The sequence below is a fragment of the Hoplias malabaricus genome, chromosome 6 (assembly GCF_029633855.1).
Source record: "Hoplias malabaricus isolate fHopMal1 chromosome 6, fHopMal1.hap1, whole genome shotgun sequence".
Classification (NCBI taxonomy): domain Eukaryota; kingdom Metazoa; phylum Chordata; class Actinopteri; order Characiformes; family Erythrinidae; genus Hoplias; species Hoplias malabaricus.
Window position 1 is genome coordinate 12,374,369 of NC_089805.1, and position 67,500 is coordinate 12,441,868.

At 42.4% G+C, this 67,500-nt stretch overlaps 3 protein-coding genes, 1 long non-coding RNA gene and 5 other non-coding genes across 12 annotated transcripts; 4 read left to right on the forward strand and 5 right to left on the reverse strand.

Moving 5' to 3' along the window:
• The first annotated feature begins 9,221 nt into the window (after positions 1-9,221).
• On the forward strand, positions 9,222-19,719 carry ctps1a (CTP synthase 1a). 2 transcript variants are annotated; one of them, XM_066674092.1, is made up of 19 exons: positions 9,222-9,408; positions 11,115-11,295; positions 11,483-11,653; positions 12,035-12,135; positions 12,522-12,638; positions 12,736-12,819; positions 13,341-13,421; positions 13,533-13,684; positions 14,143-14,275; positions 14,527-14,615; positions 15,169-15,263; positions 16,007-16,069; positions 16,164-16,207; positions 16,299-16,395; positions 16,476-16,531; positions 16,625-16,721; positions 18,517-18,661; positions 18,775-18,877; positions 19,238-19,719. In XM_066674092.1, exons 2-18 carry the CDS (start codon positions 11,127-11,129, stop codon positions 18,869-18,871), a joined length of 1,791 nt encoding a protein of 596 aa, XP_066530189.1. In that variant the 5' UTR covers positions 9,222-9,408; positions 11,115-11,126; the 3' UTR covers positions 18,872-18,877; positions 19,238-19,719. The 2 variants fall into 2 exon arrangements, with proteins under 2 accessions (XP_066530189.1, XP_066530188.1); XM_066674091.1 differs by having other exon boundaries at positions 18,775-19,719.
• Positions 19,720-19,730: 11 nt separating this feature from the next.
• LOC136699396 (uncharacterized) lies at positions 19,731-25,399 on the reverse strand. Of its 3 annotated transcripts, none has more exons than XR_010803642.1 (9): positions 25,361-25,399; positions 24,419-24,549; positions 23,603-23,660; positions 23,365-23,410; positions 22,304-22,353; positions 21,782-21,876; positions 21,083-21,131; positions 20,855-20,906; positions 19,731-19,866 (listed from the first exon to the last, which is right to left on the reverse strand). It is a non-coding gene; the product is annotated as an uncharacterized lncRNA (long non-coding RNA). The 3 variants fall into 3 exon arrangements; XR_010803641.1 differs by having other exon boundaries at positions 21,083-21,704; positions 25,361-25,397; XR_010803640.1 differs by having other exon boundaries at positions 21,083-21,876; positions 25,361-25,397.
• On the reverse strand, positions 20,971-21,045 carry LOC136700573 (small nucleolar RNA SNORD99). Its single transcript, XR_010803788.1, has one exon. It is a non-coding gene; the product is annotated as a small nucleolar RNA SNORD99 (small nucleolar RNA).
• Positions 21,444-21,582, reverse strand: LOC136700555 (small nucleolar RNA SNORA16B/SNORA16A family). Its single transcript, XR_010803771.1, has one exon. It is a non-coding gene; the product is annotated as a small nucleolar RNA SNORA16B/SNORA16A family (small nucleolar RNA).
• LOC136700572 (small nucleolar RNA SNORD99) lies at positions 22,191-22,261 on the reverse strand. Its single transcript, XR_010803787.1, has one exon. It is a non-coding gene; the product is annotated as a small nucleolar RNA SNORD99 (small nucleolar RNA).
• On the reverse strand, positions 24,183-24,321 carry LOC136700556 (small nucleolar RNA SNORA16B/SNORA16A family). The gene has a single exon (XR_010803772.1). It is a non-coding gene; the product is annotated as a small nucleolar RNA SNORA16B/SNORA16A family (small nucleolar RNA).
• A 1,764-nt stretch (positions 25,400-27,163) lies between the features above and the next one.
• Positions 27,164-40,155, forward strand: rab42a (RAB42, member RAS oncogene family a). The gene is made up of 2 exons (XM_066675845.1): positions 27,164-27,489; positions 34,253-40,155. Exons 1-2 carry the CDS (start codon positions 27,275-27,277, stop codon positions 34,677-34,679), a joined length of 642 nt encoding a protein of 213 aa, XP_066531942.1. The 5' UTR covers positions 27,164-27,274; the 3' UTR covers positions 34,680-40,155.
• A 1,532-nt stretch (positions 40,156-41,687) lies between these two features.
• LOC136700568 (U11 spliceosomal RNA) lies at positions 41,688-41,823 on the forward strand. The gene has a single exon (XR_010803783.1). It is a non-coding gene; the product is annotated as a U11 spliceosomal RNA (small nuclear RNA).
• A 2,540-nt stretch (positions 41,824-44,363) lies between these two features.
• Positions 44,364-53,928, forward strand: gmeb1 (glucocorticoid modulatory element binding protein 1). Its single transcript, XM_066674614.1, has 10 exons — positions 44,364-44,506; positions 45,427-45,482; positions 46,007-46,128; positions 46,496-46,599; positions 48,175-48,323; positions 50,070-50,201; positions 50,341-50,478; positions 50,836-50,958; positions 51,205-51,515; positions 51,738-53,928. The coding sequence occupies exons 1-10, from the start codon at positions 44,364-44,366 to the stop codon at positions 52,140-52,142; spliced, it is 1,683 nt and encodes a 560-aa protein (XP_066530711.1). The 3' UTR covers positions 52,143-53,928.
• The last annotated feature ends 13,572 nt before the right edge of the window (positions 53,929-67,500 follow it).

The window sequence follows — 67,500 nt, forward strand, 5'->3', positions numbered from 1 at the left end:
TCTGGCCTACTCTCATTCTGCAGTGTGTGTGTGTGTGTGTGTGTGCTTGTGTACATTAGGTTTCATAAATTGTCTGGACAAAGAATCCCAGATTTTGCACAAAAACCAAACACAAATATGTGGTGTGCTGTTTGTATTAAAAATGAAGATCCCAAGCTCCATCAATAAGATGCTACAAAAAAGGAAATATATAATGCATTTGTAGCTCTACTGCAGCAGTGAGTGTTGTGTGTAGATCAGCACACTGGTCACAAACTGACCATATCACAGTGGTTTATTGGGGGCTACAACACAGAAAACCCCATGGAGACCAGGAGGAGGAGGACCCTGGTTCCTAAACACCCCCTGCAGGGGTCAGTCAGTGAATTTGACGCAGGAACAGTGCAGGAGAATCTGAGGACATCTCAGATTCTATGGTAGATCAGTCTGTACAAGCCTCGCCATCAGGAGAGCATCTGCAGAAGAGAAACATCTATGGCCAATCAGACACTTGTTCCCGATTCAGGGACTGCCCACTATTTTGTAGATCCACTCTTGCAAAGTCACCGATTTATTCCAAATTATAATAATAATATACAAAGAACTAATCAAGTAAATGAAAGACACTGCTCAGGAGCAGCTGCACATGAGCCTAATCTCACCATTCCCAAAGCTAAGCATGAGCTAGAGAGGTATAACCCCCCCAGCATTAAACGAAGGAGGCACATGTTGAGGAACTTGGCAGAGAAATATTTTAGTAAATGACTTCCTTGGCAGATTCACATGCACCAGGACATGACCCGATACAACAGTGAGACTCAGGGAGAAGTTAAATATTAATTTTCTGTTTATGGTGATGGCAGTGTTAAAGGGGCTGTTATGTAACCAGACATCTTCTCCAGCCACGTGAGCTTCAAATTTGACTGGATTTGACTGTGTTTGAATGGAGAGGGAATGGAGATTCTGCCTGCTTTGTTTTCCAAGACTTAACGCCTCTGTGCTTGTCTCTCATTGGCTGATTTCCTCATGATGTCACCGGGAGGGAGCCCTAGGTGTGGAGCATTAGCACATTCTTTGACATATGTGTGAAACCAAGCAAGAAACCCTGTGCAAACATGCCTGCTGCTTTGTTTGGCGACGCTATACAGACTGTGGACAGAGTTTCCTCTTAAATCATGTGGAGCTGAAATTCTGAAGTACTTATCTTTTCTCCAGGCCCTATTTAAAGCAGTGTTGTTTCTGGAGAGCACATTAAGTCAAGGATTGGGAGTTCCCAGTGTCCTCTTATGGAATAAACATCATGGTTATGTTGGTTTAATGAAGGCAGTATTTCCATGTTAATCTTGTAAAACCCCTAGAGCTAAATGCACTAAGGTTTTTTTTTGCAGCATTCTCCGGAATAAACCAAACACGTTCTGTGTTAAATAAACAAATGCTGCATGAGCTTAAAGCTGATGTTCATGATGTTATTCATTCAGAGGATGTTTCCTCACCATTTGCTGCTCTCTGCTATTTGTTTGAACTGGAAAAAGCTCCAGTGTTTACACAGACCTGGCTCTGTAAATGAGAAAAAAAAATAAAACCACTCTTCCGAACTGGCTCAGACATCTCTCTCTCTCTCTCTCTCTCTCTCTCTCTCTCTCTCTCTCTCTCTCTCTCTCTCTCTCTCTGGAGGTATAGAGACTCCAAACACTGAAATCACCAACCGAGATTAGGATGTTGCTCTATTCCTGCTCCATAGGGGGGTAACACTGACTTATTTTTGCTGTTACAGTTACATTACTTAAGGTGGAACTGACTCTAAATTCAGGAGAGAGCAGCTTGAGTTACCAATGAGTTTCTGTGGGAATTCAAAGAGTGAATAAACACTTACAGACAATTTACACTTCAGACACCAACAAGACACAGTCGCTTCTTACTCACACACACCACTCCACCTTAAAAGATACAGTCGCTTCTTACTCACACACACCACTCCACCTTAAAAGATACAGTCGCTTCTTACTCACACACACCTCTCCACCTTAAAAGATACAGTCGCTTCTTACTCACACACACCACTCAACCTTAAAAGATACAGAGCTTCTGAATGAATACAAACAAGAGGTGGGAGTTGTGTTGCTGTGAGAACAGTAGTTCTACAGAATCGTCTATGCTGCCTGATTTTACACACACGACTGTGTAAATTCACAGTTTTGTTGTTGAGAGACTTCCTTTAGAACAGCAGCTAACACAGTGAACAGAATCAGGCTCCTGTCAGGATCCACTTCATTCATTCATTCATTCATTCATTCATTCATTCATTCTCCTTCTGTAAATGACTGGGTGACTGTGTAAATCACATGTATGAGTGAGTGACTGGATGAATGTGTGAAACTGACAACAGGTGTGAGTGTGTGTGTGTGTGTGTGACTGGGTGAGTGTGTGAGCGACTGGGTGAGTGTGTGTGTGACTGGGTGAGTGTGTGAAACTGTCCACAGGTGTGAGTGAGTGAGTGACTGGGTGAGTGTGTGAGTGACTGGGTGAGTGTGTGAGTGACTGGATGAGTGTGTGAAAAAGTCCACAGGTGTGAGTGTGTGAGTGACTGTGTGAGTGTGTGCCGGACTAAGTGAGTGTGTGAGTGACTGGATGAGTGTGTGAAAAAGTCCACAGGTGTGAGTGTGTGAGTGACTGGATGAGTATGTGAGTGACTGGGTGAGTGTATGAAACTGTCCACAGGTGTGAGTGAGTGAGTGACTGGATGAGTGTGTGAAAAAGTCCACAGGTGTGTGTGTGTGAGTGCCTGGATGAGTATGTGAGTGACTGGGTGAGTGTATGAAACTGTCCACAGGTGTGAGTGTGTGAGTGACTGAGTTAGTGTGTGAGACTGTCCACGGGTGTGAGTGTGTGAGCGACTGGGTGAGAGTGTGAAAATGTCCACAGGTGTGAGAGTGTGAGTGACTGAGTGAGTGTGTGAAACTGTCCACAGGTGTGAGTGTGGGAGAGACTGAGTGAGTGTGTGAAACTGTCCACAGGTGTGAGTGTGTGGGTGACTGGGTGAGTGTGTGAGTGACGGAGTGAGTGTGTGAAACTGTCCACAGGTGTGAGTGAGTGTGTGAGTGACTGTGACTGGGTGCGTGTATGAAACTGTCCACAGGTGTGAGTGAGTGAGTGACTGGGAGAGTGTGTAAGTGACTGGGTGAGTGTGTGAATGACTGGGTGAGTGTGTGAAACTGTCCACAGGTGTGAGTGTATGAAACTGTCCACAGGTGTGAGTGAGTGAGTGACTGGGAGAGTGTGTAAGTGACTGGGTGAGTGTGTGAGTGACTGAGTGAGTGTATGTCCACAGGTGTGAGTGTGTGAGCGATGTATCTTTACACTTATATAGACACCCAAGGACGCTTTACAATCCACACTGCTCAGAAAACTCAGAACATTCAATATACACACACACTGGTGAGAAGCGGCAGCCAAACGTGCACAGTGTACTCTCGACCAGGAACGACCATCCACCTGGAGGACTGCATCGGGCGCTAGGGTTTAACCCAGGATAGAGCGCCAATCCATATCTGGGCTCACACACATTCACTCACACATACAGACATTCACTGATATACACACTCATTCACTCACACACCAGGACAGTTATCAGAGAAGCCAATTAACCTACCCTCCATGTTTTTGGACTGTGGGAGGAAACCAGAACCCCCGGAGGAAACCCACGCAGACATGGGGAGAACATGGAAACTCCACCCAGATGGGACTTGAACCCAAGATCCCAGCGCTGGGAGGCGAACGTGCTAACCACTAAGCCACCGTGCCGCCCAAAGTGTGTGAGTGAGTGTGTGAAACTATCCACAGGTGTGAGTGTGTGAGTGACTGTGACAGGGTGAGTGTATGAAACTGTCCACAGGTGTGAGTGAGTGAGTGAGTGTGTGAAACTGTCCACGGGTGTGAGTGTGTGAGTGACTGTGACAGGGTGAGTGTATGAAACTGTCCACAGGTGTGAGTGTGTGAGTGACTGAGTGAGTGTATGAAACTGTCTACAGGTGTGAGTGTGTGAGTGACTGAGTGAGTGTATGAAACTGTCTACAGGTGTGAGTGTGTGAGCATCTGGGTGAGTGTGTGAAACTTTTCACAGTTGTGAGTGTGTGATTGACTGGGTGAGTGTATGAAACTGTCCACAGGTGTGAGTGTGTGAAACTGTCCACAGGTGTGAGTGTGTGAGTGACTGAGTGAGTGTATGAAACTGTCTACAGGTGTGAGTGTGTGAGCATCTGGGTGAGTGTGTGAAACTGTTCACAGTTGTGAGTGTGTGATTGACTGGGTGAGTGTGTGAGTGACTGAGTTAGTGTGTGAGACTGTCCACGGGTGTGAGTGTGTGAGCGACTGGGTGAGAGTGTGAAAATGTCCACAGGTGTGAGTGTGTGAGTGACTGAGTGAGTGTGTGAAACTGTCCACAGGTGTGAATGTGGGAGAGACTGAGTGAGTGTGTGAAACTGTCCACAGGTGTGAGTGTGGGAGAGACTGAGTGAGTGTGTGAAACTGTCCACAGGTGTGAGTGTGTGAAACTGTCTACAGGTGTGAGTGTGTGAGTGAGTGACTGAGTGAATGTGTGAAACTGTCCACAGGTGTGAGTGTGTGAGTGACTGGGTGAGTGTGTGAAACTGTCCACAGGTGTTAGTGTGTGAGTGACTGGGTGAGTGTGTGAGTGATTAAGTGTGTGTGTGATGATGTTCTGTACAGTGTGTGTTCTTTCTTGTGCCCAATGCTTCCAGACTCACTGAGACACTCAACAGGATGAAATGCTTACATATGATGAATGAATGAATGAATGAATGAATGAGTTCACAAACGTGGTGCTCTTGTCTGTGTTCTATGACAGAGATGTTAAGGAGATGTGTCTTTCTGCTGGTCCTGACTTTGTCTCAATAAGAGAAGCAGGTGTTCTCCTAGAACTCCAGAACCCCGTTCCCTGTTTGAAGCTTAAATATAGAATATGAGTTCTGTACGATGTGTTTTTTTTACTCACATATAATTTCAGGTTTCTGTTAAAGACCTGAGGAACTCTCTGTTTAAAACACACCCTCACGCGTCTCATTACCAACAAACCTCATCTTCTCAGAGTTGGGAAAGAAATGGGACGCTCCTCAACATCTGCTTCAGCTGGAAGACATTCAACCAACCCTCCAATCAGCTTTGTTTACTGGAGGATGTTGCTAAATAAACACTGAAACACAAGGTTTAGAGTGTGAGGAAATATGAAGCGAGATCTGACTGCTGCTAAGGCCTCGGACAAGTGTCCTGATGTTTTTTTTGAAAAGTCTGTAGACACCTGATTGTCCAGCATTAAGCAAGTGTCCCTCTCCTTACCACACTGACACACTCTGCTCTTCTGGGAAGGCTTTACCCTGAGGACACTTTCATTGCTCATAGTTTGCTCAGGGAGGTCTTTTCCTCAGGAGATGTATTTGAGAAGCAGGAGAATTTAGCTAAAATCTTAGTTAAGTTTTCATCTGATCTCATTGTTGTCTAGGCAAAACTACATAGTGGTGCTAGGTAGTGGTGCTGACAGAGCTCACAGCCAAACTAAATTGTAGGGGGCACTGCTGTTTCCCACTGCTGCACACACTGTACTCCATTAACACAGAAGAGTTGGTGTGGGTCAATCTGTATTGGCTATAGTTTAGAAACCTCTGGACATCATGGGAGGAGTCAGAGTATGGTTCATTAATCTGGAGCTTGTGTCTGATTGGCTCTGCTGGGCATTGTGGGAGGAGTCATCAATGGGTGCAAAAATACTGATGTTTCCCGAGAAAAAAATAACAAAAAGTGGATGCAGGAAAAATGTTCCGCTTTGTATTAGTTACTTTCCTGGCGCCTCAGGTAAATTCTGCTCTGTCCCAAACAGTGCCCTCCTCCCTACATAGTGCACTTTAAAGGTTTATAAAAGTAATTGTTCTACACAACTACATTGTGTAATACACAGATGTTCGAAGAAATTGAGTCCCTAGTGGTGTGAAGGTGTAGTTGCAGAGAGACGCAGACCACAACGCAGAAGAATAAACGTAGGGCCCTTGCATAGCCTACAGAGTAGGCTCTGCGTTGAGACCACGCAGGAGTATAAATCAGCCTTAAAACAGGATCTTGTGTCTGATTGGCACTATCTGAGAAGTCAGTAGGCGGTTCTTAAATCGGGAGCTTGTGTCTGATTGGCTGTAAACGATTCTCTGGTGTAGATTTTCTTCTGAGCGCGGGGCTCGTACAGATTTTTAGTGTGAATACAAGGGGGGATACACACACACACACACATACACACACACACACACACACTTCAGTCCACTGAGTGTGTGTGTCTTATGTTGTTCTCTTTGAGCTGATGATTGTGAGTAATGAATGTGCTCAACATGATCCTGGGCCTTATCAGAGATCCTGCTGTTCCTCACTAACACCAGACCCCCCACCACCACCACCACACACACACAGGCACACTCTGTACGTACATATCTGCAAGCAAAATGACCCTAGGTTTATGCACAGCTGCTACAGAGATATGGTCAGTTCTCTTGGTCAGTGTTTTCATATGGAGATGTGTGTGTGTGTGTGTGTTTGTTATTACTTCACCCTGCTGAAAGTCTCAGAACATTCCTTACACTCTGTTCGCTCTGTGTGTGTGTGTGTGTGTGTGTATGTGTGTGTGTGTTTTATGGCTCTTTATCTAATTATACAGAACAGATGACATTTGAGCAGGTTCTCCACACACCAAGGATGTGTCCATCATTTGGACACATCACAGACTCTGCACCATCAGCTAATCACATTACTCTCTCTCTCTCTCTCTCTCTCTCTCTCTCTCTCTCTCTTTCTCTCTCTCTCTCTCTCTCTCCTACTCTCACTTTTTTTCCCATTCATTGTCTGTAGCCCTTATCCAGTTCAGGGTGGCGGTGGGTCCAGAGCCTACCCAGAATCACTGGGTGCAAAGCAGGAACACACCCTGGAGGGGGCGCCAGTCCTTCACAGTGCGACACACACTCACACACTCACTCACACACTCACACCTACGGACACTTTTGAGTCTCCAATCCACCTACCAACGTGTGTTTTTGGAGAGTGGGAGGAAACAGGAGCAACCTGAGGAAACCCACGCAGACACAGGGAGAACACACCACACTCCTCACTGACAGTCACCCGGAGGAAACCCACACAGACACAGGGAGAACACACCACACTCCTCACAGACAGTCACCCGGAGGAAACCCACACAGACACAGGGAGAACACACCACACTCCTCACTGACAGTCACCCGGAGGAAACCCACGCAGACACATGGAGAACACATCGCACTCCTCACAGACAGTCACCCGGAGCGAGACTCGAACCCACAACTTCCGGGACCCTGGATCTGTGACAGGGATACTCCCTCTCTCTCTTTCTATCCCTCTCCCACTTTCTATCTCTCCCTCTATTTGTCCCTCTCTCTCTATTTGTCTTGCTTCCTTTGCTTTTCTTTTCACTCTCTCCTTTGTCCCTCACACTTTTCCTCTTGATCCTTTAATTTCTCTTCATTTTTCCCTCTCTCTCCACTGAACAAAGGCAGACTGGAACTTCTTTTACACAGTGATAGACAAAGCAGCAGCACACACACAGCTCTGGCTCCACGCTCTGAGACATGCGCTAGTAGTCTGATGAGATACATGGTGTTGGGTAATCAGATTGACACCAATGGGGAAGTGACCTCTGTGTGTACACACACACACACACACACACACACACACACACACACACACACACACACACACACAGAAAATAGACACGGAATTGTCTTGTGGAAATTTGTTCAACACTGATTTTCTTGGAAAGCAAGATCAGTCTCTGTAAATAACACACTCCTCCCATGTCTCACTCACAGCTCAGGAATCCTCATGGAGATTCACCTAAAACCTCTCAAGACAAACAACATGAGTCAGAAAGAAGATGTGATGTGAGACGCTTGTGTCCCAAAAATGACCAGGGTCCAGAGCTGAGACTTTCCTTCATACTTAAGAGGAGACAGAGGGGACATTCTAGGTCTCTTTCATTCAAGAGAAATGTCTAAGCAGCAGGAGACACAAGCTACAGTCTCCAACCTGTCTCCATCTGACCTCAGGAGAAACTAGAGATATTTTGGTGGTTTGCCACTGAATCATGTTGTGAGTCGTGCTCACATTTCTAAATAGAGAGAGAGAGAGAGAGAGAGAGAGAGAGAGATGGTGGAGTCTAATAAAGTGACTGAGTCACTTCAAGGTCAGCTTTGTCGAGATAAGAGCGACTTCACCTTCACACCTGGAGTAACACTGACACCTTTTGGTGAAAAAAGAAATGTCTAACTCCAGCTAAAAGTCACGTCATAAATGTGAAGAATACATTACATATTAAAACAATGTGAAATCAGTGGTTTTCCCATATTTTGGGGGAACACTTCCTACGTTTATTGTCCTAACAACTTTATTTTTTGAGGCTGTATTTTCTAAATTTGTTCCCACAATTTTCACATTTTCCAAATGGAGTGGAAATTTTACTTAATTATACACACAATTTGTGTGTGTGTGTGTGTGTGTTACATATTTTAAAAAATTGTATGAATTAATTAACATTAAAAGTGAAAATTGCAGAAACAAATAAAGATATTGTGGATAATATAGGATAAATAGGAAAAATGACAAATAGGATAAAATGACATGGGTAGTGGATATTTTATTATGATTATTGTTATTATATTTTATGTATTAAATTATTTGTTTGTTTATTTAATAAATATGATTATTAGTATTGTTTTTGTTATTTTTAATATTACTATTATTATTTTTATACACAGAATTACTGATGACAATGATGAGAAATTATATAGAAATATTATTATAATATTGGTATGTATTGAAATGGAATATGTATATGGAAATGGCATTTTGTTAGTAACTTTACATCTGTGAAAATTTAATTTGGCAAGATAAATCATTAAGTTATACTTATTTTACATATATTTATTTGGGTAGTGGTTCTGCAGTGACACTGACGTGGTGGTGGTGTGTTAGTGTGTGTTGCGCTGGTACGAGTGGATCAGACCCAGCAGTGCTGCTCGAGTATGGCCAGTACAGCCCAGTCAGTAGAAAGAAGGACGTGGTTATAATGTTATGGCTGGTCGGTGTATTTGCAAGCATACGGACAAAAAGGATAGCTAATAGCTGGGGACTTTTATTTTGAACACATCCCCGGGCCTATGTAGGGTGCTCTGGCGCCTTTCCTCAGAAACACGTGTAGAGGCTCCGTACTAATACACACTAATACACTTTAATACACACACATACCCTCTTTATTACACACACAACTAAACCCGTCTCTCAGTTTTTACCGCGGTTTAAAATCCGGGAGCCTCAGGTTTCTCTGTGAACTCTGTAATCCTTCACCATCAGGTGGGTTTCATTGTGGCATTTACCTAAAGATTTTAAAGCTAAGGAACGTATCTCCCAGCTTCTAATTTTACTTTTCCGTTCCTCCTTAAATGGTACCGCAATTATATTCATGTTAACAAGGCCGATTTGTCTACTCCTTTTAATTTTCCATTCCATCTTAAAAGGCACTGCAGTTGGGCTACATTTAACTTGCCAGTTTCCTTTGTTAATTTCCCCCTCGCTTTTAAACGGTACATCACTTGTACCAACTATTTTCTGTGTACCCATAAAATCTTAAACACTGTCGCAGTTCACCGGCTGTTCGTTCAAAATTTCTTTTTCTCTTTATTTATTTGTTCCACAATTAATTGTACAGCAATAACATTACAGTAAACGAATCTGACTTGGACCATGTGTTCCACTCATCATTTCCACCTTAAATACTTCACAGTCTTTTTGTTCGAATCATTCGTTTCGCCTTAAATAGCATCATACTTACTTTGAAATGACGGAAGCTTTAGGCGCCAGAATGTAACCGTTGCTCCACGTTTAAGGTGGAATTGAATTCTAATGAGCATCTGTCATGACGGCTCGAATAAATAAGTGAACAGCAGTTATATTTAAGGTGGAGATGTAATAGCACCAAATTGTAGTATTTTAAGCAGGAATTGATCATAAAAAACATATAGCCAGATTTCTGGTAACTTGTAGCTTATGTATTTGTTATTATTTTTTAATCTCTATCCAGATTTACCTGTAACTTAATGTTTAAAGCTGTCACCCCCTTTTGTTTTCTATAAATAGGTAAATATTAAATACTACTTTTCATTATTATTATTTTTAATATACTATAATTTAGTTTTCTCCAGAAGAAACTTTGAAGGGCAGTTCCCCCCTTTTTTTAGTAATCCAAATGAAATGTGAACTGCCTTTAAGACGGAGGTTGAGGTTAATGTTGGAAGTTAATTGTGAGCGTGAAACATTGGGGGAATTTTGAACTATAGGTGGAGTTTCCCTTTATTGAATGCAGTTAATTCATTGAGTTTAATTGCGCAACAGCATGGAGTGGTAGGTTCTTGTGTTTCATACATATCAGTCAGGGAATAGTGGCTTATCTGTTAGCTTTATTTGACCTGGTCACTTCTGATGACCAAAGGTTAAAGAAGGATCTGTTGCTGACCACAAGTAAAATGCCAAAAAATATCTGGACATCACTGAATTCAGCAAATTTTCAGAGGAATCTGAGCTGTGTTAGGTAATTCTCTGCATAAGGAAAGGTTAAGGTGCACAAATAGTTTTTTTTTTTTTTTTGTTTTTGTTTTTTCTGGAAAGGTCTGATGGTTGTTCCACAAAGCAGCGTTTCTCTTGTAACTAGATGATTTTACTCCAAAGCCAATCTTAAAAAAATAGGTGGAGAGGTAGATATTTCTGAACGGTTTAAAGCTAAATTAGGTAATATTTTTACCTTAAAAATCTAGCTTCAAAATCATTGTGATGCTCCACTGAGCTGTAACGGGGAGAACAGGTGCTCTGCCGTTGCTGCTCTGGGTTCAGCACTGCAGAAACTTGCACTGTGTAACTTTTGGAGGAGGGTAGGAACTTGCACAACTGGCTGGATGTTTAGGGTGGAATTCCTCTTTAATTCTCTTGACTTCAGAAAACCAGCTGATGTTTACACACATACAGGAGAACAGACTCTCATCCCTTGTTTGTGTGTGTTTCTGCAGTGTGTGAGCAACATGATGAAATATATTCTGGTCACTGGGGGCGTCATCTCAGGGATCGGTAAAGGCATCATCGCCAGCAGCGTGGGGACCATCCTGAAATCCTGCGGCCTCCACGTCACCGCCATTAAAATAGACCCATACATCAACATCGACGCGGGGACCTTCTCTCCATACGAGCACGGTAGAGTCAGCGCACTGAGCAGAGCTCTCGCGGGCTTTGACTGGTTTGATCCATGTTTCACAGATGCTTACACATCACTCATGAGAAACTGAGATGTGACTTTATTAGCCTCATTATATAATCACCCCGCTAACCAAGAGCTCCCTAACGTCACGGGATTGAGGTTCTGTTTTATGTTTGTTTCCAGGCGAGGTGTTTGTGTTGGACGATGGCGGAGAAGTAGACCTGGATTTGGGGAACTACGAGCGCTTCCTGGACATTCGTCTGACCAAAGACAACAACCTGACCACTGGGAAAATCTACCAATCAGTTATCAATAAAGAGAGACAAGGGGATTATCTGGGAAAGACTGTCCAGGGTAAGAGGAGGGTGTTTTGAGAGATCTGTAACGGGAAAATGTGGGGGTTACACAAACTGGTGAAAAGATTTCATCTTACAAAGACAAATACAGTCTTATAACTTACTAACAGTTGTGCGTGTTTGTGTGTGTGTGTGTGCGCGCAACGCACAGAGGTGAAAGGGAAAAGGCAAATTCTTAGTGAAATATCTCAAAGTACAAGTCAAAATCTCACAGAAAACACAGGCATAAACAGAAAGCCTGGTGTCAGGGTACAGTTTATAGACTACAACTTAAAACTAAATCTAAAAATGTAAATTTCCTAACTCAACATAATGAACACACACTACCTTGAGTGTTTCCAGCCAGAGTCCGATCAGTGTTGGTTTGTTTATGTTCCAGTGGTGCCCCACATCACTGATGCCATTCAGGAGTGGGTGATGAGGCAGGCGCGGATCCCTGTGGACGATGATGGCATGGAGCCGCAAGTGTGTGTAATTGAGGTCAGTTGCTGGTTCTTTACCTCCGTTTTGTGGGATCCATGCGATTGCTGATATTTCTTCTTTCCAAGGGTCTGTGCAGCTACTATTTTATGAATGAAACTATGCATCTGTGTGCTAGAGATGGACCGATGTAACTTTACATATCAGTAGGTACCTGATAAACATCCGATACCATTGACGGCATGGTCTCTGAAAAATATTTTTGTGTCGTTAAATTACTCCTTGGTTCCAGGTGTTCAAGCAGGTGCCAGAAGCCTTCATCTTCGACCACAGACATGTTGTGCATCCAAAACAATAAATTCCAGAACTTTGTGTTATTTTTGTTCTTTTTTTTAATCCCTACTCTGCAGTAATTTTCTTCATGTGTTTTTGTTTTTGCTCCACAGCTCGGGGGCACTGTGGGAGACATCGAGAGCATGCCCTTCGTCGAGGCCTTCAGACAGTTCCAGTTTAAAGTGAAGAGAGAGAACTTCTGCAACATCCACGTCAGTCTGGTTCCTCAGGTGAGAGCTGCTTCAGTGGCAGTTTACCTTCTCTCTGAATTAGTTTAAAGAGTCTGTGTTGTTTCTCTGATTATAACGCTGAGTCTGATGTGTTCAGCCGAGTGCCACTGGAGAACAGAAAACCAAACCCACTCAGAACAGCGTGCGGGAGCTCCGAGGACTCGGGCTGTCTCCGGATCTGGTGAGAGACGTTCTTCAGTTTGACTGAACATGTTTTTCCCAAAAAACACACACATTCATTCTGTAAATGTTTAAACCCCACTCTCGGATTAAAACCTTTAAAATGCCAACTCTTCAGAAATTAGTAAGTGTGTTTGCATTGTGCTGATACAAATGGATCAGACACAGCAGTGCTGCTGGAATTTTTAAACCCCTCAGTATCACTGCTGGACTGAGAATAGTCCACCGACCAAAAACTGGTGAAGGACTAGAGGACGACCGACACACACTGTGCTGCGACAAATGAGTTACTGTCTCTGACTTTACATCTACAAGATGGACCAAGGTGGAGGAGTGTTTCACAGAGTGGACAGTGAGTGGACACAGGGTTTAAAAACTCCAGCAGCACTGCTCTGTCTGATCCACTCGCACCAGTGACGGCTCTCGGTGTGTTGTCTTTTATCTAATTCCATCAAAACACCCAGGCTCAGAACATGCCTCTGCAGCTTTAGCATAATCTTTACAGATTCTGTTTGTTTGTAGATCATGTGCCGCTGCTCCACTCCTCTTGATAACTCGGTGAAGGAGAAAATCTCCATGTTCTGCCACGTGGAACCTGGACAGGTAAGTCTGAAGTGCACTGTGCGCACAGCTACAGGATTCAGCTGCTTTAATCTGCAAAATGCAATGCTCTGGAGCAGCTGCACATGACCCTAATTTTCTTTGTTCTCGCAGGTGATCTGTGTCCATGACGTGTCGTCCATCTACAGAGTGCCTCTGCTGCTGGAGGAGCAGGGAGTTGTCGATTATTTCTGTCGGAGGTTGGATCTCCAAATCGAGAGCAGACCCAGGAAGATGCTGACCAAGTGGAAGGAGATGTCCGACAGGTGAGAGGGTTAATTAAACGAATTCAGCATTTTCTGTAGTGGCCCCTTTATAGTCGACGAGAAAATTTTGGAGCCCACTCTGAGACACACACACACACAAGTCTTTTACTTCCAGAGTTCACCGGAATTTATTATAAAACATGTAATTCATAGAAAACAGCAACTTTTAATGAAGAAACTAGATAATGATAAACAAAGTGACATGAAGTATGTATCTCTTTCATTTGCCTTGCTACTGATTCTCATTGTTGATCACTCCCTGACATCACTGCTCATTTGAATAAAGTTGTGTGGAGAATAAATCATTGACCTCTCCGTGGTTTCTTGCTTTGTGTCGTATCTGACGCTTCCTCATAAGGAGGGATAAACAGATAAAGACTAAGGTCTAAGGTGTCTGTTGTAGACTTGTGTTACGCAATGTATTCACCTTTTTAAAAAATGTGTTTTGTGTGTCTCAGGTCAGACAGGCTGCTGGAGCAGTGCTCTATTGCTCTGGTCGGGAAGTACACCAAGTTTTCAGACTCTTATGCCTCGGTGATTAAAGCCCTGGAGCACTCGGCCCTCGCCATCAGCCACAAACTGGAGGTGAAGGTGAGTGGAGGTGACCTCACAAGTCAGTATGTTCTGTTTCTGCAGGTGTCATTAGACCAGAGACACAGCTGTGGTATCTATCAGTCTTCTGATACTGATATTGGCCATAAATACGCTGCTGTGTTTAAAATTTGATTTGTGACAGAGCTGAGGGTCTTGGCCTGAAGAACTCAAAACAGCACATTCTCAATCTGTATTTGTTCATCTGTCTACACCTTGTTTACCGCTCCCTGTCTCCTTCTCTTTGTCAGTACGTAGACTCTGCAGACCTGGAGCCCTCCACCCTGCAGGAGGAGCCGGTGAAGTATCACGAAGCCTGGCAGAAACTCTGCAGCTCAGAGTGAGTGAACCTAAGTGCCATGGATTCTGCGCTCGCTTCAAGGGTTTTTTTTTTTTTAAATCGAGATTTAAATGATTTTTGCTCTAAGAGAACGCCGCTGAGGAACAGTTCGACTCCTTCGCCTTAATTTCCCTAGATTTAAGGTTTCTCAGTAGGTGGTGTATTTAAGGACTCTAAGTATTGGAACAGCCAACGCACACTGAGGTACACGGCTCACTAGGTTTTGGGAAAGACCCAATATTATCCCCAAGAACCAAACAAACCCATCACAGTCTTCTGCAGCTTTTTCCTGATGGAGCTCAGCATGAATGCAGCGCCCAATAAACTCTTGACTTTTCACACAGCTTCATTTTTAGGTTCCTTTTCTGTTTAATACAATGAGAAAAGAGCATTTATCCATTACATCAACCTCACTTTAAAACTTGTGCTTGTACATGTGGTCATTTACAGGTATCCATCATAGAATTTATTAAAGAAAGGAACTGCCAGTGTTCCCTGAATTAAAATGTAACCCAGTGAGGGGAAGGTGTGTAACGTGCGGTGTTTGTTTCAGTGGTGTTCTGGTTCCTGGAGGATTTGGAGTGAGAGGAACAGAGGGAAAGATCCAGGCCATTAACTGGGCACGCAAACAGAGGAAGCCCTTCCTGGGTAAGACCTGAGATTTAAGTGTGTGTGTAATTTAAAACTAATCTTTGTTAAAGCTTTCAGAAGTCATTTTTAAATCACAGCCAGTAACTAGACTCTTCCTTTGCTCTGAATTTAAGCCCAATTTATACTTCAACGTCAAACCTACGCCATAAGAAAAGCGTTGACGTGAACCCTGATGCGCACCTCTCCAGAAATGTAACTACATGCCGCATTGATGCAGGCCACACACTGTGATTGGTCAGTAGTCGGATGGACATTGTTTAACTTGAATTGAAGAATGTAGGGGATGAATAAAGATGTAGAACAAAGGAAAAATATGGAAAGTATGAAAGAAAAAAAAATTCTCTGAAAGGAAAAAAAAACTCACAATGAGAAACTGGATCTCGAGGGAAAAACGTACCGCTTTGTATGTTACTTTCCGAGTACCTCATGTAAACTCTGCTCCGTCCCAAACAGCACCCTACTCCCTACATAGTGCACTTTAAATATTTATAAAAGTAATTCTACTACACCACTGCACACTTGTGTACTACAGAATGTAAAGGAAGATGTTTGAGACTCAGCCCCTAGTGGTGTGAAGGTATAACTGCAGAGTGATGCAGACACCAATGCAGAAGAATAAACACTTACCAGCACAGGGCTCTGAGTTTGACGCTGAAGTATAAATTGGCTTTAAGGTGCTCTTTGGATTAATTTTGTTTGCTGTTTAGGTGTTGTGTAGTAACGAATGTGTAAATGTGCAGGTGTGTGTTTGGGGATGCAGCTCGCTGTGTGTGAGTTTGCGAGGAACATGCTCGACTGGACGGGTCAGTGCCTGATTTATTCTTCACTCACTCTGATCTGGAGATCTTTCAGAGCTTTGTTAATGTTTTTTTTCCTCTTTCTCTGTGTCTTTTACAGATGCCAACTCGACTGAATTTGACCCGGAGACGAAGCACCCTGTGGTGAGTTGATCTCAGGTTCATTGCCTGATTGTGGCTGAGCTAATCTTTTAACCATGTTGTTTTAATGATGGTTCTCTCTCTCGTTCTCAAGGTGATTGACATGCCTGAACACAACCCCGGACAAATGGGTGGAACCATGCGGCTGGGGAAGAGACGGACCATCTTTAAGACCAAGTCCAGCGTTCTGAGTAAGAGCCGGTTTTAGCAGTAGATTGTATTTCAGCACGTGGTGTTTTCTCTTTGATGTTAATGTGCTGTTTATTTTAAGGGAAACTCTATGGAGACGTTGATTACGTGGAAGAAAGACACAGACATCGCTTTGAAGTATGTTGTCAGTGTTTTAATTGGGTGTTACGACTTAAATTTGATCCACTGATGGTGAAGTGGGTGAAGTTCTAAAGAGTGTTACTTGTGCAGGTGAATCCCGAGCTGAAGCAGCACTTTGAGGACAGAGGCTTCCACTTCGTGGGGCAGGACGTGGAGGGGGAAAGGATGGAGGTCATTGAGCTCGAAGGTGAGTCTGATATTTCTGTGGTGGTGATATATTAGGGAGAGAAGGAAGAGGTGGCTGACCTGAGTGTTAATGGGGGGGGGGGGGGATATCAGACAGAACATGTGTATAATACACTGCAGGGGGCAGCAATATGGCCCTAAAATTATATGATAATATCACATTATTTCAGGGCATTTTTGGGATAAATTTTGTTGGTAATGTGACAAAATAAAACATTTAACATTTTATATTTTTTGTGTTCAGTATAAAACAAACAAACAAAAAAATCTGTAATCATTTGGTTACTTTGTAAAACAGTATCTTACCAAAATTCAGATGATTTTTTTTTTATATATATAATAGTGTAAAATTCAAATAAATCAATAAATGTCTCAATATAAAATGTTTGAATAACTGATTTCTAAACACTTTCAGCATATTATTTACAGCATCTGTCACTGACGGTCATTAGAGGGCGCTGTGATCAGTTCAAGGCACTCAGTTTTAAAGTTAGTTTAAAAATATTAATTTTTAACAAAGGCAATATGTTTGTTTGATGTCAGTTGGTTTTATACTGTTCACTTCAGTATTGGAGTTAATAATGTCGACCAAATTTAAGAAATATATCGTGATATAAATTTTGGCCGCATCGTTCAGCCCTAAGTGTAACCAATAAATCTGCCACAAAACTAAAGTTGTAAGATGTTTATTTAGTAATCACCTTTACAATAGATTATGGTGATCAAAGTGCTGTACATCTAAAACATCCCATAAAATACTAAAAATCTCATCAAATAACAACAAAACAAAGACCAACCTGTTTACAGTTTTCACTTTTTATTGCTCAAATGTGAGTCTGTGTTAGAAGGTTTAATCCTTTTTTAAAAGATGAGATTGAGGAGGCGTAACGAATAGAGGATGGAAGAGTATTCCACAGACTGCAAAAGCACAATGACCTTTGAGATACGGCCCTAAAATATCATGATAATGATATTCTTGGCGGTACAAACATAACACTAAAAATACTTCTATTAATTTCAAGAATGCACGAATGCAACAAAATGTTATATTAATATTAATCCTATTAAATGAAATATATTTATTATATATTAATAGCATTAAATTGATTTATTTATTAAAAAGCTTTATTTTAGTACGAATGTGAGTTTCAAATATAAAGAAGCGACAGAAGAAATCAGTAAATATTTGCTTATTTTGTAAAAACAGTAATTTTCCAAGATTCTAGTTTTGTATAAAAAAAAATGTAGCAAAATATCTACGACACAACCTGAGTGCAGAAAATGTAGTGTGTGTATGAACAGCAAAAGGAAGCCATTATATATTGTATATAAAAGTAACCTTAAAGCTTCAGAATAAATAACAAAACAAAAACACAAAAGTTGCAGTGATGAGTTATTACATAAACAAGCCATTATCACCATATTGGTATCTTTTATTGTTTAGAAAATATGACTATATAATCATGAAGGATGCAATTATGGCACAGCCTTACTTTGAGTTCCAAATGAACATGCCGCTAATATATAGGGGTGCAGACCCATTGAGTGATTTTAAAAACTATTCTGTATTCTACTGGTCACCAGTGCCGGAGTAAAGTGGGGTCTTAAGATAAGTGCATCGCTATCATCACAGGATGGATATTATTTATCATTTTAGAAGTGATATCTGTATTTTTTCTTTTTTGAAAGGTAAGCTATGCCACAGCCCTAGCGCATTGGTCAGATTGGTGCAGCGACCCTGTGTTGTTTGATACAGGGCTCACACAAACTTTAAATTAGATCTTGTGTTATTTCAGACCACCCATACTTCGTAGGAGTTCAGTATCATCCCGAGTTCACGTCTCGACCCATAAAACCTTCTCCTCCATATTTCGGCCTGTTACTTGCTGCAGCAGGAAAACTGCAGAGTTACCTCCAGAAGGGCTGCAGACTCTCTCCACGGTACGTACACACACAGACTAAATTACTGCTGTTAAAACTGTGCCTAACTGAGATTAATGCAATTGCTGTTGAATTATTTTGCTGTCGATGACCCTGCTGCTTTGGTTTTACAGAGACACCTACAGCGACCGGAGCGGCAGCAGTTCTCCAGACTCAGAGATCGCAGAGTTTAAACTGCCCTCCATCTCCCAGGACGTAACCCAAACCTGAGAAACAGTACGTTCTCCATCATCCCACTTGCAACAGCAAATACACTGCAGCCTTAAAGGAGTGGAACCCTGCATGATTTTTTTTTTTTTAGTGCTGAGTCTCTTACACCAGCAATAATAGATAAATCCATTGATTTTTGTTAGTGATGTTTAAGGTGGAGTCCTGCAGTAGACACTGAAGTAGTCTGAAATGTACAGAGCAGTTCACCTGCTTAACCACCAGAGGTCGAAAATGCCCACTCGACCAGTGCACGAGTTCTTTATTCAGGGCGACCTCCAGTGGCTGTACAGGCGAACCACTAACACATTCATAAATATAAGGACTCGTCTAAACGGATGTGTTTTAAAAAGTCTGTCTCATTTTTAGGGCTGCGGTATTTTGTGGAGAGAAGAACCGACGATCTGGTGCACAATTTTTTTTTAATATATAAAAGTTTAATTTCGGTTTTGGGCAGGTGTCCTGCTGTTTACGGTTTTTCTTTCATGGTGGAGACAGTTGTTACTGAATGTTGACTTGTATATAAAAACCTGCTCACACTGCCGCTATGGTCCTGACATCTTTCTGGATTATGTTTAAATAGGTTTCAAACCTAGTAGTTTACCTTGATTAGAGACAGTTGGGTCAGAAACCACGCAGTGGCGGAAAAAAACCTCTGCAGAGCAAAATATTCTTTAATCTGTTTAACTCAGGAAACTTCAGTTCATTTGAAATAAATAATTTGTTCCATGGAGACTGAAATGCTGCTCTCCAGGCTCCTACATGTCAGTATAGGGGTTAAGAAAACTTGGTCAAACTGGTTGCAATGTTTACCCCAAAGCCTTTTATATTAAAAACAAAAATCTATTTAAATATTGCTGTTTAATGCTGGTCAATTACAGTATTTAATACACTGCAGGATTTATGTAAATAAAATGACATTTTTGAAAGAGTACTGATTTTATTTCTTTAATACACACAAGACTGAAGTTAGAATACAGCTGCTCAGGCCCCAGTTCCTGCAAAAAAAAATAAATAAAAAAATTCAGATACAGGGTTTTTAAAGGGTTTGTTTTATAGCTTTGGAATTATTTCAGCCTCATTTTAAAACAAATCTCTGGGGATGGTGCTAGGTTAGGCTTCAGAAGCTTAACTTTGGATTTATTTGTAAAGTGTAGTCCACTTCTGATTTAAAGCACATTTCAACAAGTCTGAGCCTAGGACATTGCACATAAGCTTTCCAGAGCCTTCATGGTAGAGTCAAGAAAACAAGGACCATCTCTGATTTTACCGATTAGTTTGACAACCCACTGGTGTTTCATACTTAATGTTCACATCCTGTGCTTCATAACTTGAGACATGAATATGAACTGTCCTCCAGTGGAGTGGCGTAATGTAAAAAGAAATAATCTGCCTGACGCAGATGTGCAATTTATTATTTTTAAATACATTTCTCTTCTGTATTAAGGGGAATGGTACATCATGTGAAACCATTTAATGGTCACAACATTCATTTAACTCCTTATTCAAGGTAATGGAGAACTGACAATTTGACACTTTGGATATATATATTACTCAACTTTTTCAAACAGGACATTGTTACTCCTAGTAAGTCCATTATTGCTTGTAAGAGCATTACCCACCGTGGCCCAAAAACCATGCAATGTATATTTGTAGTAATCTAAACAAATTTGATGCCAAAAAGAAAACCCACAGAACATGTGATCTTCTAGAATTTAATATCAAAATGAACACATTTGGGAAAACTCAACCTTTCCTGGTAAAGTTCTGATGTTTCTCAAGTCATTTATAGTTTTTAAAAGAAAAAAACCTGAGCATCTAATTGGGAGCTATCTAAAGTTTGAAGCATATGTAAGCATTTAGGGTCAAAAATCACATTCTTTTATGACCAACTATTAAGTGTTTTGAAAGTAATGATCATTCAGATTTGTCTGTAACTTCAGATAGAAATTCTGAAATAGCTAGAGGCTACATTCCTCTACAAACCTGACACAAGTCCAGATCTGTTCTGGGTCCATCCTCTTCCACATCTGGACAACTACAGGGGAGAAGAGGGAACAAATCAGGACCAGCTCTGAACAGAAACAAGAGTGTTATTCTGGGGCAGATCTCAGTCCCATATCCGCAAGCTTCATCCCACAGTCACAACAAATAAAAAGGTGTCATCCTTGATCTGACTCAAGCCCTCATCTTTCAGTTTACACTCCAACGTACCTTCTTAAGTACTTCAGACCACAGCAGGGCCCCTTGTTTCACCTCAGCACTTGAAGAGAACACACTTGTTAACATCTTTTAGCTCATCCAGCTGAAGCAGTCATTGTAAATATCACAGCTGGTCAGCAAAGAGCTGTATGTGGTTTGTAAGCCATTTCCATGAGACACTTGGCCCCTTAAAGACCAGCTTTCTTCAATTTCCTTACAATATAACTGATTAACCACTGACCCCTAGTGGTCAGAACAATCTGCACTACACCATTTTAAAAATGATCACCCCCATGTGAGGGCCTGCTCCAGGGAACAAACTGGTTCACTCAGGGACAATTTCATGGCAAACACTCTTAACTGAAACAGACGAGGATGTCCTTTTCTCTATTGTTGCTGAGGCAGCTACAGTTAGAGCCACACAGCGACCGTCAGTAAAAAGTGATTTCTTTTGGCTACTTTTTGACCGAACCTGCCACAAGGAAACGGGCTCGGCTTCGATAAGAGCCTGAAGTTACTGCAGGTACTGCCCAATGCTTGGGATCTTAAGGTGGTAAACTTGGGAGGGCAGACTGATGTTTAAACCATCCACTGACAGAAGTAGACAGCAGCTTTGACCTCACTGTGAAAGCATCTGGAACAAGGACAAGAGACTGAGTAACACCAGACACATGGACAACACCTTGGGTGTCAAATTAGATCACACTGTACCTGACTTCAGGTGAAGCAATGGTTAAGGCAGATCCAGACTGTCCAGAGTGTCAGGAAATATCTACACATTCTAGTCTTAATGCCATCTTTCAGATCTGTGTAGAAGAAAAAAAAATAAAATAAAAAAAAGTAATTCATGTTTAAGATGCTTGAGTAAATTTGATGTTGAAAAGCAGTTCTCTACCAGTGTCACAAGGTTAAAAAAACCCTCAAATTTATTCAATTCTAACACGAGAACTACAAAAGTGCTCATCTGGAGCCTGCCATTAGTTCCTTCTCACTGTACAGAGCTGCTGTGTTTTTCCCAGGACAGCACCAGAGCCGAGAAATGCTCTGAATAGTCAGATGCTTTATTTATTAACCTTCAGTTTAATGAACAAATGACTAAATTAGCACCTTTACACCTTTAAGCAGATCTCAGTCCCATATCCGCAAGCTTCATCCAGCAGTCACTTTAAAATAGAGTCATCCTTGATCTGCCACACTGCCCTCCATAACATACTCTATATAATCAATACACACCTGACGAGGGACTCCAGATCAGTGCAGAGTCTTTCACACCATGTCAGCACCTAAAGGGCACAAACGGTGGCTGTTTTATTGTTCACTTCAGTTAATTTCTGTAGTTTACCACCAAAGCTGGAAGATATGGCCAAAGTATTATGATAGTTCTTAATTCCGGTCGATTCTATACAATTCTGACATCAATACGAAGAATAAAACCTACAGAAAACGGCCAAGAATGATTTTAAACTTTAAAATTGAGCGCAGTGAACTGAGCAGAGCCCTCTAATGGCTGTCAGTGACAAATGCTGTAAGTGGTGTACTGAAATGTAGCAAACACATCTATCATTGTGCTATTGAAACATTTTATTGATTTCTATTATATATTGTATTGAATTTATATCCAGCCCATTTAAAACCAAGACTACTCAAATATGTCAAGCAAGGGGCAGCCCCAACCACTCACTTTACAGAAGACAAAGTAAAAGCCCTTAGGAATGGTGGAAACTGACACATTCAAAGTTGCATAAGCAAACAATCCAACATTTAAGTATTTTGCTTGAAGTCAAAGTGGGTAGTTAGTTTCTTTAAGAGGAAAGGATTTGCACTTGTTTCTTATAAATGGAGATGCCCTTCAGAAGTCACATTTGAAAAGTCATACCCTCAACCCCCTTGTCCCCAAACACTGAAGACAGAGGCTGTGTTCCAAACGGCATCCTACCATACTAGTGCGCAGGTTCAGCGTCACCTTTCAGTTTTGTTCAGGGAGGTAGGACAGGACGTGTGCTGTGGGTGTTCCCTTCTTACTGAGAGAATTAAAAATGGAATGTTCCTAAAGTTAAACAAGGGGATGCTATTCAAACCCTGTCCTTGTTAAAGCCAAAGGAAGCTTCCACTTGAAGAGAAATGTAATGTTTGTTGGGCGGCTGCGTACTGTTACAGGCCACGCACAGCCAGCACAGTTAAAGTCTGCCCATGGCTCTCGCATGTAGTTGGAGAACCCATGCCACTGACAAAAGCATAGATCCTTAGGAACCATGCACAGACCAGTGTCATCATTAGACTGGCTCTGAACTCACCTGTCATTCAATACAGGCGCTCGGCTCAGGAGGACAGCGTTAACCCCTGTAGAGACAAACAGGGCTTACTGAAAATAAGGTAAAGTGACACAAAAGCTGAACTTTTAGTTTTGATGCAAACTGACTCAGTGATTGAGGATTTTGATTGTCTCATAACAGAGCTTCTCTCAGATAGGGCAAGTTGGGTCATCACAGTCAGATACAATTTAAAACAATTCAAAAACTGTCTCAAAGTTACCTCTCAATGCAAGTGAGATTTGGGATCATCTGAACTTCGTCAAGGTGAAGCCATTACCCTGTAAATAAAAAGCATCCTTTAGTTAATAGCTTTCAGAAGTAAATAATCAGTGAGATTTGAAAACAAATTGTCTGTCAGACAGGGCAAGAGTATGAGTGGATCAGACACAGCAGTGCCTGTCTTAAGCTTTTAAAGCCAGAGGAGCTGATGTCTCTGACATGACATTTACAAGGTGGACCACAGACATGGGTGTCCAAGAGTGGACCATGTTTAAAAACTCCAGTAGCACTGCTGTGTCTGATCCAGCCGAAGCAGTCATTGTAAATATCACAGCTGATCAGAAAAGGGCTGTAGGTGGGTTCTAAACCATTTTCATGAGACACTTAGCATCTTAAAGACCAGTTTTCAAAAAACTTCCTCACAATTTACCACCACACTGACCCCTAGTGGTCAGAACATTCTGCACTAAGCCATTTTAAAAATGTTCACACCCATGTGAGGGACCTGCTCCAGGGAACAAACTGGTTCACTCAGGGACAATTTCATGGCAAACACTCCCTTTAACTGAAACAGACACGGATTTTGTCCTTTTCTCTATTGTTGCTGAGGCAGCTACAGTCAGAGCCACACAGCGACCGTCAGTAAAAAGTGATTTCTTTCGGCTACTTTTTGACCGAACCTGCCACGAGGAAACGGGCTCGGCTTCGATAAGAGCCTGAAGCTACTGCAGGTACTGCCTCATGCTTGGGATCTTAAGGTGGTAAACTTAGGAGGGCAGACAGGTTTAAACCATCCACTGACAGAGAGGTCACTTGCCTTGACTCAAGAGCTAACAGAAGTAGACACAGCTGGAAGTAGACATCCAGTTAAGGTGGATCAGGCCGGCCCAGAGTGTGTCAGGAAATAATATCTACACATTCTTCTAGTCTTAACGCCATCTTTCAGATCTGTGTAGAAAGAATTAAAAAAACAAGCTTTCAATTGAATGAAAATTAAATTCAAGACAGACATTTGTTGGTCCATTCATTGTTCATTGTGAAGAAAAGCAGCTGTTAAAATAATTTACCAAACAAAACTATTTGGAGATACGTTTTTGATTGAGAACAATGAAATATAAACATGGAATTTCCTGCAAATTGTCACGATTTAAAAAACGTCACATTAACTTTGTTTAAAGAACCCTCCTCAAAGTACACATTGTAGATTTTATACTCAACTTTGATGACTATTCTTTAGTTAAAAAGTAGTATTAACAACATTAAGGGTGCATCTGGAATATTGGGGAATCGATTAATATAATCTTTAAATCGACTCTTAACTGTTTGCTGTGACTGCAACCCGTCGTTCTCAGTGAAAAGACTTTAAAATGAATTCATTTCACACTAAAATCTATGTCGCAGAACTGTTCTGAAAGTGAGGTTCTTTAGTAGAGACTCAATCCATTTGAGACCAAGCCTCACTTAATTTAACATGCGGAATATTGATGTTTTAACATTATTCCTACCAATTCGAAGCATATTACAACAAAGGCACAAAATACACACCCATTTTTAAAGAATAGCTCTTTAGCAGTACTGAGTGTGAACGTATAGGAATCACACCCGATTGACATCCACAAAAATACCAAATAATAGCCTTCAAACTGCTCTCATTACTGACTTTACTGTAACTTAAATATCCTTACAACAAATATCAAACGACAAACACTTAAATATAAGAGGCAAATATATCAGATGGTTTTAGATTGTGCACACTCACCTTTCCAGTCAAAATGGGACGCGAGAGGAAAAAAGATAGGCGTCGTCTCCTTTTATACGCAAGGTTCCTGTGCGCTGATTGGCTGGTTGGGTTCCATCACAGCGCTCAGCACTCTGGGATATGTAGTGCGGAATTAGTACTTACTTGAATAAAACGTATAAAATGAGTAAAACAAAAGCTGAAAGAGTCCGAGAATAAACACAGCCTACTTTAGTATATTTTGAAAAATGTGTACGTTCAAAAAAAAAAAAAGAATAAAAAATAAATAAAATATTTAAAAGATTTGAGGAACATTTTTTTTTATTTAAAGATCAAGAGTACATTTATGTAAACTTATTCTCATACATTCATCCTATTCAAACTTTATCAGTTTAACAGTCCCTCATGCTATTAATTATAAAGAGTGCTTTTTGATCTAGGCACAAACAACCGTAACAAAGCGTATTTAGTGTAATCATTCTTTATGCTGCATTGATGAATATAAATATAAAGTTTATTTCTTTAAGAAATAGTGCAGACTCAGTTCATCGTTTTTTCAACTACACTGACTTAGAGATAATACAATTATTACATATACACAATATAACAGACAGAATAATGGACTACAGACAGCGTATATTTGTCAGCAGGGGGCGCCCTCTAATATCCGTGGGTAATGTAAACCATAATATGAGGATTGTTGGATTTTAAATGTTTATTATATTATTAAAATTTTAAATGGTTTTGTTTTAAGTTTAACAGAACTATCATAAGTTGCTTTATGCTGCATGGTATAAGTTTGTATTTTATTGGTCCTGTTGTCTCATGACCCTTTCTCCTGACCCCCAAAACACAGCGGCTCCATTATATTGCTCTAAACAAGAGGTGTACCCATTTTAGCTGTCTGTAAACTATCTAAAAGGATTCTTCTAACACTCAGATTGCTTTAGATCAAATCACAATCTAGACTCAGACGTCAGTGTTATTAAAGAGGCAGGGCGATGCTGAATTGAGGAAGGGCCCAACCCCAAACTACTACCACTAAGTATATGAATAAGTATATGAATGTCTAAAAAGGGAACATTCCCATGATCCTTCACAGGAACCAAGGGGTCTTTCCTGAACCCTGAAAACCAGCCCCAGACCATAATCAGGAGGCCATCCTCCATCAAACGTCAGTGCTGGTACTTTGACCAAACTCCAGGGCAGTAAAGGAAACTAATCATACCCCTGCCCATCCTTCATGCCCCTGCCCACTGGTGCCCAGTTTCAGTACCCTGGACAGGGCCATCGCCTCTGCCTGAAACGCCACACTGTGCAGAATTCAGAGACCACCCTCCATTTCTTTACGAACTTTCCAAATTATGTTCTAACTAATGTTTGTGAAAATGTTTCTGATAAAATGGCCAATGAGATTTTTTTCCAGTAAAGTGACCAGGGCAGCATATCAAATATAAATGGCTATTGATGGGGAGGGCAAAAGCAGAAGTTTCCATTAAAGTGGCCATTGGGGGAGGGCAAAATTAGGTGTTTCCAATGTAGTGGCCCTTGGGGGAGAACAAGTTAGGGGTTTACTTAGATAGATAGATAGATAGATAGATAGATAGATAGATAGATTGGTGACAGTTTATTGGAAACACCCACTTCATGTCCAGCGAACGCGATTAGCCAATGTTTCCAATAAAGTGGCCAGCGTGGGAAGGCACTAGGTGGGTGTTTCCGTTAAAGTGACCGGCGGCGTGTGCGTTTGCGCGAGCGCCCGTGCGTCACGTGACTGCAGCAGTCTCGCGCAGGCTCTATGTAAACACAGCGCTCCCTCCATCCGTGCGTGGGCTTTTGTTGTGTGTGTGTGTGTGTGCGTGGGCGCACGCGTGTGAAAGGTGTGTGTGTAAGCGTGAGTGTGTGTGTTGGGGGCGCGCGCCCGTGTGCCATGTCATGGATATCCTGTGGCAGTACCAGTTCAGGATCATTCTGCTCGGGGACTCCACCGTGGGCAAGTCATCGCTCCTGAAGCGCTTCACGGACGGAGTCTACAGCGACGTGGCCGACCCCACGGTCGGCGTGGACTTCTACGCCCGCGCCCTGGACATCGAGCCCGGCGTCAAGATCAAGCTGCAGCTCTGGGACACGGCCGGACAGGAGAGGTTCAGGTTCGTGTATTTGTGTGTGTGTGTGTGTGTGTGATTTAGATGAATCTGCACCTGCGGGGAGGATGCTCTGTCCAAAGCTGTGGCTTTAAGGCCTCTACCTCCCTTCATCACTTCACAAAACCTGACCGTATTAGTCCTAATATACTCCTAATACTCTCTCTAATACCTGGCTGTAACACAGCTAATACTTTCCTCAAGATACCTGATCAAAATCCTCCCAATACTGGCTTAGTACTGACCGTAATACTCCTAATACTCTTCCAATACTCCAAATACCTGACTACAATGCTGCTAATAATCTTCTTAAAATACCTGACTAAAATACTCTCTATATATTATCTGCTACTCCTTTAAAAATATGACCATTATATTCCCAATACTCACTCAGTACCCCTTCTAATGCCTGGCTGTAATGTTACTAACACAGTCCTCAAAATACCTGATCATGATACTCCTAATATACTCCTAGTACTCCATCTGATACCTGACTGTAACACTCCTCATACTCTTTTAGTACTCCATTTAATACCTGAACATAATACTCCTAATATACTCTTGGTACTCCATCTAATACCTGACTGTAATGCTCCTAATATACTCCTGGTACTCCATCTAGCGCCTGACCATAATACTCCTAATACTATCTTAGTACTCCATTTAACACATGACAGTAATACTCCTAATATACTCATAATACACCATCTAATACCTGCGCGTAATACTCCTAATATACTCCTAGTACACCATCTGATACCTGAACGTAATACTCCTAACATACTCCTAGTACTCCATCTAACACCCGACCGTAACACTCCTAATATTTGTCTTGCATCAACACTTCCTGGCCATAATTCTCAGGCCTCTCTCTATGTGTGTGTATGTGTGTTTGGGAGACTAATCTACACCTGTGGTGGTGATGCTTTTCCCAAATCGATGACTTTTTGGGCCTCTCCCTCACATCATCCCTTCAGAATACATGACTATAATTACCATAATACTCCTAATACTCACAGTGCTGTAGTGTTTGGGAGAGACTCGGCTCTGTGCTTGTGTGTGTTTGGGTATTTTCCACACCTGCAGAGGGGAAACATCCCCCAAATCTGTGCTTAGAGGTCTTTACCTTGCATCATCTCTTCAAAATATCTGTCCACATTATTCCCAATGCTCTTCTACCCTGTCTGGTCTTCCCATCACGAAAGATAACATCACCCTGCTGTTAAATCCCAGCCAAATCTGGCTCTGTTCATTCACAGATTCAGTCATGGCCTCCTTTTCCTTCTGCTCTGGTTGTATAACATTTGCACAGAAAAAGCTTAAAGGGGAATTCCACCCGTTTCTTAAAATTGCTGTAGAAATAAACATTTACGACGTAACGGCTTTGTTGTCAGCTGTGATGATGAGAACCAGACATCTGAGGAGATCAAAAGGAAGTTCTCCAATGTCATTCAGATGAAGTACACACAGAGAGTGTGGAGGTGTGCAGTGGTGTGTTGAAGAAAACAGTTGGACTCATTTCTCTCAGCGGTGGTGAATGGAACCAGGCATCTGCACGTCTCCAGCACACACCCAGCATTTTACTCCACCTCCATCAGCACCTCCACCCTTCTAAACAGATTCATATTGTGTTTGTGTGCAGTGCTGATTCTGAACCATTTACTGTAATAACCTACAGGGAGGAGCTGTTCGAGTAGGATGTCTGGTTCCATTCACCACCGCTGACGATTATTCTGACTCTGGAAGTTTCTGTAGAGTGGAGCATTTCACACAAAACCAAATGCAACTCAACTTCTATCACTTTGTTTACACCTCAGCCACTCGATAATGCAGATGTTTTTAGGAACTGGTGGAGATCCCCTTTAAAGGAGAATGCCAGCAAATATATATATATATATATATATATATATATATATATATAAAAGAGTTTGAAGACATCTTTACATTTATTTATCTTTATATACGTCTGTGTCTTTTGTCCCACGAAATACGCAATGACTTTTTACAACTTAACAACTGAAGTGTGCAGAAATTGAAACATTGGGTGGATTTTCCCTTTAATTCTGAGTGAATGAATGAAGTAAACAACCCCCCCCTCTTCTCCATTCATCTGTTCCTCCAGTCCCTTCCTTTCTGCATGTGATTCAGATCCAGCTGTGTGTGTTTTCAGAGGCTCACTCTGATCTTGGAATCAAAAGCGTCACGTGCCTCAGGGCCACGCAAAAAAATGAAGCCTGTCCTAAAGTATCCAGACAGCTCTTTGGCTACTTTAAGGTGAAGTGTGTATAATCTCAGTAGAAAAGCAATGACACATTAAATGAGAAGCTGTGGAGCAGCTGCACATGGGGGTGTAACACCCTCCAGCTTTGCTACACTGGAGAACTTACTTTGCTAATGTGTATGTGGCCGAATGCCATCAGTTCCTCTTCACAACAAATTTCCAGGGTCAGTATGTGACGGTCTGAAATAAATGTGTAACATCACAGTAATAACCTTCAGTAAACTACGCACACACAGGAGAATACATAGGACTGTCGTGATTTGTTTGTGGTCGATATATTTTCCCAGAAATTACTGCAATAATTGGAAATAATCATTTTAGGACTATTTCATGCCACTGATATAAAAAATAATATAATACAATAATAATGCAATTGCACTCCTTTTAAGAAGCAAATAACTTTCATTCATTCATTCATTGTCTGTAGCCCTTTTCCAGTTCAGGGTCACGGTGGGTCCGGAGTCTACCCGGAATCACTGGGTGCAATGCAGGAACACACCCTGGAGTGGGGGCCAGTCCTTCACAGAGCGACACACACTCATACATTCACTCACACACTCACACCTACGGACACTTTTGAGTCTCCAACCCACCTACCAACGTGTGTTTTTGGAGCATGGGAAACCGGAGCACCCTCACAGACAGTCACCCAGAGGAAACCCACGCAGACACAGGGAGAACATACCACACTCCTCACAGACAGTCACCAGGAGGAAACCCATACAGACACAGGGTGAACACACCACACTCCTCACAGACAGTCACCCGGAGCGGGACTCGAACCCACAACCTCCAGGAGCTGGAGCTGTGACTGAGACACTACCTGCTGCACCACTGTGACGTCCAAATAACTTTGAGCAAAATTGAATTATTTTATTTTCAGACATGGGAATTGGAAAATAAAAATTGTTTAAATATCCTACATGAATAAAACAAAGAAAATAAACCAAGTATAATCAGCTATAGTAGTTTAATCCAAGAAGAGAAATCTCATTTAAACAAATCATTTAAATGAATAAAAATGATAAAATCCAAAGTGCAAACTGAAGTTTAATTAAAACAAAAGCAGAATTACACGAAGTGTTAAAAGTATAAAAAGTAAACCAGTGGCAGGCAGAGTGGAAGTGGTTAGAGGCTAAGAGTGACACCTGTGAGCAGAGCAGCAGATCTCCTGATCTGACTTAACATCATGTGTTTTGCTAAGCGTTTCCCCGGTGTACAGAGGATAAGCCAGTCCCATGGTTAAAAACGTTGGTGGTGTATTAATGTGATGTCTGGAGTGCTGTAAGTCTGAGGCTGAATGAGTCGGGTTTGATGTCACCGTTCCTTAGGTGTTTGAGTGAAGTTAGGTTCATTTCAAAATAAAGGCCCAGAAGTTAATACGTTTTATTCACTTTATAAATTATCAGTCGATCAGAAGCCTTCAGGCACGATGTTAAAATCTGCAGCACTGTGTCAGAGATCTCACAGTCTGATTTTGCACAGAATGCAGTTCCTCTCGCTTTGCATCAAACACGGGGTGTGGTGAGGGTCTGAAAGTTTATGGCTGAGTTGTTAGTGAATATTTGGCCTCAACTGTAGATAGACACAAGTTTACTGTCACAGCACCAGTTTACCACAGGATCAGAAAATACATGCTGTGTGTGTGTGTATTAAAGGAGGCTTATGCAGAGTTTGCTAATAAAAAACTACATACATCCTGTTTTCAAAAAAGTTGTGACATTGAGCTAAATTTAAAATAAAAAGCTAGTATTTCAAACGTTGAAACTGGTAAATTTGATTTGAAATTGATTTTTTTGCAAAACATTTGTCCATTTTGAATTTGATGTCAGCAGCATTTCTCAAAAAATTTGGCAAAGGGAACAAAAGACTGGTAAAATTGTGTAATGCTATAAAAAGAAAAGAAAAAAGTTTAATTGGCAGCAGGTGAGTGACTCTCAAAAGTAAAGATGGAGAGAGGTTACTGCCCTGTAAAAGATTGTGTGGTCAAACAGTGAAATAATTCAAGAACAACATTTCTCAACATAAAAGATCTTGGGGATTCATCGACAGCACATAATGTCTTTAAAATATTCAGAAAATCTGGAGAAATCTCTAAATGCAAGGGACAATGTCCAAAACCAGTATCTAGCTGTGGCCTTCCAGCCCTCAGACTGTAGTGAATTAGACACAGACATGTTTCTGTAGTGAAATCACTGCATAGGTCAGGAACATTTTCCAAACCCACCATCTGTGAACACAGTCCATCACCACATCCACAAACACAAGCTAAACCTCACAAATGCAGAGAAGAACTCAAATATAAACAGTATCCAGAAACACTGCCGCCTTCTCTGGGCCCCAGCTCATTTCAGATGCACTGAGGGGGAGTGGAGAAGTGTCCTGTGTCTGACATCACAGTTTGAAATTCTGTTTGGAAATCATGGACAACCCTGTGAAGGACTGGCGCCCCCTTCAGGGTGTATTCCCACCTTGCGCCCAATTATTCCAGGTAGGCTCTGGACCCACCGTGACCCTGAACTGGATAAGGGTTACAGATAATGAATGAAAAATCATGTACAGTGTGTCGTCTGAGCTAAAGAGGATAGGGACAATGACTTGTTATAAACGCACAGTTCAAAAGTAATCGGGGGGACATTAGTGCACATGGCGTGCATTAATATCTGGCACCATTAATGCTGAAGGATATATACAAGGTTTGGAATGACACGCAGCCATCCAGACAACGTCTTTTTCAGGGAAGGCCTTGTTTAATTCTGTGAGACGAGGCCAGTCCACATTCTGCGTGGATTACAACAGCACGGCTCTTTAGTGAAAGAGTCTGGGAACTAAACTCGTCCAGACTCATCCCCCACTGAATACAACCGGGGCTTTATGGAACACAAACACTGTAACTGAGCCCTGAGCCATGAAGCAGCTGAAATCCTGTAACAAGCAAAAATCAGAAAACAGTTCACTTTCAGAACGACTGGTCTCCTCAGGTCCCAAACACTCACAGAGTGCTGTTACAGAGGAGCTGAGGAACACAGCGGGAAACAACACACTGTCACAAATATTTGTAATGTGTTGCTGGCATCAGATTCAGATAGGGCAAATATTTTTCAAAAAACAAAAACTTGAATTTCAACATGTAAAATCTTGTGTTTGTATTATTTTTAATTAAATACGCGGATACTTGCACATCATTACATTTTAACGATTACGATTACTCACTTGCACAACATTTTTTTGTTTACAGTAATCCCTCGCTATTTCATGGATCATCTTTCACGGATTTGCTACTTCGCTGGTTTTTTCAAGGGGGCTTATGGCCGCTATATCGCGGATATTGAGGGAAATTCTAGGAAAACCGTGAAAGATGTGTAAATTAAAAGTATTTTTTATTATTTAAATGTATGAGACTAGGCCTGTAGGTGACAAAATATATCATTTACAAGTATTTCTTATGTACAGTACATGTATTGTTCATGTCCACATGCGAGTGAAATTTACTTATGCTAAATCACAGCTTAGGAATTACTCTATTAAAGAAACTGGTAGGATATCACATGTAGTTCCAGCTGAAAAAGTAGAGTATAGAGTGACTGTTTAATGCAAAGTGTGGGTTGTTAACAGTACAGGGAGGGTTTTAAAAGTCATAAAATATATATCTTTCCTCTAATTCGCGAAAATTCGTTTTTGTGGGTGGTCTTGGAACGCATTCACCGCGAAAATCGAGGGATCACTTTTTTCAATTTTGGAAAGTGTCCCTACTTTTAAGGAAAAGGGCTTTGTACGTAAACCTACAAACTAAGCCCACAACTCATTTGTGAAAATGTGCAAACAACAGACACACCATGATCAGTGTTTTAGTGTCTCTGAGGTTTCACACAGATGCTTTTGACCGATTTCACACCAAGCACATTTTTTCTCACATAAGGCTCCTCTCGCTTTGCATCAGAACTTTTGGGAACATAAACAACTTGTGAAAACTAGCTGTGGTCACCTTATACCCTGAGCGACCTCAGCTACGTGAAGCTTCAGCAGTTAAGGACAATGTCTTTCTCTATCAAAAATTAGCAAATGCAAGGCCCTGGAGCAGCTGCACATGAGCCTAAGATCACCACGCTCAACCATGCTTCAGGTTGCAGTGAACACACACACAGCTGGAGAAGTTGCTGTCTCAGTTTGCAACATCTTCTGCTGCAAAGAGAACACACCACACTCCTCACAGACAGTCACCCGGAGGAAACCCATGCGGACACAGAGAGTACACATCACACTCCTCACAGACAGTCACCCAGAGGAAACCCACACAGACACAGGGAGAACACACCAAATTGAATGAATGAATTTAATGGACTAAAAAAACTAAAGCTAACAATAATGAAATTAAAATGACACATTTCTGTCAAGTTGCTCTGTGGTGGTAAAAGTATTGATTGCACCTTTAACCATTTTCCAAACCGTCTGTCTGTAAATTTAATCCTGAATTTGTTCTGATTCCAGGTCCATCACCACGTCCTATTACCGTAACTCTGTGGGTGGGCTGTTGGTGTTCGATCTGACCAATCGGAAGACGTTCGAGCATGTTCGGGAGTGGCACCGCGAGGTGAGTGAGCACATCCTGCCACATCACATGATCTTCATCCTGGTGGGACACAAGAGCGACCTGAAGAGTGAGCGCCGCGTCTCACGGGAGGAGGCGCAGCTGCTGGCGGCCGAGCTGGGGATCCGCTACGTGGAGACGTCGGCCAAGTGCAACAGCAACGTGGAGCGAGCCTTCGAGCTGCTCACGCGAGACATCTATGAGCTCATGAAGATGGGCGAGATCTCCACGAGAGACGGCTGGGACGGGGTGAAGAGCGGCCTCACCGCCAAAGTCCTGTACCCCGCAGAGGAGGAAGCAGAGAGGGAGAAGAGCTGCAACTGCTGACTCCACACTTACATCCTTTCATCTCTTTTATCTCTGTGTCCGTGTGTCTTTTACACTGGTTTACACTTCGGCCCAAGACTGGTTCTCATCCTCAGCCCTTGCGGCTTCTTTCATGTGCAAAGGTTCAAGGTGAAGTCCAAGGGAAGCTGGAAAATTTTAAGCTCCTATCACTCGTGTGTGTGTGTTTATTGGTGCATTTCCATTGCATGGTATCTACTGTACTCAGCTCTGTGCTCTTGGTTTCCCACTCCCACAGCTCTCCCCTGAAATGTATCAGTGTCGTCTCTAACCCCGTCTCTAAGGGGAACAGTGGGCTTTGGAAACCACAACAACAGCGGCGGTAATGTTAAGCGGTGTTTACTCATGGTGTATTGGCGTGTAGTTGTTGTTGTTGTTGTTTGGGACTGAACACAGCTCCGTCATCAGTTCAGACAGATCAATAGAGTTTGTCTCTTCCTTGTTGCAGCATCCAGCTCTCGCTGGATTCTTTCGCCGGCCACTGATCCAAGGAGCGTTTGAACCTCTTCAAAAGACCACGGCATAATTTTACGAGCTGCCGTCGTGAGTCGGATAAAAACAAACGTGATCTCTGCTGCAGCTGGAGATTTTACAAATGAAGAGTTGGTGCTGGACGTCTGCGTTGCGTGGCGTAGAGTGACGACTCTCTCTGGACAATCAGCGCTCTGCAAGGTTTACACACCACGGTTTAGTCCCTACTCGGCTCGCTCTGAACCACGAGAGAACAGCCACTAAACAAGAACCCATTTCCAGAACCAGGTCCTGATTCACCTGGTGGAGGAGGAGAAGAGTTGAGTCAAGTAAGGACCCTGCAGTGGAAAAGCACCCTATGTATCTGTTTGTGTGGTCTTGTCCCATGCCCTAAGACCCTCTTTGAGGATGCAAGAAATGGTACAATGATTTGTGTGTGGTTAATTTTGTGTCAATCCTTCATCCTTTTTCTCTCACTTTTTTATGCTTTGGTCCTGTCCCAGTTTTCACCCCAAGCCCTAGGATCGCTCTTTGAAGTGCACACTTTGAAGTGTCCAATGCACTGGAAGCTTGAAAACTGGGACACGCAGGACACGCCCGTCTCGCGCCTACTGTATCTGTTTAAGTTAATGTTGTTAAGGCAAGATAATCACACGTTTCTTCATCTGAAGTTTCTGAGCTGTTTCAGGGCTGTTTTATTGTGTGAACATTGATGATCGTGAGTAACATTCTTCACTATAGTGTGGTCAGATGTGCACTTGTGAGTAGGGCACATTAGGTGCTCAACAGGGGGCGCTGTTGGGGAGGATTAAGGACCAGTGTCATCATCACAAACCTATTTCTGTGTTTATTGATCTCTTGATTATGAACGAGACTTTTCTGTAACACCGACCTCTCAGTGAAGTCCACTTTTGTTTATTTTGTCTCACAAACCTACTTTTAAACTAAATGAAACAAGAAACAGAAAAGAAACCAGCTGCAGCTCTCAGAAAATGATACTAAACTCTCACTGAAACAAACTCTGCGTCTGTAATTATAGATTATATATTAATCTTTACTCCACTGTGCTATAGATTTAAAGGTACAATAGGACAGTTACCCATGGGAAAAGTAAATAAAGAGTAAACAACTGGCCTTTAAAGGTGCAGTCAGTCATTTTAGCATCCTAAAAATGTGCAAACAATGTTTATCGAAATTTTATTTACTTATTTATTTTATAATTATTATCAGCTCATATGCTGTGATTGCATTTATTTATGTTTATGTTTTTTATTATTTGTGGACTTTTATTTTGCCGTTGTTGTTGTTACATTGCACCTGTACCTGCTTCCACTTCACACATTCTTTAGCAAAATGAATTGAGAGATTCTGAACATATCACACTCTTTAAAACCCAGTTCTGACCCAGAACCCAGAGCTGCGTTCATTTATTAAACTCTTCAGAACTCACGTTTTCCCACAGGGACTCTTATTATCTCATCTGGAGTCGAGACATTCTGCTGTATTTCTCTGTGCTTGAACTAAACTTTCTAAACTAAAATTTCAGGTTAATTTTTGCCAAAACACAGTAAAACTGTATGTAATATTTTAGCTGGAGTACTGCATGTGTTTCTTGTAAAGACTGATTCTCTCTGCTGTACAACACTGAGGCTTTGAGGATTCTGCTTTGTTCCACTTTCCCCTCTCCAGATGTTCCTTTCCTGCTTCGGAACTGATCCAGAAACAGTAAATATCACCACGAGTCAGTTCATGGTTAAAGGAGAAGTTCACCTCAGTCAAGTTAGAACTGCTGTAAACTTGTATGTTGTGATTTATTGGCCCCTCAGGAGGCACTGTTTTAGATATTGATATTTCAGCCACTAGAGTGCGCTGTATGGGTTACAGCGGCTCATTTTGTGATAGCACCAGAGGTACATTGTTGTGGGTTCCCCCTGACACAGCGGCTGAAGAAATTATTATGATTAAAAGCAGGGCAAATGCAGATGAAACAGGAACATAACGAGGACAGTGATATGAAGACTATCCGAGGTGTATGGCATCACATTAATGTCAAAGGTAGAGGGCACTAAAACACGAGGTGGAAAATATAAACCTGCAATTTTTAACAATTTCTAACACTAAATATTTTCGAATGGAGTTTACCCTCTCAATATTAAAGCACTTCGCACTGAGCTCTTTCCCCTCGGGCTCCTATTGCACTGGAGAGGATTTGTATAGGACGGTATAAGCCCCGCCCACGACAGGCCCAGAGCCACAGAGTCGGTCATAAACAGGGTCATAATCCACTTTTTACAGAGTTTGCAGATCATAGTGATATGGAAGGATACCTGGAAAGAACGTGTGAGAGAACTTAGATTGAGTTGACACATGAGAGAATCGATTCATTCGGAAGTTGATTCCTATTCACTAGATTCTCTGAAAATAATTCTCCTATTTTCCATTTTCAAAGCCACACTCATTTGTTTGTTTTTCGGTAGAAGGTTTCTCCCAGTGTATGAGGCTCAGTCACAGAACCAGGAGACATCAGCCAATAGCATTCACTGAAAGAAACACCCCACCTCCAAACTGTCAAACCCCGCCCATTTCAAAACGAGCAGAAAAAGCTCAAAGGAAAAAAGCTTTGAGAGCTTTGAAAGTTATGATCAGTGCGAGCACATTTCCTATATTTTCCATCTGGTGTTTTAGCACCCTCTACTGTTGACATTGATGCGACGCCATAAAAGTGCCGTTAAATCACCCTTTACCAGTCCAGAAAGGCGCAGATCTGAAAAAAAGGTGAACCCCTGGTTTAATGTTATTGCAAAAATTATATATTGGTGCGTCTATGTTTTCTACTGCGCTTTATCAATAGAGCCACTACACCACGGACGTCCTGTGGTCATTCTTTAACAAACGTAATGCATATAAGGACTTTCAGGGTTAAGCTGCATTTCTATATGATATAACCTTCTTATATGATGCTCATCTCCTGATGTCGGTGTGTTATCCACTACAGATAGATGTACAAATTCAGTGGCCACCGTCGCAGCAAACAACATGTGTTTTTGTGCTTTTTTAAAATTAATTTTATCAAAGTAAAATATGTGAAATATACTAATCCTCAGCAGGAAATCTCATTTATGGCACTTACACTAACAGAAACCATTCAAAGCTGCTACTGAACCGGTGCCATTGACTGACCGCTCATCTTCTCTGTTTCTGTGTGCAACTGATACAGGGTTTTCTTTTGTACAAGTGTTTTATAAACGCTGTAAACTATCTGCTGTTTGGTGCATGCTGCTTCAAAACAACTCCCGAGCTCGCAAAGAGCTGTGTCCGACTCAGAGCCACAGAAATCAGGACAAGCCGCACTAATCCTAACAACTGGGGCCAAACAGATGCTGGGGAGTGATCTTAAATATGAGAACTTAAGCATATTCTTGTAGTTATTAATAGCAATCGTATTTAGAAAGTGTAAACAGTAGCTTAGAAGTATATCAGCCACTAGTTACAGACACGAAGAGGAGTGAGCTCCTCTTTCACTGCAGTAACACTCTACGCTTCTGGGGGGGTTTATACTATGTGTCAGAACGTTGCTGTGAGGATTTGATGGCATTCAGCTGTGTTGACATTATTAAGGTCAGGTACTGATGATGGTTCCCGCCTCCACTGCTGCACAGCTCAATCCTGGGAGGCTTTATGTCGTAGACTGTCGTTTATACCCCTCTGGGAGACTCTTAACTTTGGGTGACATTAACCCCATGTGGGTGTCTGTGGAGATTATACAAAGCTGTGTCAGCAATGGGTGCCTTTAAAAGTAGCTGAGTTCACTCCTCAGAAAGGCCTGTCTGTTCACTTCTGGACGTTTCCACACACAGCTGCTATACTCAGTAGTGCCCCCTGTGGTCACTTCAAAATAGCAGCCGTGACCTACTTTCTTTACATTGGCTTCATAACAGATGAGCTTTAATCGTTTTTTCCGTGGTTTAGAGACAAACAAATTCAGTCTGAGGGAACGATTTGTAAATTTTGAAAATGTTTCATTTTTTTCTTTCTCTTAATCAGTCCCTGACTTACAATTTACTTATTACTATTACTAATTACTTTTTTTTACAATGTATTATTATTTTTTAAATTATTATTATATTTATTTGTTTATATATTTTTCGTTTTTTATTTATTTATGTTTATATTTAATTACATTATAATCACAGCCATTTTCGAATAATTTAAACCCCACAGTTTACCAATTATTTTCCTGTTGTTTTAAAAATAACTTTAAACACAATTTAAATCAAAATGCTATTAATTTGTGGGCACATTTGAATCTTTGAAATATTTGAATCATGAACGTGACATACATTTAAATCAAAAACGAGATGGTGGATGAGTTGTAAATAATGTGAAGGGGTTAGGAAGCTCAAATAAAAAAAACTAAAAATTATTTTTAAAAAGTATGCAGAAATATACACATCAGCCATAACATTAAAAAACACCTATTTCTACACTCATCATCTCAGCACTTTGTAGCCCTACAGTTACAGACTGTTGTCAGCCTCTTCTTCGGCTGCTGTGTCTGATCCACTCACACCACCACCTCATCAGTGTCACTGCAGCACTGAGAATAATCCACCACCACACCACACCTTCTCTGTGGGGGTCCTGAGTGCTGTGGAACAGAGGGAAAGGGGGCTAACAAAGTGTTCAGAACTACACAGTGCTCCTGGGCAGTCGTTGGAGCTGAGAGAATGGATGAGGAGGTGGCTGATCTGTATATATATATATATTTTCTTATCCTAAGGCTGGTGGATATTGTGACTGTGTGATTTCTGTAAAGCAGCTGAGCTCTGACCCCAGTGCAGACAGTCATGGATTGTTGTGTAAAATACCTGTACATAGTGTATGTTGCAGACGTTAGATGTTACTGCTGAATCAATCACACGCATCCAGCTCTCAGACTTTGAAGCTTGTCATATATTTGCTCTGTGATTTGATTTGTGGCGTGAAATAAAAGATTTATGTTGAAATAAACACCGTCTCTGTGGGCCCAGCGTTGGTCATTCTGACCTGGGTGTTTCTTTCGTAGAGTAAGTCCTCACATCAGAATATAGACACTGCTGCTTTTTAAGATCTAGATTATTTATTTTTAAGATTGAATACCACAAACACTCAATTTATGTGATAGCATTTAATACAGAAATACTCCTAAGATAAATAAACCAATACTGATCACAGAGGGAAAGTATGTAACATATATATCGATAAAATATTTAACATTAATATATCCTATATATGAGTATATAAAATATTAAATTAAATGAATATTTAATATAAAGTAACTGTCTGATCTGGGATCAGTGTTCTGAGGTATTAGCTCTGACCAAAACATTAAGAACATCCCAAAGTGGACCTTGTCAACGTTGGAACAAAGCTGGAGACTTTCTCCTCGTCTGGTCCGGACCCTGTCTCACGGCAAGGAGAAGGAGAGGAAGATGAACGCCATGAAGATTAAAGTGGAGCTGTGTTTATTCACACGGTGGAAATGTGCTCTACACTGTTTACTAAAGCTAAAGTTTTTAATAAGAAATCTGGCTCCCCCTCGTGGCGCTGCATGAATCACCTAGACATTGTTAAAGAAGGACTTTTATTTTATTTGTTTATATCGGCTGTTTTGATTTTTAAAAATTATTTAAAATATGAGACTACTTAAAAACAATAAATATGAAAAATAATATATACATAAAAATAATAAATTAAATCTATTAAAATAAAATAAAATCAAATAAATTAAAACTATTTTTATTAGCATGAGTTTATTAGTTTTGATATCACCTAATTTACACATAATAATTTTAATTAATTATAATAAACATAAAAAGGTAGTCGTAGTTTACTCCCCACTCACCTTTTCACACTAAACCTGAAAATCATCTTCTTGTTAATATTTAGTACATTTTAAAACAGTGCATTGATGAATGTAAACAAGTTAATGTGTATAAATACTGTACTTTTATACATTGTCTATTTAATCCTAACCTGCACTTAATAGTTTATCGCTCAGATCACTCTATAAATGTGATAAACCTGACTTACTGATTTAAATCGATCTAAAGGCTGATTGTTTAAAAAAGTAAACCTAAAGGGGCATTGGCAGATATTAATTTAAAGTATATCTCAATAAATGTGTGATAATAAGTTATTATTATTAATTATATTATAGTAACAATATTAGTTTAACGCACTGTGCAGTGTTTCTGAATGGACGGAGTTTTCTGAGGAAAGATGGCCTCCTATTGGTTGAGGCTCCTCGCCTCCCGTGATGCATTGCGTGAGACAAACGCCGTTGTTTACTCTTTTTAAAGTAATTCCTCTTCAATAACAAACTTGTTTACAAATATAAACACCCAGTATCACTGTTTATTGTAAATACTGTGATGTGTAATGTATATAACTGCTGGAAGAATTGCAAACTTATCGAGATCCCGTCTCTGAGAAGCACGTTAAACTCAGACTCCTTCCATGTGAATCATGAGTCAGATTAAAAAGGGCATCTGTCGTGACTGACACAGTGGGAGCAGGTAATTCCTGTTTCTGCTGCGGAATCGCTATCAAGAGATTTCGGATGCACAATTTTTATAATCAGGGGCTGCTGATGATCACTAATCTCGGCGCCCCACAATTTTCAAAGTTTAACAACAGAACTGTCTAATGTTCTACTGAATAAATTTGATCTTTTTTGCCGATAGTGAGCAAATTTCCCAATGTATTCATGAAGACAAGATTAGTTTATTGCAAGGCTTTTATCTGCTCTCACAGATTATTCCTGTCTGGAACAAAGTATGAAAAACAGTGCTCTCTCTATCACTGAATCATTTCTCATCTAAGAGCAATGCTAAATAACAGTAAGCAGCTGCACATCATTTACACGTTGGTTGTTCATGCTGTATATAAACAGCATAAATTAGATGTATATATTTGATTGTCTTCATATTTAAAGCAGACATTACATAGACACGGTTTTATATTTCTAGCTCAAAACTAGTATTGTTTTGACATTTTTTTTCCAAAATAAATCATATCCACTTAGACATATAAACACGAAACCTGGACGTGGTTCAAGCAGTGATCTGTCCTGGAAATATGGAATATATAAAATAAACGGAGGACTGATGTTTATTGACTTATATTTTTATTTAGGAAATCAAATATGCCATTAGAAGGCCAGTGGGTGTATTCCACAAAATCACAAAGCAGGTTTTCTAAATGTATCCAGATAAATTCAGCCCAAAGTCAAGCGATAAAAAAACACTTAATGAATGAGTTACAGCTTATAATCGAGGTCTATACAATACGTCAACAGGATATATTTAGATCCACCTTAAAAGCTGCATTCTGGCGCCTATATTTAAGGTGGACCGGAAAGTTCGAACAAGAAACGGATGTGCATGAGGATTATATTCTTGATATGCAATTTTAAATGTGTTTTATCTGTTTGCAGCGTGTTAGTATACTGTCCCAACGCATTAAACCCAGATAAAGACATTTAAACAATGAAAACGCCCCATTTCAGTAAAATTGCTGCTGAATGCCAAACAACATAAGAACACAGGGAGCCACCAGGAAGTCTAGCACAAACTGCGCATGTTCGCAAGGCTTTCAGAAAGTGTACGACGTCGTTGTAAAACGGTAAGGCGCCCGAATTTCGCTCTTTAAGGTTTAATAAAGGGTAAATAAAGCAGAAAGGGCTGAAAGTAGTTTGTTGTGAACCGGGACCTGCGGCTAAATGGCGACGCAGCGTCGGCGTAGCGTTGGCCGTTCGTTTACGTGCCGCCGTACAGGAGACGTCATTTTGAGGGGGAGTGAGGCGTTGAAAAGCGGCACTTCGCACATAAAGCACTTATTTACGGAACTCAAGGGAACCACACACAATAAACGAACCCGTTCTAGCCGCGGAGAACCCCACCGCTAACGAAAACCCCATCCCGAAAGCGCCAAACACTTTATTTTCCGTCTTTGCGGTTTGGGTTTAGCGCGCCATTGGCCTTTAACATAGGCAAACAAGCTTGAGCTATAGCGGAGTTAAAGGGAAATCCACCAATTTCCAAAAAGTTCTCAGCAATTACTCACTTTAAATCTAAACCAAAGCCCTCACGGAGATCTTTTGATTAACCTCTCGTTTTAGAGAAACTTAAAGAGTCAGGATTAGTCACAATGGCTGTGATAGGAACCAGACGTCTGCTCCTTTGAAAATCTGCCTCATTTGTTCAGTTTTGCCATCAATAACATTACAAATGCAATAGAAAGTCAGAATACACATTTGGGCTCATTTTCCATTTTTGATAGAACATACATGAACATGTTCTGTTTTGTGTAGGCTGTAAAATCTTACATAGTTTGTTCAAATTTTTTTTCCTTGGGTGGTATTTTTGTGTTATTGTAGTTCACCTACCTAACTACTAGAGGTGTGGTATCCAGCATCCCAGCTGATGCCTTAGGGCACATTTTTCTCAGACATACAGGGCTCTTGGGCTGATGTGGTTGTTAAATTAAATATATTTATATCCTGCTTGTTTGTATTAGTTAGAAAATGATATAAAAGCCATATGTTCCACCTTTAAACAGATATGTAGATGTTGTGAGCCCTTGTTTCTGACACCAAGTAAAAAAATATAAGAAAATGTAAATATATGTACCCAACTTCACATTAAAAATAATTTCTTTCAGCAGAGAGGTCTCTGTAACGACCAAACACAGGGTTATGTGATTATTTATGTTCCTAATGTATAGAAAGGTATAAACCTGACAGATATATACAGTACATCTATTGGTTTTCCTTTTTACTTGTAAGAAGCCAACAATCACAAAAATGTGTTGCTTTCCACCTACAGTTGATGCTGTGACATAGTTTGAGCTGTGGAACTCTGGGATATGTAGTTTTAGTGATATTCTCATGTCGGCAGTAAAAGAAGTCTTTAAAGAGTTTCTGCAGCTGAGGAACTGAGATACAATCTTTTTTTAATTTCTTAATTTATTTTTTCTTTATTCTTTCTCTTATTGTTTTTCCTTTCTTTCATTCTGTGATATAATGGTATAATCTGTCTCCCAGTGATCTAATGTTAATTCTGTCATTGTAAAAACAGAATTAGTTGTTTGTTAAAGACAGATTTTGTCAGTGTTTTATTGCTGTTTCCCAGCGGTGTGAACTCTGAGCGGTGGATGGCGGAGACAGAGGTGACCGTGTCCATGGCGGAGGAGGTTGGGGACGTGGTGGTGATGAAGACGCCTGAGGAAGAGGAGGGTGGGGCTGATGATGCAAACAAAATGCAGGTCATATTACAGCTGCAGCCAATCACACCTGGGTGAGTCACCTGGAGAAATATAATAGATAAAGACTGTTTTATTTCATGTCTCATGAACGTCACATGAACTCAATACAGAACCCTCCACTCGTCTTCTGCTCTTCTCTGCAGAAACAGTCCCCGCTTTTCATAATCTCTCAGTATTTTCATAATATGTCCTTTTAATGCAATTGTGCATCCCTCAGTGAAACTAGGCCTGTCACAATAAAGCATTAGTATGTGGTCGATATATTGTCCCAGAAATAATCGTGATAATTGATATTATTGTCATTTTAAAACCATCTTATGCCACTGATGTAATGATAATGTCAGAATGGCTGAGCGGTCTAAGGCACCGGACTCCAGGGTGTATTCCCGCCTTGCGCCCAATGATTCCAGGTAGGCTCTGGACCCACCGCGACCCTGAATTGGATAAGCGGTTACAGATAATGAATGAATGAATGAATGTAATGATAATATAATATAATAATAATACAGTTAAATGCCCTTAAGGAGCAATGAACTTTTGGCAAAAACAGTTATTAAAACATTAAAACACTGGAACTGGAATATAAAAGATCTTTAAATATCCTAATAAATAATAAATAAATAAAATGAAAACACTGTTTTCGAACTAATTGACGTAACAAAGAGATCAGAAAAAACAAAAGAACAGAACAGCACTAAAAGTGGCTAAAAATATTGATGTTTGTTGTTATGTAAATAAAGAAGTAAGTAAACACAATGGGTGATAAAATGATTGAGGAAGTATTGATATACTGTAGGATAAATCGATAATGTAATTATTGTGAGAGGCCTGAGTGTAACAGGAAATAATAATGAACAGAAGACAGATGGACAAATGTCTTCAATGTCTGTTTGTGTTTTAAAATGTTTTAAAAATAGTTAAAAGGATGTAAAATGTCTATTTGTTCTTTTAGTGATGGAGAAGAATCTGGAGAATCAGGAGCTACTGTCGTGGCAATTGAAGCACAAGGTAAACCATGAATACTGAACTTTCTTAACGAGCATGTCAGTACACTTCAGGAGCCAGTCCCAAATTGGAATTAATAGGAGAGTTACATCAGGAACGGGATCTGGTTTAAAACATGTGCCAAGTCGAATGTGCAGAGTGTAATGATCTACCGTGGCGCCCTCTAGTGGGAGATGCAGGAAGATAAAGAACAGAAGAGTGTAGCAACAAAGGAGAAATTTAGCTGGTCATTAAAATAATATAGAATTTATATAGAGAAGCAGGAAGATACAATCTTCTTAAGAAAACATAAAACAAAAGCTAATTACTTACAAAGTTTTGTAGCATTTTTTTAGTGAATGTGTCCTGTCCTGATCAAGTGCATATGTCACACAGTTATTTAATTCCTGACATGTAGAGGGAATGTAAATATATAATTGATGTCATTTCCTGGGTGCACAGCGTGTACAGTGAGACAAGTATTGGCCCTTAGATGGAGCCCTGTGGAACACCATAGGAGACACATAACTCATATGTCTGTTTTTCAGATGAAGCTCTGGTGGAAGGAGACGATGTTGAGCTGGGATATCCCATCACCTGCGGCGAGAGCAAAGCCATTCTCCTCTTCAAGAAATTCGTTTGCCCCGGGATCAATGTCAAATGCGTGAAGGTGAGAGTCTCTGGCTTCCCTCTGATTAAAGAGCGCTTTCAGGGGCCACGTCTCAGCGCTCGCAGCTCATGTGGAAGGAACATCATTATGATTGCGCAAAGTAATAATGAGTGTCATGGCTCCAGAGCCTCGTCAAAATGAGATGTTATTATTCTGTCTGCATTCGGAGATTGGGGTAATAACGATATTCCATCCAATTTCCTTCGACGGCAGTTAAGACGGCCTGTGAGTCATTTCTCCTGGCAGATCCGTCATGAGAAAAACACGCTTATTTTAGCATGAAATCTCTTAAAGTGACAGTGCTTTCCATCTGTGCAGCTCTCTGATTCAACTCTGTCTCTCTCTCTCTCTCTCTCTCATTGTCCAGTACGAGGACCAGTTAATCAGCCCTAAACAGTTTGTCCACATGTCTGGCAAAGCCACTCTTAAAGACTGGAAGCGAGCCATCAGAATGGGCGGAGTGATGCTCAGGTAAAGATTAACACTTACATCATCAAAAACAGTGTTTGTCCAAACCTTTCCACAGAATCTACTCCTTTGAGGAGGTTGAAATATCCCCCGAACACGACTGTGAGGATTTGTATTTCACCACTTAAACATCAATGAGTATTAGTTCTGCATCACACCACTCCTCCTCTATCACTCCAGAAAACACAGGTCTGCTCCAAAAGCCAATGCTGAAGGGCTTTACACCACTCTAGCCCACATTTGTCATCAAGCATGGTGATATTAGGCTCATGTGCAGCTGCTCCAGCCCCCCATTCAGTTAGACAATGCTGTTGTAGGGATATTATAAAAGCTGAGGGCGTTCAAGGGGTGATTACACTCTTTGGGACATAGCTTTTGGTTTTATATTATTATACATGAAGATTGTATGACGTAAACAACAACAGCTTCTAGAAAAGGTGTCATTCATGACTTTAATCAAAAACCCTGTGTATAAAGCTCTGAGTGCGTGTCCTCTCTATGTGCTGCTGTGCTGTCGGTTTGTGCTGGAAACCGCTCTAATGTGTTTACGAAGCCCCAGTGTCTGTAAATGGGTAAAAAAACAAAATGTCTGGGTCCGGTATGCTAGGCTTTCTCTCTCTCTGCTCACGGCAGAGAAACGCCATCTGGAGGTTTTTAGACAACGGAGAGACTCCAAACGCTGAAAAGCACCAACCGAGATGAGGATGTTGCTCTATTCCTGCTCCATGGGGGGGGGGGGGGTAACACTGACTTATTTTTGCTGTTACAGTTACATTACTTAAGGTGAAACTGACTCTAAATTCAGGAGAGCGTTAACTGCATGAAAGTAAACACAGAGGGAAAGTGCTACAAAAGCTCGAAAGCTCGAGTTACACGTGAGTTTCAGTGGGAATTCAAACAGCACCCAGAGGAAATCCACGTGGACACGGGGAGAACACACCATACTCCTCACAGACAATCACCTGGAGGAAACCCATCCAGACACAGGGAGAACACACCATACTCCTCACAGACATTCACCCGGAGGAAACCCATGCAGACACAGGGAGAACACACCACACTCCTCACAGACAGTCACCCGGAGGAAACCCACGCAGACACAGGGAGAACACAACACACCACACTCCTCACAGACAGTCACCCGGAGCGGGACTCGAACCCACAACCTCCAGGACCCTGGAGCTGTGTGACTGCGACACCATGCCGCCCCTTAATACATAATACGTAACAATTTGACTCTGAAGGAGATTTGTCACTGTATTTTGTTCAATAATAATTTTTAAAAGACATTCCAGTGTTTGGATGCGTTCAGGGACTAAATCTAACACACTCCATATATTCAGATTGCTCTAAAGCTCTATCGAGGGTATGTGCCCTTCATGCTCTGTGTGAATTTCTCAGAGGGTCCACTATCGATGAACCAGACGCTGCTCCTCGGGATGAAAGACGTGGAGTGTAACCCTGACCTAAGCAGATTGCTCATATGGACTGTATATGAACTCCTGAATAATCTGATAGTGGCTGAATCTTTTGTACACGTGAATGTCTGCATTGTTTCCTTTCTCTGTTTACGTCCAGGAAAATGATGGACTCGGGTCAGTTAGATTTCTATCAGCACAACACACTGTGCACCAACACCTGCCGGAGCACAAAGTTCGACATCCTCATCAACAACACACGCTGTCCCCCAGACAGCAGTGTACTACACACACCTTCTGCAACTCAGGGTGAGCCTCACACACACACACACACACATATTGAATATACGAGGGTTATGAGCACAAATCAATATCACGATTAATTGTACATTTTACCACGATTGCGATTCATGAACGATTATTTTGTGTTTGTATTTATTACCCCCACAGTTCAGTGACGAGTCTTGTGTTGTAAATATTCTCCCGTATTAAAGCTGGGTTATTTTCTCTAATGTCGCTGGGCGCTTGTTCCTCTCTTGTTTTCTGAGCACTGTTTATATTTGGTGTGTGATTGTGCTTTGGATGAAACTGTTTTTCTCATTGTTTACATTTGACTTCTTTTTGTTCAGTGTCGTCTTAATTAAAGTCAGAACACAACATGTTCAAACAACAGTGTTTTTCGAGCTGCTCGAGTCACTCGGTCGGACTCGGCATTTAGGCTCTCCTCCAGGTTGCTTCCATGTGGCAGATAGGGGGCAGAATCACGTGGCTACAGCTTGGTAGCGTGGTTTTAAAGGGACAGTACATGTACACACAGTGGGGACATAACAGAATTAAAATAATTGATATAATTGATATGAATGTTGATTTTGATTAATTTTTGAAGTTCTAAGGATAGGTACAGTAAGTAAAACACAAAGTTTAGATCACATTTTATTTGGATGTTCCCCTATAAATGATTTACACATAATTATAATAAATTATTCTCAAACTTTCTGGTGATGGTCAGCTAGTAATCAGCAATATAATGGTTAGGGTTAGGTTTATGAGTAGGTGTGGGTTTTGCTTTGAGGTTAATGTGTTAGGGATAGATTTACTAGGGTTTTCACACTCAGCTTCAGGTTCATTTGCATTTAATTGATACTTAACTGAATGATGCTTAAATGTACACTGCATATACAAACCATCAACAAAGGACCATCCAAATAAATTGTTATTTAAATGTATTATATTTTTATATTTCTGTGTAATCACTGTTAACATCTATACATTTGTTAGATCTAGTGATTAGCTTTTCACTTCCTAGAAAAAAACACATTTCCTCTTTACTGGAAAAATGAAAATATATGGCTCTCATCAGAAGATCTCTTTCCACTGAGAGTATTCTTCAGATTGTGGAGCAGGTAAAAACCTGTTGGGGGATGAACCTGGGCCTGAGTTAGGGCCTGAGTCTGGGGAAAAGTCGGGGGCTGTAAGGTGGAGACTAATGTCCCGGAGTCCACAGACACATACACAGCTCCAGGCTCCAGTTTCCTCAACACATTTGTGTTACTCAGAATGGTTCAGTTTTCACAGAGATTCAACAAAACTAATGATGGAAATGAGCTGATGTTTTCTTTATATCCCTCAGAAAGTGTCCCTGCCTCGAACCGTTATAAAATTACCTACAGACCTTAATTATCGGCCTTCATATTTTATTTTTTTCTATACAGTTGGTTTTGAATCTGGACAGAGCCATGTGCTCCTGGGTGAAATGGCAGGGTTTTGTCAGAAAGGGCAGCTTAATGTGCTGGGACCTTGCAGGAGCAGCCGAAAGTGAAACAACATTTTAGAAATCTGTGACAACATGCAAACTCCTTCTGGTGTGGGTTCATTCCCTTTTAATGATGCGCAGAAATGCTTCTGGGGTTCTAACAGTGAAAATAAAAAAGTAAAATAAAAAAAACAGATTCTGTATATTTCACAGAATATTCAAAATGACAAGTTGTTGCTCTAATGCTGTAATTAACACTTTCTATAAAAATGACTGTGGTGCTGGATATGTCCTGTTTCCAGGGCCGGCTGCAGTGGGTAACGGAGCAGAGGTGGTCCTTTTGGAGGAGAAGATTGAGGAAGCTTCTGGGGGTTTGGACTGGAGTTCAGTGACTGTGGGAACAACAGAGAAGAAGGAATCACCCGAGATATCTGGTGAGATCCAGGGCCACCTGTGTGTCCACTCCAGTCTGCTTTGATACAGGTGTTGCTGTGACGGTAGGATTGCATCCAGCTGTCAATACTTAGACTGTTATAAGGATATTAAATAAACCAGTGTGTGTGTGTCCACCAGAGGATACGCTGAGCTTCTGGAGAGGGATAGCGGATGTGGGTCTGATGGGAGAGGTGGTCAGTAATATTCGTACAGAGCTGCTGGAGTTACTCAGAGGGGTTCAGCTCAGATCTGACCAGGAGAATTTACAGGACGCAGGTGAGTTTTCCTCCTGATTGTTTTCCGGTCTGTATCCTCACAGGCGGTGGTTGTTACCTGCATCCTGGGTGGTCCGATCATAAACAGCCTGCACAAAGCACAGATGAGAACAGGGTACAATGCATCTTGAGAACACCCAGTGATCTGATCACTCAAACCACATTCGGAGACGGACTGAATATGACCACATTATTCCTGTAGAGTGCAAGACAAAGCAGGGATTTTCCAATGAACAGTTTTTGAACAGGGCTTAAGTTTTGGAGACAGTGTGTCGCTCGTTGTTCAGATTCTCACTTGCTGCCTGACGTACCCTGTGGTTTTAATCTTGTGGCTGATCAGTATACATGTTTTTAACAGAAGTGGCAGTTCTGAGTAACCTGGCCCAGGTGTTTGGTCTCCTGGACTCCATCAAACGAATCCTCAGCATCCGACGACAAATGACAGACCCAGGAGAGAAACAGGTTCTGAAAACACTGACCAGTGAGTACTGACAGAGAGAAATCTTTTAATCTTGACTTATTTAATCCCTTTGTGTGTCGTTAATCCTCTGACCCTCAACATTTCTATGAGGTTTAAGCCGTGACCTGGAGCCTGAAACATCTTTCACTGCTGTAAACTCAACGACAAAGTGTAGGATTAGTTTACAGTGCCTCAATCTGCATTTCCTTCAGGATGTTTGTAAAGTAACTTGAGCTCTGTGTTGTGCCCTGTGTTATAATGTTTCAGGTCTGGAGCAGCAGCTGGAGGAGCAGAAGAAGCAGCAGAGCTGGTTGTGTCAGTCTCAGGCTCTAAGTGGTTTATTGGCTCCATCCTCCTCTCCGCCGGTGAAACGAGCTCCTAAGCGGCCTCGTCTGCAGCGTCCTGCGTCCACCACGCTACTGAGCTCTGCCGTATCACATCCTGTGAACCTTCAGCAGCCTCAGATCACCGTCCTCTCGCCCATCACACTGCCGTCCATCCCTCAGCCCATCACTCTGACAGGCCTCACACAGCCGAGCAGCGGCCTGACACTCCACACGCTCCCCATTGCATCTCAGGTAATAATCAATCAATAAACAACCTGCCTGGCACAATTATGTTTCTCCTGGTGTAACTACGGTGATAGAGGAGTCCTGGCGTGAGCACGTTCACACTGCGTGATTCATGTTTTGTTCAATCAGACAGAAGATAAACACGGTCTATATTTAATCCCGTCCTAATAGGACTAATATCTTTGGATTTGGAAAATTAAATGTAAATTTTGTCTGTTTTTACGGCAGGTTTTCACAAGGATCGGAGTGGACGGTAAAGGTGAGACTATCGCCCTGCACCCAGCGCAAGGTCTCGCACAGGGTCTCACGGTCATCAGCCCCGTGGAACTGCTACGTCTCACGCAGGGAACGGGGAGCGCAGAACACCACGGCATCGAGGAGAACGGCATTCACACGGCCACAGTCATCGAGATCGACCCGGCGCCGCAGGAACATGGCCTCGGACTCGTGGAGCTGCAGCTGGAGCCAGAGGGAGGCGATGAAGATGAATCTGAGACAGAACGAGGTGAAGTGGAGCAAAGGGACGGTGTAGAAGCAGAGGAACTGCAGCTGGAAAGCAATGGACACATCCACAACCTGCAAATATTAGTCGTGGAGGAGGAACGCACACAGGTGGAGGACAAGTCCAAATGAGACACATACACACACACACACAGATCCACAGATTCACACAGAAGATGTCTGGCAAGTTGGCATCATCTTAAACCTGAAACAACGATCCATGTCTGTGCAACAGACATATAAGGAACATATAAAGAATCATGTTTTAATGGTCGCTGAACAAACCAGATCATGCTCCACAGAGTGGGTCCCCCATATGGGGCATAAGTACACAATCTCTGGAACATCCAGGACACTAGGTGTCAGTATAATGGTTGTTTCATAACGTCAATAAGAATCAATGGTGGAAATTACAGACTGTACCTTTTAAATCTCACCTGTAAACAGCTGTTTTCAAAGATTGTAAGTGGAAATAACGTTATAACGGCAACACAACACTGTCAAAACTAGAATGCGCAAAAACTCAAGGTGATAAATATAAAGCTGCGAGACTGAACATGTGGCGTGTGTAAATATCCCACTTCGGAGTGCAAGTGAGAAACTCACAGCCAGGGCTGGTTTTCAAGAGCAAGAGCGAGAAGAACAGACCTGTGTCCTGCACAATAGTTCTTCAGAAAATAATGGACTCCCAGGTGGGTCTCAATGGAGAGTCATAAGCGGATGAGCCCTTGTTACTGGGGTCAGATCAAGAACAACGTCCAGGTCCTTTTTTAACCGTCCTTGGTGTTTATTTTTCTTGAACACTGGCTCATAACTGTAGCAGTGGAAAATGATGTCCACAAACTCACATTGAGAACACGCACTAGGGCTAATGTTTAGACCAGGGGCCCCTCGGGAGCCCAGGCTGTCTATATTTGACATTGTTAATCATTTCTTGAAAAAAAGCCAAATTAATAACATCATTTATTTAAAACTGGTCTTAAAACTTAATGAAATCTGAGGTGTACAAATATGTTTTAAAGTGTTCTTGTGTAGTGTATAACTGCAATTCAAAATGTAAACATTCTCAACTTTTGAGATTTTATGGTGAATGTTGTGTTGTTTTAAAAATTATTTTATTCAACAGTTCGGCGCAGTGGAGCAGCAGGTAGTGTCTCTGTCACAGCTCCACGTGGGTTTCCTCCGGGTGACTGTCTGTGAAGAGTGTGGTGTGTTCTTCCTGTGTCTGCGTGGGTTTTCTCCGGGTGACTGTCTGTGAGGAGTGTGGTGTGTTCTCTCTGTGTCTGCGTGGGTTTCCTCTGAGTGAATATCTTTGAGGAGTGTGGCGTGTTCTCCCTGTGTCTTCATGGGTTTCCTCTGGGCGACTGTCTGTGAGGAGTGTGGTGTGTTCTCCCTGTGTCTGCGTGGGTTTCCTCCGGGTGATTGTCTGTGAGGAGTGTGGTGTGTTCTCCCTGCGTCTGCGTGGGTTTTTTCCGGGTGACTGTCTGTGAGGAGTGTGGTGTGTTCTCTCTGTGTCTGCGTGGGTTTCCTCTGAGTGAATATCTTTGAGGAGTGTGGTGTGTTCTCCCTGTGTCTTCATGGGTTTCCTCCGGGTGACTGTCTGTGAGGAGTGTGGTGTGTTCTCCCTGTGTCTGCGTGGGTTTCCTCCGGGTGATTGTCTGTGAGGAGTGTGGTGTGTTCTCCCTGTGTCTGCGTGGGTTTCCTCTGGGTGATTGTCTGTGAGGAGTGTGGTGTGTTCTCCCTGTGTCTGCGTGGGTTTCCTCCGGGTGACTGTCTGTGAGGAGTGTGGTGTGTTCTCTCCCTGTGTCTGCGTGGGTTTCCTCCGGGTGACTGTGAGGAGTGTGGTGTGTTCTCTCTGTGTCTGCGTGGGTTTCCTCCAGGTGACTGTCTGTGAGGAGTGTGGTGTGTTCTCCCTGTGTCTGCGTGGGTTTCCTCCGGGTGATTGTCTGTGAGGAGTGTGGTGTGTTCTCCCTGTGTCTGCGTGGGTTTCCTCCGGGTGATTGTCTGTGAGGAGTGTGGTGTGTTCTCCCTGTGTCTGCGTGGGTTTCCTCCGGGTGACTGTCTGTGAGGAGTGTGGTGTGTTCTCTCTGTGTCTGCGTGGGTTTCCTCCGGGTGACTGTCTGTGAGAAGTGTGGTGTGTTCTCTCTGTGTCTGCGTGGGTTTCTTCCGGGTGACTGTCTGTGAGGAGTGTGATATGTTCTGTTCAAGAACAGAACAAACCCATCACAGTCTTCTGCAGCTTTTTCCTGATGGAGCTCAGAACGAATGCAGCACCCAATAAACTCTTCACTTTTCACACGGCTTCATTTTTAGATTCTTTTCTGTTGAATAAAAAGAAAATTGTTATTTTTAATACGACACAAAGTTGCCATAAAATCACAAAATATAAAAGGTTTGAATTTTAATTACAATTATAGATTACACAAAAAATGATTTAAAATATATTTGTACACTCATAGGACCAGGAGGGTTAGAATATTCACACAGAAATCCCAGAATGAGGAATGTTAATAATATTCTCAAGGTGTAAGAAGATGTCACTTGAAGGTTATATATGTTTTGAAGCACGCTGACTCCAGAGATGGTCAGAGACCTTTGCACATCACAGCCAGGTTTATTATTATTTTCTTTTGTATCTATGTCCAACAAGTGGTCTGCATGGCCAGGTTTGAAGTCTGTGTAAGAGTGAGTTCAGTATTCAGGTGTGACCTTGAGAGGGCGCTTGTGAGTTTTGTTATAATATTGTGAAAAGTGTTTAGTATTACCTTATTTTCTTTTTTTGTGTGTGGATTTTTCTTTAATTTAATTGTATTTAATTTTGCCAAAATGTTAAAATCACAGACTCAGAAAATCTTGTTCAACTTGACTTTATCACCAAAGCCAAGATCTGGACATTTGTCAAAAGGATAGGACTGTTATTTATACTAAAACTCAGACTTCTGGATTGAATTTGATCTTATTTAGGCTCCGCCCACAATTGTGTTCCTTTATAGCAACTGTTGCTATGTTGCTAGATCAGACAAGTTTCACAGACTACTGGTAAGTCCTAAAGGACAGTGACCCTGCATACTTTACTACCCCCCTTCCCCCCTGTTCCTCTGCGCTCAGGACCCCCACAGAGCAGGTGTGATGTGGTGGTGGATCATTCTCAGCGCTGCAGTGACACTGACATGGTGGTGATGTGTGTGATGTGCTGGTGAGAGTGGATCAGGCACAGCACATTGGGTATGTGCGTTATGTAACCAGAGAGTGTTACTGTAAACAGCAGTGCAGCATGAAGAACTGTGTCAGAGTTACTTTAACAGAACAAACCCAGTCCCGAGGGGATTGGGAGTCCAGAGTCGAGGGGGTGGATGTGGTGAGATGGGATTTGTCATTTTTTCTGGGAAAATGCAGGAATAACTGAACTGTGTGTAATTTCTAAAATACCCAGGTTTCTAAATGTGCTTTTTAAAAGAAATATAAATAATTTATTGTAATCAATTTTGACTCATTTTTGATAAAAACAAGTGACTGTGTGAGTGACTGTGTGACTGTGTGCGTAACTGAGTTACTGAGTGTGTGTGAGTGACTGTGTGCATGACTGTGTGAGTGACTGTGTGTGTGACTTAGTGTGACTGAGTGTGTGTGTGTGACTGTGTGCGTGATTGTGTGAGTGACTGTGTGTGTGACTGAGTGTGTGTGAGTGACTGTGTGCATGACTGTGAGTGACTGTGTGCGTGACTGTGTGTGTGTGAGTGACTGTGTGATTGACTGTGTGAGTGGCTGTGTGACTGTGAGTGACTGTGTGAGTGACTGAGTGACTGTGAGTGTGTTTGAGTGACTGTGAGTGTGTTTGAGTGACTGTGCGAGTGTGAGTGACTGTGTGAGTGACTGTGTGAGTGACTGTGTGAGTGACTTTGTGAGTGATTGTGTGAGTGACTGTGAGACTGTGTGAGTGACTGTGTGAGTGATTGTGTGAGTGTGAGTGACTGTATGAGTGACTGTGTAAGTGATTGTGTGTGTGTGAGTGACTGGGTGAAGGGGTCTATGATAGCCATTATCAGAATATGAACAAATGGTGGAGAGTAGGTGGTGAATGGAACCAGACCTTATCCATTACCTTACCTTATCCAGACCTTACCTTATGATTTGAAGGGCGTTAATCAGGAGTGTGTTCCTCTCTTCACTGAGATACCAATCTTTATTGTTCTGAGAAGGCTTTACACTCGATGTTGGATCCTTGCTGTGAGGATTTGATGGCATTATGAGGTCAGATACTGGATAAAATTTTCTGGATTCCAGTTCATCGCCAAAAGGTGTTGGTTCGCTCAGTGAATCAGAGCTCCATGAGCCAGTATTGGGGACTGTATACACTCCTTATACACACTGTGATCATGTGTAGCTGCTCCAGAGCATCCTTTTTAATTTAATGTGATGTTTATTTTAGAAACACACACTGTGTCTATCGTGGGTGAGGTGCACAGGTGAAAAGGCTGGGCTTTTTTGTTTTGTTTTGGTGTATCTGCATGACTTGTCCACCAGGGGACGTTGTAGGTCTATTTCCACCCCGTGGAGGTGAACACAGCTGCATCAGTAAACAGCAAAAATAAAGCAAGCACGCTTTAATCTCCGTCAGTGTGTTTAAGCTGTCACTCTGCAGATCGGAGCTGCGATGCTGGAGCTGTCATCTCCTCAGTAGGCTGCTGTCAGCTTCTGAAAATGCCTGAGGTGGGAGGGGGGGGGGGTGCCTGAGGTGGGAGGGGGAGAGCCAGAGGTGGGAGGTTGAGGGCCTATGGAGGAACAGCCACCTCATACAATCACATTCAATACCTGAATAGACCTCTGTGGAGCGTTTATTCATTTATTTACTTTCTTATTTACTTATTTATTCTTTTTTTTTTACATCAGTGTCATTTTTTCTTCAAGCTGCACTTCACGCTAGATCTGAGGAGGCAGAGTGACTCTAAACGCATCATTTTCACCCTGAATCGGTTACGGTTGCAATGCCTTTTTTGTTGCCATTTTCAGTCTGAAACAGCACATAGCTGCATTGATTTTCAAAGTGAGAAAAACACAGTAAGTGGACAGCCCTTAAAATGAGAGAATTCAGTCACTTTAAAGTTAAATTCCGTGGGTTTAATCGCCACAGAGAAGCCTGGAATAACCCTGGACGCTGTGGAGCAGCTGCACATGAGTCTTAGATCCCCATACCCAGTGCCAAGCCTTTGCTGGATGTTTTTAAAGGAACCCTAAGTAACACTTTTTACCTTGAAAATACAGCTTAAAAATCATTGTGACACTTGGCTGAGCTGTAACAGGGAGAATAGAGCCTCTGTCATTGCCACTCTGGGCTCAGCATCTCAGAAACCACACTATGTGACTTTTGGAGGAGGGTAGGAAACCACCTCCATCCCACTTCCCTTTGATTTCAGTACAGTGCTGTAAAATTGTACCCAGTGTCCCTTTAAAGCCCCCAGCGATGGACCCGTCTTCTCTGACAGAAGATGGAGCAGTGTTTGGGATCCAGAACTAATCCTCCAATATCAGCACCAGATCTCACTAATGTTTATAAGGCTGAGTGCCATCAAATCCTCACAGAAATGTTCCAACACCTACTGTAAATCCAGTCCCAGAAGCGGAGAGGCTGCTCATGCAGTGAAAAGAGGAACACACTGCGGATTAATGCCCATCGTCTCAGGAGCGTGAGTGTATTTGGCTGGTGCTGCCGGTGTGCTGAGTTTCTCCAGGCTGCTGTGGCTCGCTGTGTCTTCTCCGGCATTTAGAGACACGGAGTGGTGCCAAACAACAGGAGCAGTCATTTCCTCTCTGTTTGGTTGTTATGGCCTGGTGTTTTTTGACAATTGAGGCGTTAATGGCGTGAGCGTTTTTGGATGAATGGTAAAAGAGCCTAAAATGGTTTAGTTTGACATTTTAAAAAGCTGTTATTTACGTCTTAGAGTGCTGCTCTCTGCCCTCGGTTCACTTCAGGAAACACAGCCGGGCGCACGGAACATTTCACCGAGGACTTTATAAATACGGAAGGTGTCATCACAAAGAAACATTCATGCATCCATCCACCCACTCATCCATTCAGTCATTCATCCTTCTTCTGTAAAGACTTCATCCTGATGATTAGGTTCGCAGTGGGTCCAGAGTCTACCCAGAATCAATGAGTGCAATGCAGAAACACACACACACACACACACACACACACACACACACACACACCTGCGGACAGTTTCACACATTCACTCACTCACCCACTCACTCATCCACTCACTCACCCATTCAAACACACACTCACCCAGTAACTAACACAATCACTCACTCACCCATTCAAGCACACACTCACCCAGTCACTAACACACTCACTCACCCATTCAAACACACATTCACCCAGACACATACACAAACACACACACACCCACACACACCCTGTCATTCTCTCTCACATACTCACACACACACACACACACCTGTGGAAAGTTTCACACATTCACCCAGTCACTCACTCACTCACTCACCCATTCAAACACACACTCAGCCAGTCACTTACCTATTCAAACACACACTCACCCAGTCACTAACACACTCACCCACTCACTCACCCATTCAAACACACACTCACCCACTCACTTACCTATTCAAACACACACTCACCCAGTCTCACACACACACTCACACAAACACACCTGCAGAGAGTTTCACACACTCACCTAGTCACTAATAGACTCACCCACTCACTCACCTATTCAAACACACACTCACTCACCCATTCAAACACATACTCACCCAGTCACTTACACACTCACCCACTCACTAACCTATTCAAACACACACTCACCCAGTCACTAACACACTCACCCACTCACTCACCTATTCAAACACACACTCACCCAGTCACACACACACACACACCTGCAGACAGTTTCAAACACTCACCCAGTCACTTAAACATTCACCAACTCACTTACCCATTCAAACACCCACTCACTTACCTATTCAAACACACACTCACCCAGTCACTTACCTATTCAAACACACACTCACCCAGTCACACACACACACACACACCTGCAGACAGTTTCACACACTCACCCAGTCACTTAAACATTCACCAACTCACTTACCCATTCAAACACCCACTCACTTACCTATTCAAACACACACTCACCCAGTCACTAACACACTCACCCACTCCCTTACCTATTCAAACACACACTCACCCACTCACTTACCTATTCAAACACACACTCACCCTCTCACTCACCCATTCAAACACACACTCACCCAGTCACTTACACACTCACCCACTCACTTACCTATGCAAACACATACTCACCCAGTCACTTACACACTCACCCACTCACTTACCTATTCAAACACACACTCACCCAGTCACTAACACACTCACCCACTCACTCACCCATTCAAACACATACTCACCCAGTCACTAACACACTCACCCACTCACTCACCTATTCAAACACACACTCACCCAGTCACTAACACACTCACTCACCCATTCAAACACATACTCACCCAGTCACTTACACACTCACACACTCACTCACCTATTCAAACACACACTCACCCAGTCACTAACACACTCACCCACTCACTCACCTATTCAAACACACACTCACCCACTCACTCACCTATTCAAACACACACTCACCCACTCACTCACCTATTCAAACACACACTCACCCACTCACTAACCTATTCAAACACACACTCACCCACTCACTAACCTATTCAAACACACACTCACCCACTCACTCACCTATTCAAACACACACTCACCCACTCACTTACCTATTCAAACACACACTCACCCAGTCACACACACACACACACACACACACACACACACACACACACACCTGCAGAAAATTTCACACATTCACCCAGTCACTTAAACATTCACCAACTCACTTACCCATTCAAACACCCACTCACTTACCTATTCAAATACACACTCACCCAGTCACTAACACACTCACCCACTCACTCACCTATTCAAACACTCACTCACCCAGTCACACACACACACACACACACACACACACACACAGACATACACACACACACCTGCAGACAGTTTCAAACACTCACCCACTCACTCACCTATTCAAACACACACTCACCCAGTCACACACACACACACACACCTGCAGACAATTTCACACACTCACCCAGTCACTTAAACATTCACCAACTCACTTACCCATTCAAACACCCACTCACTTACCTATTCAAACACACACTCACCCAGTCACTTACCTATTCAAACACACACTCACCCAGTCACACACACACACACACCTGCAGACAGTTTCACACACTCACCCAGTCACTTAAACATTCACCAACTCACTTACCCATTCAAACACCCACTCACTTACCTATTCAAACACACACTCACCCAGTCACTAACACACTCACCCACTCACTTACCCATTCAAACACCCACTCACTTACCTATTCAAACACACACTCACCCAGTCACTTACCTATTCAAACACACACTCACCCACTCACTTACCTATTCAAACACACACTCACCCTCTCACTCACCCATTCAAACACACACTCACCCAGTCACTTACACACTCACCCACTCACTTACCTATGCAAACACATACTCACCCAGTCACTTACACACTCACCCACTCACTTACCTATTCAAACACACACTCACCCAGTCACTAACACACTCACCCACTCACTCACCCATTCAAACACATACTCACCCAGTCACTAACACACTCACCCACTCACTCACCTATTCAAACACACACTCACCCAGTCACTAACACACTCACTCACCCATTCAAACACATACTCACCCAGTCACTTACACACTCACACACTCACTCACCTATTCAAACACACACTCACCCAGTCACTAACACACTCACCCACTCACTCACCTATTCAAACACACACTCACCCACTCACTCACCTATTCAAACACACACTCACCCACTCACTCACCTATTCAAACACACACTCACCCACTCACTAACCTATTCAAACACACACTCACCCACTCACTAACCTATTCAAACACACACTCACCCACTCACTCACCTATTCAAACACACACTCACCCACTCACTTACCTATTCAAACACACACTCACCCAGTCACACACACACACACACACACACACACACACACACCTGCAGAAAATTTCACACATTCACCCAGTCACTTAAACATTCACCAACTCACTTACCCATTCAAACACCCACTCACTTACCTATTCAAATACACACTCACCCAGTCACTAACACACTCACCCACTCACTCACCTATTCAAACACACACTCACCCAGTCACACACACACACACACACACACACAGACACACACACACACACCTGCAGACAATTTCACACACTCACCCAGTCACTTAAACATTCACCAACTCACTTACCCATTCAAACACCCACTCACTTACCTATTCAAACACACACTCACCCAGTCACTTACCTATTCAAACACACACTCACCCAGTCACACACACACACACACCTGCAGACAGTTTCACACACTCACCCAGTCACTTAAACATTCACCAACTCACTTACCCATTCAAACACCCACTCACTTACCTATTCAAACACACACTCACCCAGTCACTAACACACTCACCCACTCACTTACCCATTCAAACACCCACTCACTTACCTATTCAAACACACACTCACCCAGTCACTTACCTATTCAAACACACACTCACCCACTCACTTACCTATTCAAACACACACTCACCCTCTCACTCACCCATTCAAACACACACTCACCCAGTCACTTACACACTCACCCACTCACTTACCTATGCAAACACATACTCACCCAGTCACTTACACACTCACCCACTCACTTACCTATTCAAACACACACTCACCCAGTCACTAACACACTCACCCACTCACTCACCCATTCAAACACATACTCACCCAGTCACTAACACACTCACCCACTCACTCACCTATTCAAACACACACTCACCCAGTCACTAACACACTCACTCACCCATTCAAACACATACTCACCCAGTCACTTACACACTCACACACTCACTCACCTATTCAAACACACACTCACCCAGTCACTAACACACTCACCCACTCACTCACCTATTCAAACACACACTCACCCACTCACTCACCTATTCAAACACACACTCACCCACTCACTCACCTATTCAAACACACACTCACCCACTCACTAACCTATTCAAACACACACTCACCCACTCACTAACCTATTCAAACACACACTCACCCACTCACTAACCTATTCAAACACACACTCACCCACTCACTCACCTATTCAAACACACACTCACCCACTCACTTACCTATTCAAACACACACTCACCCAGTCACACACACACACACACACACACACACACACACACCTGCAGAAAATTTCACACATTCACCCAGTCACTTAAACATTCACCAACTCACTTACCCATTCAAACACCCACTCACTTACCTATTCAAATACACACTCACCCAGTCACTAACACACTCACCCACTCACTCACCTATTCAAACACACACTCACCCAGTCACACACACACACACACACACACACACACACACAGACATACACACACACACCTGCAGACAGTTTCAAACACTCACCCACTCACTCACCTATTCAAACACACACTCACCCAGTCACACACACACACACCTGCAGACAATTTCACACACTCACCCAGTCACTTAAACATTCACCAACTCACTTACCCATTCAAACACCCACTCACTCACCTATTCAAACACACACTCACCCAGTCACTAACACACTCACCCACTCACTTACCTATTCAAACACACACTCACCCACTCACTTACCTATTCAAACACACACTCACCCTCTCACTCACCCATTCAAACACACACTCACCCAGTCACTTACACACTCACCCACTCACTCACCCATTCAAACACATACTCACCCAGTCACTAACACACTCACCCACTCACTTACCTATTCAAACACACACTCACCCAGTCACTTACACACTCACCCACTCACTCACCTATTCAAACACACACTCACCCAGTCACTAACACACTCACACACTCACTCACCCATTCAAACACATACTCACCCAGTCACTTACACACTCACACACTCACTTACCTATTCAAACACACACTCACCCAGTCACTAACACACTCACCCACTCACTCACCTATTCAAACACACACTCACCCAGTCACACACACACACACACACCTGCAGACAGTTTCACACACACACCCAGTCACTAACGCACTCACCCACTCACTCTCTCACCTACTCAAACACACACACACACACGCACACACACACACACACACACCTGCAGACAGTTTCACACACTCACCCAGTCACTCACAGCTGGGTTTGATTGTATTCAGCCACATAAACACATAAAGTAATGTAAACTCCAGAGAACACACCCCTCTGGTCCACACTTGTCACTGGGCATGGTGACTTCAGGCTCATGTGCAGCTGCTCCACAGCGTCCTGTTCCACTGCAGGCTTTTCCTTAGAAATTAAACACAGTGTCTGCAGGGCTCCGCTCGGAACAAGCTTCAGGCTCAGATTCATTTCCTCAAAGACGTGGTGTTTTTACAGCAGCTTCAAAACAGAACAGGAGTGAAATTTCGGTTTCCATGGAGAAGAGCATCCTGACGGAATGTGAAAAGTGTCGGCTGTTATCTGAAAGACTGGGAAAAGAGGCGCAGAAACAGGGTGTTGGAGCTTGTTATCCATTTTTCACACTCAGAACCAATCTTCTTTAACTCAGTTTAGTATGCACCAGGACGTCTCCTGGGCAGCTCTGAATATTAATCTACTACTGTATAAAAACCACACACACACACACAGAGACATTGCTGGCTGTTCTCTATCTGACAATAACTATCTATCTGGAGATATTTCTAAGGAGCATGTAGAATAAACGATAACACTATTTTAAAATCTGTTTCTTAACAGTTTATTAACTATTAGCAAGCAGTTAATAGCACTTATTAAAGATTAACATATTATTTGTAAGAGCTAACAAACATGTTCTAAATGTATTTATACAATCTGTTAAATACTGGCAGCTGAACAGACATTAAGGGCATCACCATGGAGCAGCAGGAAGTATCTGTCACAGCGCCAGGGTCCTGGAGGTTGTGGGTTCAAGTCCCACTCCTGGGTGACTGTCTGTGAGGAGTGTGGTGTGAGAGAGAGAGAGAGAGAGAGAGAGAGAGAGAGAGAGAGAGAAGTGGATACACAGAATGTGAGGCAGAGATGAAGAGACAGAAATACAGAGAGGATGGAGAAAGAGACAGAAAAGGGGAGAATGAAGGTGGGGAAAAGCGAAGAGATAAAGAGTGGAGGGACTGCACGGAGAGGGAGAGAAAGAAAGGAGTGTGAGGGATAATGTTCCTATTATCCACAGTCATTCTGACAGATCGCAGCACACTCAAGAAGCACAGGGGGCGATAATGTTCCTAATGCTTCATTAAAAAGCATTTTGTAATGTGTGATTCATAGGGCCTTTCTGACAGATTGTAATACAGTACAGGAAGCACAGGGGGTGATATTGCATCTGCTATTTCCCTTTCTTATTAAAGATAAGGGTTGTTTTCTTCACAATGTAATAAACCTATAACAATAGTAATATTGTTATTATTATATGGGTTTCCTCTGGGTGACTGTCTGTGAGGAGTGTGGTGTGTTCTCCCTGTGTCTGCGTGGGTTTCCTCCAGGTGACTGTCTGTGAGGAGTGTGGTGTGTTCTCCCTGTGTCTGCGTGGGTTTCCTCTGGGTGACTGTCTGTGAGGAGTGTGGTGTGTTCTCCCTGTGTCTGTGTGGGTTTCCTCCAGGTGACTGTCTGTGAGGAGTGTGGTGTGTTCTCCCTGTGTCTGTGTGGGTTTCCTCCGGGTGACTGTCTGTGAGGAGTGTGGTGTGTTCTCCCTGTGTCTGTGTGGGTTCCCTCCGGGTGACTGTCTGCTCTGGACCCACTGCCACCCTGAACTGGATAAGGGTTACAGACAATGAATGAATGAATAAATGAACTGACATACCGAATAGCCTCTTTATTACAGTTTAAATATTTTTGCTGTGAGGCATTTTCAATATTATTGGAGATCTCAAAGATACATTTCTTTAATCACCATGGTGTCCAAAGAAAAAACTCTGTTGAGCTGTGGTTTACTTCTATTTTGTCGTGACTAGGTTTGCAGTGTTTCTGAACTTGCATTGGTTTGTTAAATGAAGCATGTGTTATTCTGTTGGATGAGTTTTGTGAATTTGCAGCTTGTTTTCAATTTATGGTGCATTGGGTTTTCTCAGTTATTTCCTCCACTAATCCTCTTCACATTATGAAACAATTTTACAGACACCTACAGGCCTGGATGTATCAGAGATTCAGTACTGAATCATGTTTGTATCACGGCTGCCGTGAGAGGGCCCTCTGTATCTCTGCAGAAGTTTGATTCTTCATCTTCTGGGTTGCACTTTTTAGAAACAAATGCTCCTGAAACGTCTCGGAGAGCTCAGTGTCAGACACTTCGACAGTCATCCTGCTCTCTGCAGCAGCTCCTGTTTTCGTGGCATCACCGAGTCACGATGGAGACAGCCTTTTGAGGCGAGCAGTTTTTTTTTTTTTATTTGGAGCAGGACCCTGTCAGATCTACGTTAAATCTCCGAGATTTTCCCGCAGCAGCTGAGTGAGACACCTTCGAATGGGATTCTTCACCCAGATCCAACAGCAGGTGAAACCCTGTCTCAGCAGGCAGAGGGAGGACAGAGAAGCGGAGGAGGAGAGGATGGACAGCGGTGAGAGCTGGAGGACTGGGACCAGACTTGTTTACAGCCAGAGAGAGAGACACACAGACACACTCAGATCATCACCTTGTCGTTCACAGGCTTTATCTTACCCACAGATGACAGGAGCGTGCTCAGAGCTGTCTCTGCTTAATCAAATACTCTCTCTCTCTCTCTCTCTCTCGCCCCCTTTCCCTGAATGAGTCCTCCGGTGCTGTGTAACCGGGGGTGAGACTGTGTTGATAGATTTAGCCCCAGGACCCATTTTTAGAAACATCCACAACAATCTTCCCTCCGCTCCAGCTTCCTCCGCACATCATCCTTCTCCACTCTCATTCAGCTCTCCTTTACTGCTCCGCTATTCCAAGGTGTCCCCGCTAACAGTCAGCCAGAGGTGTTCATAATTAAAGTCTTGTAGTAAAATATAATTTCTAATCTCGTCAACTTTGTCTGCACTGCGGCATTTTTGGAAACACCACTGTGTCGTAATCTTCGCTACAGACAAGACCTCCATCTCCTCAAATAACGACAGACATAAACACCAAAGTAAATGCCACACAAATAAAATTAACAGGTGTCTTAACAGGTGTAGTCATCAACATGATTAATTAATTAATTCATTCATTCATTCACTCATTCATTCATTCATTCATTCACTGTCTGGAACCCTTATCCAGTTCAGGGCGGCGATGGGTCCGGAGCCTACCCGGAATCACTGGGCGCAAGGTGGGAACACACCCTGTAGGGGTCGCTAGTCCTTCACAGGGCAACACACACTCACACATTCACTCACATACTCACATCTATGACCTGCTGATCCTCTGGGTCTGGTCCGACGTGAATCATAAAGACTGCCTCCATGTCAGAACTAAATAGCAGACTGTGATTGGTCCTTTTGCATGTCAGTCAAATATCTTTTCCTGCAGTAGGAGGTGGCACCAGACTCTCCTTAGACACTCTCCCAATGCGAGACTAGGACTTGAGTGAAAGTCCTCCCCCTATGAAAGCTTGGGTGGTGCAGGTGGTTGTGTTGTTGGAGCCAACAGGGGGGTGCTAGATTTAACCGATAGATTTAAAAAACTTAATTTCCACATCATATTAAAATATCCTCAGTGGCAAGATCCTGTAGAGGAACTTTCAAACAGCCAGCTCCAAACTTATCCTACACCTTCTTGTTTACAGCAGATATTTTACAGATGATAAACTAACTCTAAAATGATCCCTGCATCCCAAACAGATTGATTCCAAGACTTTTTCCTCAGGTGACTCCATCCCGACGTCAGGCAGAATTCATCCAGGAGACAGACGAGCCGTCCCGAGCAGCTGAGCACTCTTTCCAAGGTTTTGTTCTCTCTTTCTGCCCTGTAATTGCTCTGGACGTGTCTAACCATGTGAGGAAGCGTCCTAATCACACACAATAGCAGCAGACACCTCTGAGCGCCGGAGCCGAGGCACCAACCCGTGCCAGATGACTCCCTCAGAGGGCCCGAGCTCAGGGGAAGTGACCAGTGATGACAGCTCAATGAATTGGAACACAGCCACGACCTGGTCCTGGATTTGGAGAATGGACAGCTGCCAAGTCCTTCGCTAATGATAGCACAGCCTCATTTAGAGTAGCCTTGGCCACAGAGGACTGCAGTTCAGCCTAGAGTCATCACTGCCCGAGGAGAC

Coding starts and splice junctions, on each gene's coding strand:
- ctps1a (XM_066674091.1), top strand. CDS start 11,127: ATGATGAAATATATTCTGGTCACTGGGGGCGTCATCTCAGGGATCGGT. Junction 12,136..12,521: donor CGCAAGTGTGTGTAATTGAG/GTCAGTTGCTGG, acceptor TTTGCTCCACAG/CTCGGGGGCACTGTGGGAGA. Junction 12,820..13,340: donor TCGGGCTGTCTCCGGATCTG/GTGAGAGACGTT, acceptor GTTTGTTTGTAG/ATCATGTGCCGCTGCTCCAC.
- rab42a (XM_066675845.1), top strand. CDS start 27,275: ATGGATATCCTGTGGCAGTACCAGTTCAGGATCATTCTGCTCGGGGAC. Junction 27,490..34,252: donor GCCGGACAGGAGAGGTTCAG/GTTCGTGTATTT, acceptor TTCTGATTCCAG/GTCCATCACCACGTCCTATT.
- gmeb1 (XM_066674614.1), top strand. CDS start 44,364: ATGGCGGAGACAGAGGTGACCGTGTCCATGGCGGAGGAGGTTGGGGAC. Junction 46,600..48,174: donor ATGGGCGGAGTGATGCTCAG/GTAAAGATTAAC, acceptor GTTTACGTCCAG/GAAAATGATGGACTCGGGTC. Junction 48,324..50,069: donor CACACCTTCTGCAACTCAGG/GTGAGCCTCACA, acceptor TCCTGTTTCCAG/GGCCGGCTGCAGTGGGTAAC.